Below are 72,089 nucleotides of genomic sequence, written 5' to 3' on the forward strand. Positions count from 1 at the left end.
TCTGCGCCTTTTATATTGACATTGTTGATAAATATTTTAGGCCTCTTTCACACTTGCGTTGTCCGGATCCGGCGTGTACTCCACTTGCCGGAATTACACTCCGGATCCGGAAAAACGCAAGTGTACTGAAAGCATTTGAAGACGGAACCGTCTTCCAAATGCTTTCAGTGTTACTATGGCACCCAGGACGCTATTAAAGTCCTGGTTGCCATAGTAGGAGCGGGGAGCGGGGAAGCGGTATACTTACAGTCCGTGCGGCTCCCGGGGCGCTCCAGAATGACGTCAGAGCGCCCCATGCGCATGGATGACGTGATCCATGCGATCACGTGATCCATGCGCTTGGGGCTCCCTGACGTCACTCTGAAGCGCCCCGGGGAGCCGCACGGACGGTAAGTATACTGCTCCCCCGCTCCCCGCTACACTTTACCATGGCTGCCAGGACTTTAGCGTCCCAGCAGCCATGGTAACCATTCAGAAAAAGCTAAATGTCGGCTCCGGCAATGCGCCGAAACGACGTTTAGCTTAAGGCCGGATCCGGATCAAAGCCTTCCAATGGGCATTAATTCCGGATCCGGCCTTGCGGCAAGTGTTCCGGATTTTTGGCCGGAGCAAAAAGCGCAGCATGCTGCGGTATTTTCTCCGGCCAAAAAACGTTCCGTTCCGGAACTGAAGACATCCTGATGCATCCTGAACGGATTTCTCTCCATTCAGAATGCATTAGGATAATCCTGATCCGGATTCTTCCGGCATAGAGCCCCGACGACGGAACTCTATGCCGGAAGACAAGAACGCAAGTGTGAAAGAGCCCTTAATCCGTTACATTATATTGATTGCTCCTGTTACCAATGTGCTGCTGTTTATATATGATTTTATTGTATTGATATATTGTATTGTTTTTACACACTGCCATTTAGGGAGAAAATTTCTCCATTAAATTGTTCTCGGTTTTACTCCATATTTGAGTGCCTGGTCTCACTGTTTTCTTCGAATTATCAGGAAGGAACGGTTCATATGTAAATGCTCCTTTATATCACCACGAGTTCTCATGTGTTCTAAGTTTAGTTTAATAAGATTGATCTATGGATTATGTTAGTAATATGTACAGGGTGGGCCATTTATATGGATACACCTTAATAAAATGGGAATGGTTGGTGATATTAACTTCCTGTTTGTGGCACATTAGTATATGTTAGGGGGGAAACTTTTCAAGATGGGTGGTGACCATGACGGCCATTTTGAAGTCGGCCATTTTGAATCCAACTTTTGTTTTTTCAATAGGAAGAGGGTCATGTGACACATCAAACTTATTGGGAATTTCACAAGAAAAACAATGGTGTGCTTGGTTTTAACGTAACTTTATTCTTTCATGAGTTATTTACAAGTTTCTGACCACTTATAAAATGTGTTCAATGTGCTGCCCATTGTGTTGGATTGTCAATGCAACCCTCTTCTCCCACTCTTCCCACACTCATAGCAACACCACAGGAGAAATGCTAGCACAGGCTTCCAGTATCCGTAGTTTCAGGTGCTGCACATCTCTTATCTTCACAGCATAGACGATTGCCTTCAGATGATACGAGATGTGCAGCACCTGAAACTACGGATACTGGAAGCCTGTGCTAGCATTTCTCCTGCAGTGTTGCTATCAGTGTGTGAAGAGTGGGAGAAGAGGGTTGCATTGACAATCCAACACAATGGGCAGCACATTGAACACATTTTATAAGTGGTCAGAAACTTGTAAATAACTCATGAAAGAATAAAGTTACTTTAAAACCAAGCACACCATTGTTTTTCTTGTGAAATTCCCAATAAGTTTGATGTGTCACATGACCCTCTTCCTATTGAAAAAACAAAAGTTGGATTCAAAATGGCCGACTTCAAAATGGCCGCCATGGTCACCACCCATCTTAAAAAGTTTCCCCCCTAACATATACTAATGTGCCACAAACAGGAAGTTAATATCACCAACCATTCCCATTTTATTAAGGTGTATCCATATAAATGGCCCACCCTGTACTCTAAAATGCATCTGTGCTACAGCCAACGCAAGAAAAACTAATTTCTATTAGTTAAAACAATCAGCATTATAACGGGAGTGTTCAAAGAAACTCATAAAAGTGTATCTGGGTGTGCAGAGGGAAATACTAAATATGATATGAACAGAAAACCTAGAAATAGCGACTCAAGCTCCACTCGTGCAAAACATCAAGGGAATATCAAAGGTTTATAAACTGAGGATAAACTGCACACAGCTCTGCATATCTCAGAGCGAGCTACTTGTCGTCCAAATCACAATCCATGCCAACCATTCGATAGATGGCTACAGAGAACACAGGAAGAAACCTGAGATGGAAACAACCGGTTCGAAAGCGATTCCTTTCTTTGTTCTCCTCAGGCTTCTAAAGCCTCTCACTGTAATTCTTCATCTTTGCCTTTCAACGTCATTATGCTCGAAGAATGACTCTGGTTGTGCACTCCTTAACGTTGACAATGAATCACCTTTGGGTTATTCAAGAAATGGTGACGTCATCATAGCTGGCATTTTTCAAATCCTTGTTATACATGCAAAAGATATGGCAGACTTTTCAGAGAGGCCCTCTCCTAACGTCTGTATAGGGTAAGTACTTCTGAGAAACAGTTGTAAACTCAATGTTATGTTAAACATATTTTTCATGATTTTTTTGGTGAGATTTACTTTTGTTTTAATTTTCCATGTTGCTATCTATATTAAAAAATTTGTACTCCTGCACTCTGTATATGTAACTTTTCAGTAGCTGTTCTCATTATCAATGACAAGTAACACAGGATACACCATTCACAATAGATGATATAATTGCTTATCAGAAAACACCCATATCGAAGTCAATGTTGTCCTCTCCTATTCAGTGTTTCTTGGTTCATGTACCGTAGCTACTGTCAAAAGACAAAAAGTCTTAAAATGTTTTAGGCTTCGTGACTAGTGTGAAAACTGTGCAGTTTTAGGATTCTTTAAAATATGGATAGTGCATGGAAATTAAAACAAAATTCACTAAACATGTTAAAAAAAATCTTTAACATAAAAATGTGATTTAAACAATAGGTGATTTTATGAAGGTACATTACCTTTAAGCTCTTAATAACCAGGAGATTTTCCATTTAATCATTTTCATTTTTTATTTCTAGCCTTCCCGAAGCAATAACTTTTTTATTTTTCCATTCACATAGCCATATGAGTACTTATTTTTGGGGAACAAGTAGTACTTCCTAATGGCACCATTTAGGCCCCTTTCACACGAGCGAGTTTTCCGCGCGGGTGCAATGCGTGACGTGAACGCATAGCACCCGCACTGAATCCTGACCCCTTCATTTCAATTCGTCTGTGTACACGCATCAGTTTTGCGTTGCGTTTTTTCACGCAGCCCTGGCCCCATAGAAGTGAATGGGGTTTCAGTGAAAAACGCATTGCATCCGCAAGCAAGTTTCCTCTGGTAAAACTGACCTGTTACTTTCATTCTGTGGGTCACTACGATTACAACAATGCCACATATGTAATGTATATATTTTTTTGTGTTTTATTACTTAAAAATTATTTTTTTTTCTTTGCATCGTCATATTCTATTTCCCATAACTTTTTTGCTTTTAGGTGTACAGAGCTATACGAGAGCTCATTATTTGCGGGACGATCTGTATGTTTTATTGATTTTTGAGTGTGTATGACTTTTGATCACATTTTCTTACATTTTTGGTTGGAGGTGAAGCAACCAAAAATGGCAAATTGGCCATTTTGACTTTTTTCCATTGCAACGTTTTTCACGTGGGATAAATGTTTTTGTATTTTAATAGTATGGGTATTTTTGCACACAGCAATGCCCATCATGTTTATTTTTTAATTATTTATGTATTTTTATTTTTTAAAATATTCTTAAATACTTTTTTATATTTTTTACACTTTTTAATAGTTCACCTAGGGAACTTGAACAAGCAATCATTAGATTGCTTCTCTCATAGACTCCAATGCAGATAATGTAAGGTTGGATAGTACTCCAATCTGATTGTGTGGGCAACAGGTGATGGTTCCCAGACCAGATAATTATATAAATTCAGACTCCTGTACTCCACTTTGCTGTTTGGACAAATGCTTTAATTTCAAAGAGCGGTTCCAGTCAAAAAACATTTTTCGACATATAGCCTTCTTCAGTACAACTGGAAGGGCATATAGAAATAGCTCAGTGAATACATGACATTGGTCTTAGATACAAATTAAATAAAATAAACATAAAGAGATGTCAATACAACATGTAGATAGAAGAACAAAAGAGGCAATATACATGTACTAGATTGCACAGAAAACATGACCAGACTGAGACAAAAATATTCTCAACAGAGGCATCACAGGAAGTCCAGGAAAGGGGATTTCAATTCAAAATCACGAGGAAGAACATGAAAAGTGTGTTGATCCACGTCGATGGCCGGTCTGGGGTCAGCGTCACAAATCACAGACCGGCCATCCATGTGGATCAACACACTTTTCATGTCCTTCCTCGGGATTTTGAATTTAAATCCCCTTTCCTGGACTTCCTGTGATGCCTCTGTTGAGAATATTTTTGTCTGAGTCTGGATCAACCGGAGGGTCATGTGTTCTGTGCAATCTAGTACATTTATATTGCCTCTTTTGTTCTTCTATCTACATGTTGTATTGACATCTCTTTATGTTTATTTTATTTAATTTGTATCTAAGACCAATGTCATGTATTCACTGAGCTATTTCTATATGCCCTTCCAGTTGTACTGAAGAAGGCTATATGTCGAAAAATGTTTTTTGACTGGAACCGCTCTTTGAAATTAAAGCATTTATCCAAACAACAAAGTGGAGTACAGGAGTCTGAATTTATATAGACTCCAATGCATTACCCTTGGAGTCTATGAGAATTTTACAGTCTTTATTTGGATCATTCAGGAGGACCGAGGCTGCCGCACACACATCTGGCTCCCCCAATCCTTGCTAGGGGGAGCCGGTGCATGACCAGCAGTGCATGCTCCCGTTTTTTATCCTCACAGACGCCATGGTCACATTTAAGGGGTTAAATGTGTGTGATCGATGTGCCTGCAGGCTCCGGGTGCCTGCTGTTTAATTCAGGAGGCAACCGGCGGCTATTTCTCCTGCTGCACTCGCAAGCGGACACCATCTTTAAAGTCCCATCTGTTGGCATGTATATGCAAAAATGGGTTAAATATATCGCCAGTTTCAATTTGTTTGATTGTAGGTGTTAAGTGTAATGCATATAGCATATCTTCCAATGTCTTAGTAGGTTCCATAAGGTGTATCTATTCAACACATTAACAGTCCCTTCTAGAAACAAACCTTTTAGGTAGAGATGTCACGAACATAAAATTTTCCGTTTGCGAACGGCGAACGCAAATTTACGCAAATGTTCGCGAACCGGGCGAACCGCCATAGACTTTAATAGCCAGGCAAATTTTAAAACCCACAGGGACTCTTTCTGGCCACAATAGTGATGGAAAAGTTGTTTCAAGGGGACTAACACCTGGACTGTGGCATGCCGGAGGGGGATCCATGGCAAAACTCCCATGGAAAATTACATAGTTGACGCAGAGTCGGGTGTTAATCCATAAAGGGCATAAATCACCTAACATTCCTAAATAGTTTGGAATAACGTGCTTTTAAAGGGAACCTGTCACCGGGATTTTGGGTATAGAGCTGAGGACATGGGTTGCTAGATGGCCGTTAGCACATCCGCAATACCCAGTCCCCATAGCTCTGTGTGCTTTTATTGTGTAAAAAAAATGATTTGATACATATGCAAATTAACCTGGGATGAGTCAGAGTTTGAAAATATGACTCTTCTCTGGTCACACAAGTAAGATATGACTCTTTTATGTTAATTTTTGTATATGTATCACTTTTTTTTTTTTTACACAATAAAAGCACACAGAGCTATGGGGACTGGATATTGCGGATGTGCTAGTGGCCATCTAGTAACCCATGTCCTCAGCTCTATACCCAAAATCCCGGTGACAGGTTCCCTTTAAACATCCAGTGTGTGTATACGATCAGGTATGATGTTGTATCAATCAGGTAGTGTAAGGGTTACGCCCGCTTCACAGTGACAGACCAAACTCCCCAATTAACGCACCGCAAACAACCGCAAAGAGTTGTCAATAGTTGACACACTCATGACATAAATTTTATTCCTCTATGCGTCAATCTTGGTGTAGTGATGACTATGCTCGTGCGCACGTTCGGGAGATTGCAGGTGATGGCAGTTTTTCAAAGCCTATGGTCGTGCTGAGGTAGTTCAGTGACAGTTAAGTGACCCAGAAAACAATTATTCTGCAGTGTGGGCCCATTGTTGGCCAGTTAGGCTTTAATGATCACCTTAGATGATCACAAAGAAAATGAATGTTTTTTCTATGAAAAATTATCCAGCCGATCGCTTTTGGTCTGTTCACAATGAAGCAACGACCTTATCATCTGGGGTGTGCCAACATTGCCATTGCCAACACAATCATAGAGGTGATCGCTTCATTGTGATATGTAAGCCCCTTCACCACAACAAGGTAACGATCACGAAGGGGAATTGACACATGTATGTGCCTTTTTTTTGTTTTGTTTTTGCAGCCACAGTGCAGCACCAGAGGCTAGAAAAATTAGGCGAGTACACATGCCTGAAAAATTAGGTATTGTTGCAGCCGCTGCTGTAGCAGCAGCCAGAAAAAATTGATGTTTTCCAGGCAGAAAGTGCACTAAAACATTGCGGCTTGAACCCTAGTTGGTGGCGGAGAAGTCCCATAAGTCATCCGGCAAGCAGAGATTAAATACAGCAGCATGGGGACCATTTTTAGCACAAGGCATCTCATCAGGCCTTTTTTAGTCAAATGCATCCCCTACTGTCAGTCCCTTCGGGATCCATGCCTCATTCATCTTAATAAATGTGAGGTAATCTAGACTTTTTTGACCTAGGCGACTTCTCTTCTCAGTGACAATACCTCCTGCTGAGCTGAGCAGGCCAGAAGTTCTATCGCAAATTGGGATAGCTCAGGCTACAGGTCAAGCCTGCACACCCAGTAGTCAAGGGGTTCATCGCTCCTCAGAGTGTCGATATCTGCAGTTAAGGCAAGGTAGTCTGCTACCTGTCGGTCGAGTCGTTCTCTGAGGGTGGACCCCGAAGGGCTGTGGCGATGCGTAGGGCTTTAAAATCTCTGCATGTCCTCCATCAACAACACGTCTGTAAAACGTCCTGTCCTTGCCGGCGTGGTCTTGGTAGGAGGAGGATTACTTTCACCTCTTCCCCTGTTAGATTCCCGTTGTGCTGTGACATCACCCTTACACGATGTGTAAAGCATACTTTTTAACTTGTTTTGGAACTGCTGCATCCTTTCCGAATTCATGTACTTCGGTAACATTTCAGCCACTTTCTGCTTATACCGGGGGTCTAGTAGCGTGGCCACCCAGTACAGGTCGTTCTCCTTCAGCCTTTTTATACGAGGGTCCCTCAACAGGCATGACAGCATGAAAGACCCCATTTGCACAAGGTTGGATGCCGAGCTACTCATGTCCCGTTCCTCGTCCTCACTGATCTCATTGAAGGTCTGTTCTTCCCCCCAGCCACGTACAACACCACTAGTCCCAGATAGGTGACAACGAGCACCCTGGTATGCCTGCTGTGGTTGGTCTTCCTCCTCGTCAAAGCCACATTCCTCCTCTGACTCCTCTTCCTCAGACTCCTCTTCCAGCGTTGCCGCAGGTCCAGCAAGAGTTCCGACAAGCCAGCTGTCAGACGGGCAAGGGGGTGACTCTTTGACATTGGCTTCTTACGCTCAAACATTTCCTTGACAGACACCTGACTGTGGGCAGATAAGCAGGAACTGCTGAAGGTGAGAGGCGGAGTGGCGGGTGGTTGAGAGGGGGCAAGGAGGACAGCAGTGGTTGACGTGGCTGAAGATGCTGGACCAGGAGGAGGATGGTGGCTTTGAGTTTGTGTGCTGCTTGTACTCATGTGTTGATCCCATAGGCGTTTGTGATGTGAGATCATGTGCCTTCGCAAAGCAGTTGTACCTACGTGGGTGTTGGACTTCCCACGACTCAGTTTCTTTTGGCACAGGTTGCAAATGGCATCGCTTTTGTCAGAGGCAGACACACAAAAAAAAATGCCACACTGCTGAGCTTTGCAATTACAGCATTCTGGTGGTGGCAACAGCATGCGTTGATTGGCGTGCTGTCTGGCTGACCCCGGGTGCCGATACATGCTGTCTGACTGTGCCACTAGCTCCTTGCGATGACCTCTCCCTGCTTCCAACTCGTCTCCTCCTCCTCTCTGTCTCCTCATCTGAACTTTCCCCCTGTTCTTCTTCTCTTCGAGCGGGCACCCACGTGACATCCATGGACACATCGTCATCATCAACCGCTTCACTTTACAACATCATCATCATCACACCGCACGTCCATGTGTGTAATGCTGCCTCACTGAGACATATCCCTGTTATCTACATCCTCTGGCAAAAATGTTTGTGCATCACTCATTTCTTCCAACTGATGTGTAAATAACTCCTCTGACAGATCAAGTGAAGCGGCTGTGGTGCTAGTGTTGGTGGTGGCGGCGGCGGGCGGGCGAGTTGTAACTTGAGAGGTGCCCGAAGCTGAGCTGAAGGAGGATGGTGCGTCAAGGTTCTGAGCGGAAGCTGTAGAAGATTGGGTGTCCTGTGTAAGCCAGTCAACTATGTCCTCAGAATTTTTCGAGTTCAGGGTATGTGGCCTCTGAACACTGGGCATTATTCTAGGGCCAAAGGGAATCACAGCACCACGACCACGATGGCCCCTGTGGGTTGGCCTGCCTCTGCCTGTCATTTTTTTTTAGATTAGTGGTACTATGCGTGCAAGGTACTGTGCCACCCGATATGAGTGGTGGGCAGTGGGCACAGTACAGTCTTTGGGCCTGACACTCACTGGCAGGCAACTGCAATTATATTACAGAGGGAAAATGAAATGACTTTTTGTTATCTGCAAGGCACTGTGCCACCCTATATGAGTGGTGTGCACACAGTACAGTCTGTGGGCCTGTGGCCTCTCACTCACTGGCAGGCAACTGCAATATATATATATAGATAAATAAATAAAAGCAGACTGATGTACCAGCCCTAAAAAGGGCTTTTTGGGGTGCTGTCAGGATGCTGTACTTACAGCAGAGGAGTCTTTGAGGACTGGAGTGGACACAGAACACTGGCCTAGCTAACACTTTCCCTATTAATTCAGCAGCTGCAGCAGCACTCTACCTGCTCTAACACTGCAGCTTCAGAATTAATCTAAGAGGGCTGCCGTCCTTGCTTTTTTTAGGAGGTGGAAGGGTCTGGGAGGGAGGGTATGCTGATTGGCTGGAATGTGTCTGCTGACTGTGAGGTACAGGGTCAAAGTTTGCTCAATAATGACGTATAGAGGGCAGACCGAACATCTCATATGTTCGCCCGCCGCGGCGAATGCAAACAAGTGATGTTCGCCGGTGAAAAGTTCGGGACATCTCTACTTAGGTAATAATTCTTCTATAATATGGTGTCAAATTGAGCACGTCATGATTTTTGTTTTTTGTATTCCTTAGTTTGGATCTCAGTTGACACATAAAAGTCCAGTAAGGCCCCTTTGATTGCTATGTGCACTGTATTATATCATATTGTTGTGTCTGAGACCTTACTGAGCAATTTCAGCATGCCATCTGGTGGTTTCATTTTACTAGAACTTTTCTATAGAACAATAGAAATCATACTTTTTTGTATTGTATTTCAAATTTGTGGTTTTATTGATTATAAAGCTAGCTAATAAGGTATAAATTTAGTTTTTTGGGCTTATAATTTTATTTAATTTTTTTTTTATGTTATGCTGGTATGTTTTAACAGTAGTGTTGAGTGAACTTGTGTTTTAAGTTCGGCACCTAAAGTTCGGGTTCGGGTTATCGAAGAATCGCGTTATGGATTCTGCTACCACGATTCTTTGATTACCCGAAGCCGAACTTTAGACTCCGAACTTAAAACACAAGTTTGCTGAACACTATTTAACAGTCAACTATCTCATTTTTAGCTTTGACATTACATATTTAGTGAACATATCAAGGAGACTTTTTATTATTTCTTTTTATGTTGGTATTGCAACTTCAATGGTTACTCATTTTTTCCCCCTTAACTTTGCATAAATCAATAGAAGTGGCTGTAAGTAACTTTTTACTGTAACTTATCAGAGAAAAATGCTTTGTTGAAAAATTATCAGCTGTTTCTTCTCCTCCCCCTTTTTCTAAAATTACTTTATCTCTTAAAATTCATTAGAAATCTGTCTTGAAACCAGGACAGCTCTCTGCTCACTGAATGATCAGATTACAAAAACCCTGTACAAGTCTAGGGAGAGGGGAAGGGGGAGGAGTGAGCAAAAGCTGAGTAAGATAGGACTCTAGAAGAGACTCCAAAGAGTTTACTGCAGTTAAATAGACAGTTTCTATGTGAGCCCAAGTGTTTTATATATATCAGTACAAGTCAATACTTCTCCGTAATGTCCTCCATAATCCTGGGTCTTTTTCTAAGTAAGGCAAAGTTAGGAAGCAGATTTTCCTCTACTTTCTGTGTGCAGTGAGATGGGAGCTAGTGTTCATCCAACCATGTCTAGGAGAACTGCAAACTAAAGATCTAGCATACAGATGATAACATTGCTAAAATCGCCAGTCATATAATGGCCAGAAATAGGGTTATTCCTTGTGTACATACACTATACTATTAATTAATGCAATGTGTCCTGAAGGTTTAGGTATACTTTAGCATTTTTTTTAACATAACCTAAGCTATATCTTCCAGGACATCATACCAATACCTGAAGCATTTCTTGGCCTTTATTTTCGCCATCGAGGAGATTAACAAGAGCACTGATACTCTTCCTAACATTACATTAGGATTTCAGGTCTATGACTCTTGTACCAGTGAAAATCTGGCTGTAAAAAGTGCTATGAATGTTATTTCAGAGACCGGGGAACCAATTCCAAACTATATCTGTCAGAAGAGTCAAAAGACGATAGCTGTGGTTGGACACTTGTTATCATCTTCTACCTATACCATAGCAAAGCTCACTAATCTTTATGGATATCCGCAGGTAGGTCTTTTTAAAAAAAAAAAAAACACACCTCATTTGAAATATAGATAATGTAAGTAGTTAAAAATATGTAGATCATAAGATATGCAATGCTTTATGTCACCAACATCGGTGACAAATCATTGGTGAAATACTTAAATACAGCAGAAGGATTATCATGAAGGAATCAATGTATTTTCCTTTTTTATATGGTACTAACATATTCCAAAGCCCTGTACATAGATTGTCATCAATTACCTAGATCTAAATTACAAATTGACCTTACAGAAGTTTTCAATTTGCGGAAGGAAATCAAAATAGCCAGAGATAACTCTTGCAAGCACAGAGAGAACATACAAACTCAGATTGCAACCCTAGACCCCAGTAACTATGGAGCCACCCTGCTTGTACCTTTTCAATTAAATAGGATAGTGTGTGTGTCTTAAAATTAAAAAAATAAAATAAATGGAGATCTAACTTAAAAACATCACATGCTTGCAGGCTCGACTGGCCCACAGAGGTACAGGTGAATCCCCCTGGTTGGGCCCCTAGTCTCCCACCCCCTGCACAAGTGACAAATAACACAGTAGACTTACTGCACTACATACATATATTCAATGTACAGTCGTGGCCAAAAGTTTTGAGAATTACATAAATATTGGAAATTGGAAAAGTTGCTGCTTAAGTTTTTATATTAGCAATTTTTTATATACTCCAGAATGTTATGAAGAGTGATCAGATAAATTGCATAGTCCTTCTTTGCCATGAAAATTAACTTAATCCCCCCAAAAAATTTTCACTGCATTTCATTGTTTTCATTAAAGGACCTGCTGAGATCATTTCAGTAATCGTCTTGTTAACTCAGGTGAGAATGTTGACGAGCACAAGGCTGGAGATCATTATGACAGGCTGATTGGGTTAAAATGGCAGACTTGACATGTTAAAAGGAGGGTGATGCTTGAAATCATTGTTCTTCCATTGTTAACCATGGTGACCTGCAAAGAAACGCTTGCACCCATCATTGCGTTGCATAAAAATGGCTTCACAGGCAAGGATATTGTAGCTACTAAGATTGCACCTCAATCAACAATTTATAGGATCATCAAGAACTTCAAGGAAAGAGGTTCAATTCTTGTTAAGAAGGCTTCAGGGCGTCCAAGAAAGTCCAGCAAGCGCCAGGATCGTCTCCTAAAGAGGATTCAGCTGCGGGATCGGAGTGCCACCAGTGCAGAGCTTGCTCAGGAATGGCAGCAGGCAAGTGTGAGCGCATATGCACGCACAGTGAGGCGAAGACTTTTGGAAGATGGCCTGGTGTCAAGAAGGCCAGCAAGGAAGCCACTTCTCTCCAAAAAAAACATCAGGGACAGATTGATCTTCTGCAGAAAGTATGGTGAATGGACTGCTGAGGACTGGGGCAAAGTCATATTCTCCGATGAAGCCTCTTTCCGATTGTTTGGGGCATCTGGAAAAAGGCTTGTCCGGAGAAGAAAAAGGTGAACGCTACCATCAGTCCTGTGTCATGCCAACAGTAAAGCATCCTGAGACCATTCATGTGTGGGGTTGCTTCTCATCCAAAGGAGTGGGCTCACTTACAATTTTGCCCAAAAACACAGCCATGGATAAAGAATGGTACCAAAACACCCTCCAACAGCAACTTCTTCCAACAATCCAACAACAGTTTGGTGAAGAACAATGCATTTTCCAGCATGATGGAGCACCGTGCCATAAGGCAAAAGTGATAACTAAGTGGCTCGGGGACCAAAATGTTGTCCATGGCCTGGAAACTCCAGCTCTTAATCCCATTGAGAACTTGTGGTTAATCCTCAAGAGGCAGGTGGACAAACAAAAACACACTAATTCTGACAAACTCCAAAAAGTGATTATGAAAGAATGGGTTGCTATCAGTCAGGAATTGGCCCAGAAGTTGATTGAGAGCATGCCCAGTCAAATTGCAGAGGTCCTGAAAAAGAAGGGCCAACACTGCAAATACTGACTCTTTGCATAAATGTCATGTAATTGTCGATAAAAGCCTTTGAAACGTATGAAGTGCGTGTAATTATATTTCACTACATCACAGAAACAACTGAAACAAAGATCTAAAAGCAGTCTAGCAGCAAACTTTGTAAAAACTAATATTTTTGTCATTTTCAAAACTTTTGACCACGACTGTACAGCCCCACAACCAGCCTATGCTCATATAAAAAATTTGATATATTATTAAAGACACTCCCCAGTTTATTATTATAGACACGATCAGAGCTAAGATGACTTCTAGGTATAGAGAAAAGCTAGCCAGCATCCTCTTTTCAACAGGACCTACCTTGTCAAAGGTTCTGCAGGGACCCCCAAATTCAATCATCTGGTAGCATCTTGCTGCTGTGTGAGCAGGTAATATTTGAATGTATACGTACAGTGGGCACCCAAAATAAATTTTACTAGTGGGCCCTAGGCACCCCAGTCTGACACTGCATGCTTGTTAGGATAGCTGCCATATCCACCATATAATTTGTCATAACTTGTGGTGTTGGTTATTGGGAGGGTTAATTAAATCTTTATTTATTTTTTGTTCTAGGAAAGTAAAGTAGTTAGAGTGACTTGGACCTAGAGTGCTTGTGACTTGGAGTTAGAGTCAATATGTCTGAAGCCTAATGATAAGGGAGAATGTAATGCCTGGTTTCCTGGTGGTGTAGGGTAGTGAAGGATTTATAGAACAATCCCTGGAAGTGTGGTAGGATCAAAGGGTGCATGTCAGCCTCTAGGGTGGTCTAGGTGAAAAGGTTAACATCAACACCCATAGGTGCCAAGGGTAATGAGGAACTTAAATGTATTGTTCCCTAATGGATTAGGATAGTAAAGCATTTAATGCTTTACCATTCGGTCAAGGGTAAAATAGAAATAAATGTTTTGTTCCCTGAGAGTTAAAGTTTATAAGAAGTTAGAGAATTTGTATTGCCTAGGAGACAACAACCCAAATGGACAGAACCAGTGCCCAAGTAAGAAAAAAACACCCACCTATCCTTATCTCCACCATCTCTGAGACACTTCCTCAATCCAGGCCACTTTCAGTCCCCTCCAGAAAGTTAGTGGTTTGATCCCATTTCCACTATAGCCAATCAGCGGTTACATGTGCTTTAGTAACATGTCACTAGCTCATGTGTCTTCTGAGGCCAGTGATTGGCTTCAGTGGTCGCAGGACCAAGGTAGTTTTGGTCCGGTAAGAACTGGAAACCGACAGGAATTAGGCAACAGTGAGATGATGGTGGTGCTACAGACAAAAAATACGGGTTCTATCCATTGGGGTTGTTGCTCCTAGGACTGATTGTGATTCAGGACAATGAAGGATTTAGTATGTCCTATCTGGTGTATAATGGTTTACTCATCTCTCCAGGATAAAGTCCTGTCGCCATGATAAGAAATTGAGCACTGACCACATAGAGCTGATTAGCCTATGAAATCTGTGCAGTGACAAGTAAGACAAAAGCTTCTCTTGTCTTGTCTCATCAAGTACTGTAAAGTAGAAACAATATGTATGAATATTTTGAATATTTATATCTTGCAGATAAGTTATGGAGCTTATAATTTAGCCCTTAATGACAGAGAAAAGTTTCCATTACTTCATCGAACTGTTCCAAGTCAATTATCTCAGTTTCAAGCCATTATTCAAGTCCTGCTTCACTTTGGTTGGACATGGGTCGGGATTATTACAACAGATGATGACTGCAATCAAACAGCAAGTGTAGGACTTAAAAAAAAAATGGAGAAACATGGAATTTGTGTTGACTTCTTAACATTTATTTCTGTGGATCCAGAAGGTCTTAAAGATAGTCTCCTAAAGGTTACACAAATAATCAAAAAGTCCTCTGTTAATGTTATTATTTTATACTGTATGGAGATTTTCATTATTAGTTTTCTCGGAACGAGGTCACTGGGGGTTACAGATAAAGTCTGGATAGCACCAGTAGAAATGGATAGCTTTGCAGAGAATAAACATTCTGACTTTACTAACAAGTTTCATGGATCCTTAGTCGTCACAATCGAAAAAGGAGAAATTCCGGGATTTCAGAATTTCCTGTTTCAGGCTACATATACCAATATGCCTAATAATAGTTTTGTCATCCATTTTTGGCATTTCAGTTTTGGTTGTACAGATATTTATGGCAACCTAAATATTCAGAAAATACGTGCAGGCAATACAATGTGGAGAAATCTTGTGTCACAAGATAAGGAAAATGTCTATCGCTATCCATACACAATTTATAACGCAGTTTATTTAATCTCAGAGGCGTTAAATCACATGAAATTACTGAAAAATCGTAAAAAACCAAAAGCAGAAAACTTAGTTCCTTTATTGAAACACAGGGTTAGTACAATTATTCTAAACACAATGAAAATAGAAATTATTACTGTAATTTTCTATGTTTTAGGGTAAAAAAAAAATGACTTATGGGCATCCACATGACCCTTCCGCCAAAAATAGAACAAGTCCTATTATTGTTCGCATTAGAGACCGGCCGTTCCGTTCCCCAAAGTGCGGAATGTACCAGGATCCGTGTTTTGCAGACCACAAAACATCCAAAGGTCGTATGCATGAGCCTTAATTCCTAGTGTCCATGGGATGGGGGCCCCATGTGTGCGCTATGGACCTGCATCTAGGAGGCATTTACTGTATATCAGGTACTGTTGATATGGAAAGAGATGGGAAAACCTCTTTAAGCTTTATGTTCCCAAAAATTGGAAATAAGAGGAAAAGTATTATTGCTTGTAATTTAATGTTATTAGCTCATTTTAATTTATTTTAGAAGCTGAACTTCACAGTGTAAGGCCTATTGCACACGACCGTATGGCTTTTTCAGTGTTTTGCGGTCCGTTTTTCACCAATCTGTTGTTACGTTTTTTGTTTCCGTTGTGTTTCTGTTTCTGTTCCGTTTTTCCGTTTTTCCATATGGCATATACAGTATACAGTAATTACATAGATAAAATTGGGCTGGGCATAACATTTTCAATAGATGGTTCAGCAAAAAACAGAACGGAAACGGAAGACATACGGATGCATTTCCGTATGTGTTCCGTTTTTTTTGCGGACCCATTGACTTGAATGGAGCAACGGAACGTGATTTGCGGGCAATAATAGGACATGTTCTATTTTAAAACGGAACGTAAAAACGGAAATATGGAAACGGAATGCATACGGAGTACATTCCGTTTTTTTTGCGGAACCATTGAAATGAATGGTTCCGTATACGGACCGTATACGGAACGCAAAAAACGGCCAGTAAACGGGAAAAAAAAAACGGCCGTGTGCAATAGGCCTAAGAGAAGACCAACACTTACTCTAATATGCTGAAATAGATTTATTTTAAGTCACATAGGTGCACACAGTAATAGGATAAAACGGGAGGATAGTGTTTGCTGGCATGAATACTTTAATGGAGCTGTTGGTTTCAGCTCCCCATTCAATACACATTCCTAGCTGGCTGTAGCTGTTCACTCCCCAAAAAACCTTCCTATCCAGCTGCATCTGTTCCATTTCAAATACACCTTCCTATCCAGCTGTAGCTGTTCCATTTCCAATATATCTTTCTAGCCGTATGTGGCTATTCACTCCCCAATACACCTTCCTAGCCATCTGTGGCTATTCGTTCCCCAAAACTCCTTCCTAGCTGTCTGTGGCTATTCACTCCCCAATATATATTATATTAGGGCTGTTTCACACGAGCGGATGCCGTGCGTGACATCCGCTCCGTGAATGACAGCCAAGACCCGATGCAGACTGCAGAGGCACAGAGCATTAACATGATTGATAATGCTCCGTGCCTCTCTGTGATCTCTTTACTACGAAATCACAGTGACAACTTTATCTCACTGTGATTTCGTAGTAAAGAGATCACAGAGAGGCACGGAGCATTATCAATCATGTTACTGCTCCGTGTCTCTGCTGTTCGCATCGGGTCTTGGCTGTCATTCACGGAGCGGATGTCACGCACGGTATCTGCTCGTGTGAAACAGCCCTTAGATGCACAGATAATCGTGCAGATAATCGCTAACAAGTGTTCGTAAGAATGCTCGTAACCGATGATCTGCCTCTGTAACACTGCGACGATCCATCAGGGTAAAAAAATAAATACCTTATCCATTTGATCACGTAAAGGTCATTGCGACCATCTTGATTGAAGCCAATGCCAGCCTAGTGACGTCGTACATAACCGCGTCAGAGATTTCATGCAGTATCTTCAATCAAAATGGCACAATGGCCTCTTTGCGCGCAATGCATGGGGTGAATATGTATTTTTTGTTTTTACCGCCATTTCAGGGAAATTTGATTCCTTTACCATGAGCCAAGAGTAAATTTGGCTTTGCAGCAAATAAAAAAAAATCAGAAATTCGTATTGAAGTCGATTTTTTGACTTTGATTCACTTAAAGCCCCCTGCACACGAACGTGTGCGCCCCGTGGTCGTGCTGCGGCCCGCAAAATGCACAAACTCAGTCCATTCACTTGAATGGGTCCGCGATCCGGCCGTTCCGCAAAAAGATAGGACATGTTCTATCTTTTTGCGGAACGGAAGTACGGGACGAAACCTTATTCCGCATCTCCGGATTTGCGGACCCATTCAAGTGAATGGGTCCGCATCCGTGATGCGGAATGGCCACGGAACGGCACCTGTGTATTGCGGATCCGCAAATGCGGTCCGCAATACAGCAACGGGAAGCACACGTTCGTGTGGAGGGGGCCTAACATTGATCTTGACTGAATAGAAGTGTTGACAGGTTCCTTTTCCTCACAGTCTTCTGTGTATGAACATACTAAATATATGGTTACTAAAATAGAATTCTAAGTTAATAGAATTCAACATGAATTTAAAAATAATTTGTGGCAAATCTAAATCTGAATATTTGGCGATTTGATTCAGGTAAATTTCTCAAATTGGCATTAGCCACTTTTCAGATCAGAAGACAGGAAAGATGAAGGAGGATCACATAATCCTAGTTGGTGTGGGGGTATACATAATGGCAGGCCTCTGCAGCCGAAAAACAAGACTTTTTCAGACCAATTTTTTAAACATAAAAAATCGAAGGTGTACTGCAGCCATACACTTACACAAAGTTATATATACAGTATCACTGTTGCTTTAAGATTACTAATGCTGTCTTGAAGTTAAAGAGCTTGAAATTAGTTATGTCCAAGGAGAACCCAGAATGTCATCCACAACTTTTCAGAGCAATTTTGAGCAATTTTCAATTTGGGTCAAATTTATTGTGCATTCACATAATCTTGAAACAATATAGATGTGGGCCGTGTGACATCCGTGTTGCATTGTTTTTTGTTTGTTTTTTATGACCCATTGTAACAATGACTATTCTGTATATTCTACATGTTCTAAATGATAGTGTTCTACATTATACATGTTTTATCTTTTTACGGGGCTGCGGAATGGACATACGGATGAGAACAGCACTTTGTGTTGTCTGTATTTTACGCGGCTCTATATCCAATCCGCCAAAAATGCGGATTGAATGCGGAGCAAAAATTCTGAAACAAATCGAATCCCTAATTGATTTGGCCAAATTAAATCCAAATTGCATTTCAGAAAATTCACTCATCACTAATAGTTACATAAACAGTACAGTTGAAAAAAAGACATACTGTATGTCCATCAAGACATCCTGCGATGAGTGACCCAAAAATGTTTGCATTTCTCAGTAGGGCATTGCAAATAACATAATGATATTTTCTTTTTTTCCAACCTTGTCACTTTGTGCCACTCATTTTAGAAAATCTTGGGCCAAGAGGAAAGGTAAAGTATGTATGTAACATTCTGTGGATGCAATGTTTCCATGACATATAAGAGGGTCCCAGTGCAGGGGAATTGGGGTAGAATTTTTTATTTTATTTCTCAAGCTTTTTTGTTTCAGTTGTTTTTTTTATTTTTATTATACTATTGCACCTATTTTTTTTCTTGGCCTGCACATCCTTTCCCTTTGACCCAACCCCTTTTAAAAAGGAAGATGGACATTGACATCCAGGGATTTGATTTGTGGATCAATATAGCAGGATTACAGGTTGGACTTGATGGACTTTTGTCTTTTTCCAACTCTAATAACTATGTAACTATGCAACTTGGATAACAGATAAAGAAAAGGAGTGTAAGTCTCGAAAATTCTCCTCCCCATTGATCCACAAAAAGAAAAAAATATACTGGCCCAAATTTACTAATGGGCCCATCAAAAATCTGTCTAAAAAAGTGGATTACTTTGTCATAATTTGGCGAATAATTTTTACAGACAGATTTTTTAGGTCGACACGTGAGTAAATCTAGCACATTGTATGGCACTGATCCCTTTGTGTTTTACCTCTACTAATATTAGTTTTTTTTATTTCCTTCAGCTTAACTATTACTTAAAACATGTAAGGCTAAAGGCTTCATCGGGTGCAGACATTTTTATCAACGAGGAAGGATTTGTTGATGGGAATTTTGAGATTTTGAACTTTGTTGAACACTCAAATAGCAATATATCAAAACCCATTGTTGGTATCTGGTCATCTTCTTCTAACCAAGTTGAAATAAACAAGAGTGCCATAGTCTGGAATAAATTCTTCAATGAGGTAGTAAGCATTCAATGTGTATTTTATGCTCTTATTTAAAGGGAAATTGCCAGCTCGATTTCGGCACACAGTCTGCATATAGTACCATAAAAATCTGGTCATGTTGCTCCAGAAGGGCTTCTTGTGCATTCCTTCTAACTTGTCAATATGCAGAAAATCATCTACAATCCATGCTCCCAACCAATGAAATGTATTGGTTACATGTCAAGGAGACTGAAGCTTTCCTCCTCGAAGTCAAGCTTTCCCACCTTCTTCGGCTTGATTGATGTTCCCTATTAGTGTTGAGCAAATCAAAGTTAACGTAGTAGACTTCTATCCGAATTTCAGGAAAAATTCCATTCGCCGCAAAGCCGAATTTCCTCATGCTTCATAGTAGCAAATCAATTTTCCCTGAACATACTTACCTCATCCATTTGTGCTGAAGAGTCCACTGCGGCCATCTTGATTGAAGATCTTGCACAAAATTGTGTGCCCGGTGGCGTTTGACGTCACCATGCCGGCCAGCTTGATGACGTGCACCACGCAAGATTTTATGCTGGATCTTCAATCAAGATGGCCACTGCGGTCTCTTCGCAATCAAATGGATGAGGTGAGTATTTTTATTTATTTATTTTTTAACAGATTTACCCCTGACAACCCTCAATGGTCATCTCAGATGCCATGATCAGCAATGGGTCAGTTCAGGACATTTACCAGTGTCACACATCATAAGTGCACCTTTAAAAGTATTCTATTTGCTAAAACAAACCAAATTCTCACTCTTGGCATTGGAAGCCAAAAGTAGCAAAATTTTTAACAAATTGTCATGTGCGCGAAAAAATCTGTCACAAACTTACCTGTCTGGGCTCCAGTGGTGAGATCTCCCTTTTGGGAGAGACACTCTGCTAAGCCACATTCCCTGGTGATGCGACAGCATCCTTAGCAACAGGATGCAATGCTCTGTTTCACCCTGCAGCGGGAGTGTGCTGAAGGAGATAAGCAGCAGACTGATTGCTCAGCTGCTCTATTCCTATGTGCTGTGTTCTAACTAATGGAGCGCCGAGTCATGACCTATTAGGTTATGATCCTGGGACTCTGCGATCAATTTAAATTCCTTCCTGGTCATACACCAGAGCCAGTGATAGTCTCTGAATCACTAGCTGTGTTTCTGGTTCCTGTGCTTTTTAGATTGCTCATACTTCTGACAAATCTCTGTCTCTTGTTTAGTACTTTGTGGTCTGTCTGATTCTGATCTTGGCTTGTCTTCTGACCACTCTCTGTCTCTCATTTGGTACTGTGTGGTCCTTCTGGTTCTGATCTCGGTTTGTCTTCTGACCATTCTCCGTCTCTTGTTTGGTTCTGCATAGCCTGTCTAGTTCTGAGCCATATATGTATGACCCTGTTTTTGTGTTTTGTCTCTTGATGTTTGTGTGTGGTATTTGGGAGAAAACGTTGAAGTTGTTACTTCAACTAATATGTATCTCAAATCTATGTCTAGCTTAGAAACGTTATCCTCTAAAAGTGGCTAGGAACAAGCAGAAGGCTCATGTTCAGCTATTTCCATGGCTCCGATTAATTTCCATGTACAATGGCTGCATATACAGCACGACAATGAGACATAAGCCCATTGTTCTTGGTAATGGTGTAGTTTTCATCCCCAAAATCCCATCTATCCCATACTATAAGTTCATAACTGTAAAAAGGGTTTTGTGGGATGACATCTTTAAGACTATATCAGAAGCAAAATTTATAAAGCAATAACATTATCAAATTGGAAATGTCCAAGGTTAGTGCTAAACAAATCAAGGTGTCCAAATTGAACTTCTATCCAAATTTCAGGAAAAATTTGATCTGCCACAAAGCCAAATTTCCTCATGCTTCGTGGTAACAAATAGATTTTTCCTGAAATGGCGGTAAAAATAATTTAAAAAAACATACTTACCTCATCCATTTGATCGTGAAGGGGCCGCTGTGGCCATCTTGTTTGAAGATCCAGCACAAAATCTTGTGCACAGTAATGTGTGATATCACAACACCAGCCAGTAAGATGACGTCATCACACACCACGCAAGATTTTGAGCTGGATCTTCAAGCAAGATGGATGTGGTGGCCTCTGGGCTCAAATTGATAAGGTAAGTATAGTTTTTTTTTAAATGATCAACCCCTGAAATACTTTAATATTAATCTCAGATGCCGTGATCAGCGGTGAACACGGCATCTGAGAGGTTCAATGACGGAGGGCGACACAATCGCCGTTCCCCAACATTGCACCCGCTACTTACAAATAGTGATGGACGAACATCGGCCGGGACAGTTTGCGAACGCGATCAAATGTTAGCAAACCGCAAGTTTGCGGAGGGCCCCATTCGCTTTAATGGCAGGCGAACCTGAAAAACCTTCAGCTCATATTTGCAGCCACCAAATAGTCCCACAACATGGACAGTGACATACTAGAGGGGGATCAATGAAAAAAATTCCAACAAAAAATATGTATCTTAATCAGGGGACATTTTTATGCGTCTTAAAGGGAAATTCTCTGAAATGTGCCCTGTTGGAGCTTTGAAAAATGTTATTTTAGGCCACAGGAGTAGGGTCCTTAAAAATTATGCATTCACCTGACATAAAAAAAAAAATCTGATTATGTAGCTCGAGGTACATTATGCGGTCAATGGATAAAAATTTTATTGTAGGCCACTGGACTACAGGCCCCAAACATTAGGCCTTCACTGGACAGAAAAGATCAAGTGATTATGTGGCCAGAGATATATTACACGGTCAATAGATATCAATTTTACTGCAGGCCAGTACAAATACATATGTTTAAGTACTAAAAAATTTAAAATTGGATTAAAAACATCCCCCCTCTTGAAAAAAACCCTAATGATAATAGTTGCAATTCAATAACATGTGGTCGTCACTGGTGTTGAATTCCTCCAAGGCCCCAACTATTAGGCATTCTCTGTACAGAAAAGAACAAGTAAGTAAGTGGCTGGAGGTAGATTACGCGGTCATTGGATATCAATTTTACAGCAGCAAAACCGCAAACAAATGCTGCACTACCCAAATGCACTATATAGAAAGTATATAATTGGTATATAACACCCCTGCCTCAATCACTTTTTTGGGGGGGGCAACTGGTATATCACACCAGTTGAAATTATTTGTTCCATTAGCGTTTTTCACTCTGTGTAGCTGCGGTATCGCAGCAGAACCGCACACAACTGCTGCACAATACAAATACACTATAATATACTTTCTATGTTAGAAAGTATATTATAAGTATATTACACCACTCAGTAAGTCACACCTATCGATAGCACAACTATACCAGTCCTTAAAAGGAGTTTTGTGGCCCTATTAGCTAGTGTTTGGTGTCCCTAACAGCCTGTCCCTGTTCCACGCAGCAACCACTCCCCACACTGTCAAAAGACTGAATGTAAAATGGCGTCCAGATCAGGTTTATTTATAAGGTAGGGGGTATGTCCATGTGCTGAAACATCTCAATTGGCTGTCCTGTACCACCTGATGGATGTGTCATGGGTCAAAGTTCTTCACAATGTAAAAGAATATGGCACCGGCGGACATCGTCATATGTTCAGCGAACTGCGAACGAGCAAAGTTCGCCGACAAACGACTGCCGGGCGAACCACAAGGCCATCTCTACTTACAAAGAAATTTGCTTTGTGACAAATAAATTTGTCACAAAACAAATGTTTTTGTAAAATTTCACAAAGGAGCCAAATCAAATTTTTTGGAACTTTACTCATCACTATCCAAGGTATTGAACTACAATGAGAACTCCACCTTCCTAAGACTAGGTTGTTGTATACTTGTTAACATCACACAAACCATCCATGAGTTTGTAAATGAAGCATTGAACCATTTTCCTTGTCTTTTTTCCTCTAGACTCCACAATCTTTGTGCAGTTATCCTTGTTCTCTGGGATATAGAAAGTCTCTTAAAACTGGTAATCTGGCATGCTGCTTTGACTGTGTACAGTGTAATGATGGGGAGATAACAAGTGGTGCAGGTATGTACAGAAGCCTCGTTTCTAGGGGCATAGCTAGCTACTTTAACAAATCTGGGGCTCAATCTCTGTCCACCACAAGAGTAATCCCACCATAGACTTTTATTAGAAATGTAAATAGATATTTATAGAAGTAAATATGCCATAAAAGCTTTGGAACAACCCATTCTCATCTCTGTTGTAAAAGTCTTTACACATATGTGGTCACTCCCTATCAAAGAGAATAAAAGTTATGGTAAAATGCAAGTGAGCATGCTTGCTTTAATGAACAGTGACTGTTCAGGACTAGGGAACCACTAAGCTACCAGGGTTTTAGAGGCTCCAAAAGGCTAGAAGACCATTTTAAACAACACTGATATGCAGTCTTGGCCAAAATTACTGATCCTCAAATGCTGTCATACCACCATGGAAAGCTTTACAATTACTGTCATACAATGCAAATATTGTACAAAGCCTAATGAAAAGGGCAACATGTGGGAAAAAGTCCCTTATACTGTATTTCTAACATACTGTAGTGGTAACAGGAGATTTGAACATAAAGAGGAAGAAAAGAAAGGAGAGGAAGAAGAAAGAGCGGAAAAAGAAAGGGCAGGAGGGAAGGAAAAAAGCAAATGAAGGGAAAGAAGGAATTAAGGAAGTAAGGATACGGTAAATATGATTGTATTTGCTTTTCAGCTATGGAAACCTGTGAAAGTTGTCCTGAAGATCAATGGCCTAGTCCTACTAGAAATAAATGTATTAAACGACCTCTGCATTACCTATCCTTTGAGGAGGTTTTAGGAATGTCGTTAGTGGTCATAGCCACCGTCTTCTTTGGAACTGCCTCATCAGTACTTTGGGTTTTTATTAAATACAGGAATACTCCTCTAGTCAAAGCCAACAACCAAAACCTGAGCTATGCTCTCCTGGTGTCTTTGATGATTTGTTTTCTTCTATCCTTCATATTTATTGGACAACCTAAAGAACTGACTTGCCTCATGAGACAAACCACTTTTGTCTTTGTCTTTGCTGTCGCCATTTCTTCTGTTCTAGGCAAAACATTGACCGTTCTTGTTGTGTTTAATACTACAAAACCTGGAAGCAAATTAAGAAAATGTGTAGGATCGAGGATCTCTACTGGACTTGTCATTCTGTGTTCTTTGGGTGAATTAATCATATGTCTAACTTGGCTGATCTTTGCTCCACCATTTGTTGAACTCGATACTAAGACTATTCCTGGGACAATTATAGTTCAATGTAACGAAGGCTCCATTATTGCCTTCTATGTTGCAGTCTCATATATTGGGGCTTTAGCAGTTTTTTGTTTTATTGTTGCATTTATATCTCGGAAGCTTCCAGACACTTTCAACGAGGCCCAACACATTACATTCAGTATGCTGGTGTTCTGTAGTGTTTGGATGTCCTTCATCCCCACGTATCTGAGCACAAAAGGAAAATATATGGTGGCTGTAGAGATCTTTGCTATATTGGCTTCTAATGGAGCATTACTGTGCTTTATATTCTTCCCCAAATGTTATATCATACTTCTAAGGCCTGATCGTAATACAAAAAGAGATATTAAAGTAAAAATATTTAAAATTTATGGATAGATTTTATCCTAAGAAAATATAAATTAATGTAGGATCCTGAAAGTAAATCTCTGACTTATGCTTCCCTTGTCTGGTGTGTGAGTTTTGGTGGTTGGTCAGGTTTGCAGTTTTGCCACATTCTTTCCATTTTGTTTTAATAAATTGAATTGCACATTATGAAATGCTTCAAGTTTTGGATTGTTTTAACCCTACTTTAATCTATGCTTTTCCTCTACTTTGTCTCTGAACTGTTTCTATTTACAGTTGAGGTGTATTTACAGTTTCAAGAAAAAGTATGTGAACCCTTAGGAATGATATGGATTTTTGCACAAATTGGTCATAAAATGTGATCTGATCTTCATCTAAGTCACAACAATAGACAATCACAGTCTGCTTAAACTAATAACACACAAAGAATTAAATGTTACCACGCTTTTATTGAACACACCATGTAAACATTCACAGTGCAGGTGGAAAAAGTATGTGAACCCCTAGACTAATGACATCTCCAAGAGCTAATTGGAGTGAGGTGTCAGCCAACTTGAGTCCAATCAATGAGATGAGACTGGAGGTGTTGGTTACAGCTGCCCTGCCCTATAAGCACACACCAGTTCTGGGTTTGCTTTTCACAAGAAGCATTGCCTGATGTGAATTATGCCTCGCACAAAAAAGCTCTCAGAAGACCTACGATTAAGAATTTTTGACTTGCATAAAGCTGGAAAGGGTTATAGACGTATCTCCAAAAGCCTTGCTGTTCATCAGTCCACAGTAAGACAAATTGTCTATAAATAGAGAAAGTTCAGCACTGCTTCTACTCTCCCTAGGTGAAGTGCGGATGCGGTGCGATTTTCACGCACGGTTGCTAGGAGACGATCGGGATGGAGACCCGATCATTATTATTTTCCCTTATAACATGGTTATAAGGGAAAATAATAGCATTCTGAATACAGAATGCATAGTAAAACAGCGCTGGAGGGGTTAAAAAATAAATAAAAATAATTTAACTCACCTTAGTCCACTTGATCGTGTAGCCCGGCATCTGCTTCTGTCTCCTTTGTTGAATAGGACCTGTGGTGAGCATTAATTACAGTTACAGGACCTTTGATGACATCACTCCGGTCATCACATGGTACGTCACATGATCTTTTACCATGGTGATGGATCATGTGATGACCGGAGTGACGTCATCAAAGGTCCTGGAATAAATGCTCAGCACAGAAGGAGACAGACAAGATGCCGGCAGCGCCAGCAAGTGGATTAAGGTGAGTTTTTCTTTTTTTTTTTTTAACCCCTCCAGCGCTAGTTTACTATGCATTCTGTATTCAGAATGCTATTATTTTCCCTGTTATTTTCCCTGTCCTTAGGGACAGTGTACAGTCACAATCAAGCTTTTATGCTAGTGTCAGGGATAGTGAAGTGAAAAGCTAGAAAAAAGAATAATTGTGTAGAATAGGGAAAGGCAGGGAAAGCTTTAAGCCAGGGAGTGAGAAGTGAGAAGTGAGAAGCTGAGGCTGAGTGTACCTGGCTGCCTTCTAGCTGCATTTACTGCCTTATAACACAGTGCAGTTGCTGCAGAACCTCAGAAGCAGCTACCTACAACATGTGCTTTACCATTCAAAGGATAAATAGCATTTGAAATCTCAGTGAAAACAGCTGAAGTACTAGTCCAAAATCTGTGTCAGGGCATCTCCGTGTGGTTAATTTTTTTTTGGCAGGGGGTAGGTAAAAATAGAATATATGTGTGTCTTACAATACAGAGGGTAGTGGGTTTACATTTCTGAGTCATAACGTGAAATACTAGTCTAAAATCTGTATTGGTGCTTCTCCAGACAGTTTATTTGTTGAGGGTTGGTGAAAATAACAATGTACAGTCGTGGCCAAAAGTTTTGAGAATTACATAAATATTGGAAATTGGAAAAGTTGCTGTTTAAGTTTTTATAATAGCAATTTGCATATACTCCAGAATGTTATGAAGAGTGATCAGATGAATTGCATAGTCCTTCTTTGCCATGAAAATTTACTTATTCCCCAAAAAAACTTTACACTGCATTTCATTGCTGTCATTAAAGAACCTGCTGAGATCATTTCAGTAATCGTCTTGTTAACTCAGGTGAGAATGTTGACGAGCACAAGGCTGGAGATCATTATGTCAGGCTGATTGGGTTAAAGTGGCAGACTTGACATGTTAAAAGGAGGGTGATGCTTGAAATCATTGTTCTTCCATTGTTAACCATGGTGACCTGCAAAGAAACGCGTGCAGCCATCATTGCGTTGCATAAAAATGGCTTCACAGGCAAGGATATTGTGGCTACTAAGATTGCACCTCAATCAACAATTTATAGGATCATCAAGAACTTCAAGGAAAGAGGTTCAATTCTTGTTAAGAAGGCTTCAGGGCCTCCAAGAAAGTCCAGCAAGCGCCAGGATCGTCTCCTAAAGAGGATTCAGCGGCGGGATCGGAGTGCCACCAGTGCAGAGCTTGCTCAGGAATGGCAGCAGGCAGGTGTGAGCACATCTGCACGCACAGTGAGGCGAAGACTTTTGGAAGATGGCCTGGTGTCAAAAAGGGCAGCAAAGAAGCCACTTATCTCCAAAAAAAACATCAGGGACAGATTGATCTTCTGCAGAAAGTATGGTGAATGGACTGCTGAGGACTGGGGCAAAGTCATATTCTCCGATGAAGCCTCTTTCCGATTGTTTGGGGCATTTGGAAAAAGGCTTGTCCGGAGAAGAAAAGGTGAGCGCTACCATCAGTCCTGTGTCATGCCAACAGTAAAGCATCCTGAGACCATTCATGTGTGGGGTTGCTTCTCATCCAAGGGAATGGGCTCACTCACAATTTTGACCAAAAAGACAGCCATGAATAAAGAATGGTACCAAAACACCCTCCAACAGCAACTTCTTCCAACAATCCAACAACAGTTTGGTGAAGAACAATGCACTTTCCAGCACGATGGAGCACCGTGCCATAAGGCAAAAGTGATAACTAAGTGGCTCGGGGACCAAAACGTTGACATTTTGGGTCCATGGCCTGGAAACTCCCCAGATCTTAATCCCATTGAGAACTTGTGGTCAATCCTCAAGAGGCGGGTGGACAAACAAAAACCCACTAATTCTGACAAACTCCAAGAAGTGATTATGAAAGAATGGGTTGCTATCAGTCAGGAATTGGCCCAGAAGTTGATTGAGAGCATGCCCAGTCGAATTGCAGAGGTCCTGAAAAAGAAGGGCCAACATTGCAAATACTGACTCTTTGCATACATGTCATGTCATGTAATTGTCGATAAAAGCCTTTGAAACGTAGGAAGTGCGTGTAATTATATTTCACTACATCACAGAAACAACTGAAACAAATACTGTACGTGTGTCTTACAATGTGAAAAGGTGAACTACTAGTCTGAAATCCGTGTCAGGGCACCTCCAGACAGTTTTTTTTTTTTTTTTGGGGGGGGGGGGGGGGGGGGGAATAGTATATATGTGTGTCTTATAATACAAAGAGTAGCAGTTTACATCTCTGAGTAATAACGTGAAATATTGTCTGCCGGTCTGCTGCCAAAATGCTTAATCTTCGACATTCCAACCCACTGGATTTCAACATCGTGTATGCAAGAGTGTCTGTATGAGCAGCAGGAAGCCATGAACAATTTTGTCATGCATCAGTCTGCCTCAGCAGGGAGCATGTGTTTCCAGGTCGGGCAGTGGCAGCTCCTGCAGTTCATGTTGCAATTGTCCCTCATTTTCCTCATATTTGTCTTAGAATAGACAATGATGCTTATCCAGCAAGGGGTGATGGATGAAGAAGAACAGCTAATGCATCTTATACCTACCAGATGTTGCAGGGTTAACACACAAACTCTTAACGCATCGTGTTATCTTGAAACAAAAGCCATTGAAATGCAATTGAAGGTGTTTGCTTAACGCATTTAGTTTAGATAACACGTCTCATAAAGCATTTGTGTCTCTACTACATCCGTACCTAAACTTTGGCCTTTGTCTGGCGCATACCCTGTTCCCTGACCCCATATATTTCTGGGCGGGCAGGCAGACTGGAAAAGTGGCCCGAACTGGCACAGTATGCTCTCTTTCTTCCTTTTTGCCCAGCCTCCAGTGTCTCGGAAAGGGTTTTCAGCATTGTAGGGTGTGTGTGTGGTGACACCTAAATAGATCAATTTGTCCTCTGCCAGTGTTAAAAACATCCCTTTTGTCAACTGAAACAAGCCTGGATTTGGGAGGTTTTTCACACTGCTCCGGCTGAGGCAGAAGAATAAATCTGGGATTGCTGACGGTGCCTACCATCATGTTCTGTATGGCTGCTGCTGCTGCCTCCATCATGCCACTGCTACTGCCTGCCTAGCATCATGTTCCATTCGGCTGCTTCTGCTGCTGCCTCCTTTATGCCACTGCTACTGACTGCCTACCAACATGTTTCATATGGCTAGTGCTGTCTCCATCATGCTGCTGCCTGCCTGCCAACATGTACCATATGGCTTCTGCTGCCACCCCTCGCTGCTAATCCCCTACTGCGCCACTATTAACATTATACATCTGCCTCTGCTACCACTACTGTTGATACTACTACCCATGGACAGCTGATATACTGCCTTGTATGTTTCATGCTATTCTGATTCGGTTGCCACTACTATTGCAGCTGCATGCCACTATATATGTACCATTTTCCACATCCACACTACACTGCACTGCTGCTGCTCCCAATTAAAAGGGATAATATTTATAGGCTCATTCACAATAAGACACTTTTCTTTCTGAATTAACACTTGTGCGTGTCATATGGGCAGGGCACCATGTGCATTTAAACACCATCTGCACAAATATACGTGCTTACCCAATCTGATTCGGCACAAACCGATTCGGGTCTGAACCAATCTTTTTCAAAAATTCTGCGAACCGTAACCGAACTGAACATCGACAGGTTCGCTCATCTCTAATGTGAACTAATCTTGGTGGAAATACTAATCTAGTGCATTTTATCTAAAATTGGTTGAATTAAAGTATTTCACTCTCTACTATTAGTCTTATGAACCGGTTTAATAAATTCCAGGAAACCTTCTTCACGTCTCTGTTCCTAAAGGTGTAAATGAAGGGATTGATTGTTGGAGTGATTGCTGTATACATAAAAGCAAGATACTTATCATAATGGCTGCCTTTGGGTTTGATATACACAATGATGGCTGTACCAAAGAAGAGGCTGGCTACGATGAGATGAGATGTGCAGGTGGAGAAGGCTTTCCTTTTACCCTCTTCACTCTTGATCTTGGTAACAGTCTTTATGATACAGACATAGAACCCTAGGATTATGAGGAAAGGTAGAACAATACCAGTGACAGCTGCTAAGCTTGTGGACATACTGCTTACGAAAGAATCAGAACAGGCCAAGTTTTGTAAGGGAGCCATGTCACAAAAAAAGTGGTCAATAACATTAGGACCACAGAATTCTAACTGTGCTGTAATAATGTTTGGTACTAAAATAATGCTAAATCCAAAGACCCATGGAAGCATGGCCAGTCTAACACAAGCTGTATGAGTCATGATTGTTGGATAACGTAAGGGGTTATTAATAGCCTGATGTCGGTCATATGCCATCACCATAAGGAGATAGCATTCGGTGACCCCCAAGGAGTCGAAAACATACATTTGTGTAAAACAGCCACTAAAAGATATTGTGTTTTTATGTCCAATTAAAATGTCCAAAAGTTTCAGAACAGTGACCGAGACAAACATGATTTCCAAAATGGAGAACACACTGATGAAAAAATACATCGGGTTATGAAGTGAATGTTCTATTTTAACAACAATGATTATTGCAAAATTTCCCAGAAGACAAGTCACATAGGTCAGCAGAAAAAACAGGAAAAGAAAAATCTGGACCTGCTGCAAATCGGCAAAGGCCAATAAAATGAACTCTTCAACCACGGTTTTATTTTTCTGCAGCATTTCTCTGAAAAAAGGCAAAGTTATGAAAATTATAATTCTTTACAACATATATATCTTGTAAGTCTTGATCACAAAAATATTACTTTTTTTCTGTTAAATGGATGATCCATAATTAGAAATTATGTTTTCATTTTTTCTTTTTCTTTTTTGGGACTGTGGCGAGATTTACTAATCCTATAGATGGCATTCAGTTAGACAAGCTGTCTAGACCTACACCAGATTTATCCCAGTGCCTCTGGCAGAATGATAAATGTGGTACATGCATAGACAATTTTTGTCTAACTCTGTATGAACTATCGGTTATCTTACTGAATTTTACACAAAAGTGCGGTGCAACGTTGACGCAAAATATCCTTTACCATGAAGCGATGCCTCTTTTTCAGACTAGGTGCAGAAACTTTCCCTAAACTTGGATGTGCTAAGATTTGCCACTTTTTAGCATATAATGTACATACAGATGTAGTAGAGTTATCACTCATGATTTATGAGACGTGTTATCTAAACTAACATGCATTAAGCAAACACCTTCAATTGCTTTTCAATGGCTTTTGTCTCAAGATAACGCAATGAGTTAAGAGCTTGAGTGCTAACCCTGCTACATCCGTACAATGTATGCCGTAATTTAGGTGCGCTTACAGTAAATGTGGGCCTCTGGTTTTAATTGATTTTAAAGGCTATGTACACCTAGCCTTATTGGGGGGCAATTTTTTTTTGATGATTGTATTTGACTCATTTTGGGCTAAAAGTCATTTTATCATTTGGTCTTTATTAAAAATATGGAGCCGTTCTGTCACAAAGGGTTAACAGTTTTTATATACTTTCATTTGTCCTCTAATAACCCTTATTTCTAAATTACTAAGAGGTCATACAAATGGAATGCATTCTTATCAGTAAGATAATGATTGAGCTTTGATGAGTGTTTATAATGTCAGAGAACAGAGATAAGGAGCCCGTCAGCTCTCCAACTGATGGAAAAGACAGAATAATTGCGTTCCCTCTATTAGACCATCTCAGCTCTATACAGAAAAAAGAACTTCCTACTTTTAATAAAGATCAATAGTAAAAAAAAAAATTTTACCTCATAATGACTACAATGCAATAATAAATTGCCCCCAAAGGTCTAAATAGCCTTTAAGGGTATGTCCAGGCAGTTCTACATTGCATCTCTTACTTGAATATTCTTTTGTTAGCATCTCAAATGGGATTATGCCATGATTGATGTAAAAAAAATTGTTTTTTAACAAAGCTAGAACTAGCCCTGTACCACACATGTGTCCAGAGATCTCCATATTCACTGCTTCAATGCTCTACTATATTATCTTCAGCCTGGTAGCTCAGGTGTGGGTCCTTTCTGCTGCAGCTCTCTCCCTGTAACTGCCATATCTTCTAACAGAGCATATGGCTGGGGGCAGTTAAAAAATTTAACTGAGAGCATTCGACCAGTTCAGTGAGACAGACAAAAAACAAAGAGAAGAACAAACAGCAGGTGGCACTATACAGATAAAAAAAAAAAATAGCTCACTGGCTGTACTACAGTGCCTTGGAAGAGTATTCATACCCCTTGAACTTTTCCATATTTTTTCACGTTACTCCCACACACTTAAATGCATTTTGTGTGATAGACCAACACATAGTAGCAAGTATGTGTAAAGTGAAAGGAAAATGATGCATGGTTTTCAAATATTTAAAGAAATACAATTCTGAAAAATATGGTGTGCATTTGTATTTTGCCCCCTGTACTATGATACCCCTAAATAAAATTCACTGTGACCGATTGCCTTCAGAAGTCACCTAATTTGTAAATAGAGTCCACCTGTGTGTAATCTACTCCCAGTATAACTTCAGCTGTTCTGTGAAGGCCTCAGAGGTTTGTTAGAGAACATTAGTGATCAAACAGCATCATGAACATCAAGGAACATACCAGACAGGTCAGGGATAAAGTTGTGGAGAAGTGTAAAACAGGGTTAGGTTATAAAAAAATATCCCAAGCTGTGAACATATCACGGAGCACTGTTCAATACAGCATCTGAAAATGACATAACTGAAAAGCTACGAAGACATGGACATCCACCTTAACTGACAGCCCAGGCACAGAGAGTACAATTTAAGCCGCCAAGAGGCCCATGGTCAATCTAGAGGAGCTGCAGTGATCCAAAGCTCAGGTGGGAGAATCTGTCCACAGGAAAACTATTAGACGTGTAATCCACAAATCTGGCCTTTATGAAAAACTGGAGAGAAGAAAGCCATATTTGAAAGCAATCCATAAGAAGCCCCGTTTGCAGTTTGCCACAAGCCATGTTTAGCAAAAGATTTGAGCAAAATGGCTTGGTCAATTAAACTAAGTGTGTCCCAGCATTTTGCCAAGGGGATCTGACACTAGTTTATTTTGATATAAAAGCAGAAATATAGGACGGTTCTCCCTCTGATTAGGGGTGGAACGGTGCTCCAAACTGATGTCGCACTCAAATCACCGACAGTAATAAAGAAGAAAATGAATGGGCACTCATCTATCTAGACACACACAGAATCAATAAAGCATCACTAAATATTTATTGTATGGATGCAAATATCAAAGGGGATAGATAAAATGTATATTCATAGATAATATAACACAATTAAGAAATAGGGTATATACCTAAAAAATATAAAATTGATAAAATTATTCTTAGTAATCCTGCCACTCTATAAATGAGCTAGATAGGATAGCTACTCAGCACTAATTATATTCGAATCCTCTCTATATATAACAAGTAATTATGTATCCTATATATCGACCTGAAAAATGAAAGTAAGTGACTGCAAACACAATTTTAGATAAGTGATTATAAACACATGTATGAATGGCACAGTTTGTGAGCTGTGAAATTTTTTTTTTTTTGCAAAACCAGTAGAATCCGTGTATTCCAGTGTCAAAATAATATGAAGAAAATCCGAGAATTGATAAGAGTGTAAAGTTGTGAATTGTGATCACACAACAAAGGGTTAAATTAAGGTGATGAATCCTGTCATTTCCGCATATAGGAGCGTTTGAGCAGAGATATTGAAACAATCCCTGGAGGGGAATGAAGTCCACTCTAATATTTGGTATACAATGTTGCAATATCGCAACCTAAAGTGTCAGATTCGTAATATAGGTTAATAAGCGGTTTCCATATTGAATATCACAGGGAGAGGATCCTATACTCACATGAACCGGGATGATGTCCGTTTCGTGGCGTCCCACGTGGTGTGAGTAATAGGTAGGCTTACCTCTGCCTGTGTGCTATTATAGGGAGATCTCCACCAATGCCTTAGTAGTATGGGCGCTTGTCGCTGCTCCGCATAGTCCTGCAGTCAGAATGGGGTGCTTCTTTAGCTGATGTGGAAGCACTAAGGAGTGGGTTCCCAGTTTGTCTTAGGAGTCCCTCGTGTCTCCGTCCGTGCTCAATATAGGTGCTTCAGGCTTTGTTGGCTGTTGGCTGTCTGCTATTTCCGGTATCACATCGGATATTAGCAGTCTGGATTCCTTTTAAAGTAGAAAGCGCTTTCTTTACCGATGATTATTGCAGCGATATTAGCTTTTCTTATTGCCGGTTATTTGCCAGATGTAGATCCTTTATCCTCCACGCCAGACGCGTTTCAAAGGCTTCAAAGGCCCTGTAAAGATGACTGCAAGAGCACAGCGCAGAATGCTCAATGAGGTGAAGAAGAATCCTAGAGTGTCAGCTAAAGACTTACAAAAGTCTCTGGCATATCCTAACATCCCTGTTAGCGAATCTACAATACGTAAAGCACTAAACAAGAATGGATTTCATGGGAGGATATCACAGAGGAAGCCACTGCTGTCCAAAAAAAACATTGCTGCACGTTTACAGTTTGCACAAGAGCACCTGAATGTTCCACAGCAGTACTGGTAAAATATTCTGTGGACAAAGTTGAGTTGTTTGGAAGAAACACACAACACTATGTGTGGAGAAAAAGAGGCAAAGCACACCAACATCAAAACCTCATCCCAGCTGTGAAGTATGTTGGTGGGGGCATCATGGTTTGGGGCTGCTTTGCTGCGTCAGGGCCTGGACGGATTGCTATCATCAAAGTAAAAATGAATTCCCAAGTTTATCAAGACATTTTACAGGAGAACTTAAGGCCATCTGTCCACCAGCTGAAGCTCAACAGAAGATGGGTGTTGAAACAGGACAACTACCCAAAGCATAGAAGTAAATCAACAACAGAATGGCTTAAACAGAAGAGAATACGCCTTCTGGAGTGGCCCAGTCAGAGTCCTGACCTCAACCCGACTGAGATGCTGTGGCATGACCTCAAGAAAGCAATTCACACCAGACATCCCAAGAATATTGCTGAACTGAAACAGTTCTGTAAAGAGGAATGGTGAAGAATTACTCCTGACCGTTGTGCACTTCTGATCTGCAACTACAGGAAACATTTGGTTGAAGTTATTGCTGTCAGAGGAGGGTCAACCAGTTATTAAATCCAAGGGTTCACATACTTTTTCCACCTGCACTGTGAATGTTTACATGGTGTGTTCAATAAAAACATGGTAACATTTAATTCTTTGTGTGTTATTAGTTTAAGCAGACTGTTATTGTCTATTGTTGTGACTTAGATAAAGATCAGATCACATTTTATGACCAATTTGTACAGATATCCATATCATTCCAAAGGGTTCACATACTTTTTCTTGCAACTGTATTGGAGCACTCTATCTGCATATAAAGCCATTTTTAATGTTCTGCCGTGCCAACCATTTTCTTCAGTCTCAGGAAACTTCTAGCAGCTTGGAAAATGTAGCAAAAGTGACCTACTCCTGTATTGCACACGCTTTACGCGAATATTACATTGCCGATTTTCGCAATCAAGAAAATAATAGCGGATTCTCGAATTTGCGTATATATGACGAATATTCTACAAAATATTTGTGAAATATTGTGAATTCAAATATTGCGAATTCGAATATTGCCCCTGCCGCTCATCACTATTCATTATTTGCTTGAAGATTTTTTTAATGAATTTAGGTGAATTTGGTACTTTAATCATATATATTTTTCTAATAATACACAACAATATAAAATACTGTTTAAATTGATTTATCTTACCTGATTAACATAAAAAAAAAAAAAATTAAATTGAGTAACATGACGAAGACATACTGTAACTGGCACTAAGCAAAATTTGTATTTTTGATTGTTAAATTATTTTCTGCAATTATATTATAAAATTATAATTAGGAAAATATCAGACTAACAGTTCTTTATACCTCATTATATATTATCAGTCCATGTGGCTGTGGTCAAACACATTACATTCTTCCATTGTCTTGATAATGTTAGAGGAGGTGCAATTACTGAAGGAAATATATCCTTTTGTAAGATTTACACAGGGGAAAACCATTCCCTTTCTCGTTTGAAGAAATATAATTATAATATAATTAAAGCCATTAAGATTTAGTAGACAGTTGAAAAAACAGTCCAAACAAGTCCCTTAGTGATGATATAATTTACTCTTCTAATGATAAAATCAGCCAGGAATTTTTGGCACAATCATTGCATATTGTACCTGTTCACGAACATCTAGGAATAAAAAATAGAAAATAGAATGAAAGGGTTATTTTGGCTATTATTTTCTATCCACAGGATATGGGAAGAGTATTAGATCGGTGGGGCTCAGACTGCTGGGACCCCCACTGTTCACGAGAATTAGTACTCTGTACTCCTCAGAGCCCCCGAAATAAACAGAGCAGCAGGTCAGATATCCAAACTGCTGCTCTACTCATGTCTATGGGAGTCTACGTGACTGTCTTCAGACTTCCCGTAGAGATGAATTGAGCAGCAGGAGCAGCAGTGTCCATGATTGACCTGTCACTGTGTTCATTTTGGGGGATTTAAGGGGTACGGGGTCCCCGTTCTCGTGGTTATTGGGGGTTCCTTCCAATAAATAAACATCTATCCTGTAAATAGGGGGTAACTTTTGCTAAACTGGAAAAACCCTTTAAATATATTTAGCAATAGTGTACAGTATGTAAAAATGTACATCTAGAAAGAAGGTCTATATCTGTAAACTTTTGCAGACTTTGCTTACGCCCCCAGTCTCAGTGATGTAAAAGATATATATGCCAAATTTCAAGAAGATTGGATAATATTAGAGGTTGCACACTTTGATCAGTTTTGTAAAAGTAGGCAAAAAATATGATTTTTCAATGTTAATTACTTTTATTGGGAAAACTAGAAATCACAAACTTAAAATAATATTAAAACTAGACTCTAAGATTAATATTCCCTATGATTCCCTATGATTATTTACTTTATATCACCCCCTGATGAGTTTCCGTTAATACATATAGATATCTTTATGTTTTTTGTTTTTTGGATTTATATTCTATCCATTTGTGTGAGTAGGGCTTTATTAGGGCAATAGATAGACCTAGGTACAGGGGCAGGGTACCTCCACCGTCGGGGGGTATCCCTGTGCACAGGTTATTAGACCTATAGGGTTATCCAGGGAAAGATATTTATTCCCTATATAGTAACCTAACTACCCCCTGCTTTCGGTAACATTGGTTCTATCTGTCCTATTTAACGACTATCCTATGTATAGTAGGAGTAATTTTTAGAGTATCCATCTCTTCCATATAGGATATCACTTGAGCAAATTTTTGCTCCATAAACCAGTTAATAATAAAGGTATTGTTTTAATAAACACGTTAGATTCTACTTACTTCTAATTAATTTGGTACGTGTTGACTATCTTTATCATCTTTCTAGTCTTTTTTCAATTTGATTACTACTTAGTAGGGATGAGCGAACCCGAACCCGAACTTTGGGGTGTTCGAGACACGGACCCGGACCCGAACCTGAACCCGAACATTTACAATCAACAAGCATCATACTACTTGCCCCAAGAGGCCATCACAGCCATGCCTACTATTGGCATGGCTGTGATTGGCCAGTGCAGCATGTGACCCAGCCTCTATTTAAGCTGGAGTCACGTAGCGCCGCCCGTCACTCTGCTCTGATCAGTGTAGGGAGAGGATGCAGGTGCTGTTAGGGCGAGATTAGGCAGGGATTAACTCAGCAAAAACACTTAATGAAGTGATCGATCTACAGCTGTGAATCATTCAACTTCTGCTAGTTAATTGCTCACTGTTTTTAGGCTGCCCAGAGTGTTTTTCTGTCACTTTTTTCTGGGGTAATCGTCGGCCATTTTGTGTCGTGTGGTGCGCCAGCACAAGCTGCCACCAAGTCCATTTAACCATCAATAGTAGTTTTTTTTTGTTTGCTATATCCTACATCAGGGGCTTGGCTGTGCTTATTGTCACCCCTAGAAACTCAGGATAGAATTTTCTATATTTTATTGAGGGGTGAAATTCACTTGCAAAAATAGCAATCCCCTAAATCTGGTGTTCCAGCTGTGGCTAGCCAAGTGTAATAATGTCTGCTGTCTGGCAAAGAATATGAATTTTCCTGGGATGAAATTCAATTGTCAAAATAGCAATACCCTAAATCTGGTGTTCCAGCTGTGGCTGGACAAGTTTTTTAGTGTCCGTCAAAGCATAGTTTTTGTTCTGGGTTGAAATTAAATTCCCAAAATAGCAATACCCTAAATCAGTAGTTTCTGCTGTTGCAGGCCAAGTTTAAATCTGTCCGTAAAAGAGTATATTACACAAACTGTTAAATTACAATTGCTGAAAGCACAAGCCTTTAAATTTGCCTGAAAACCAAGCCCATCAGTCTGTCACATCACCCCCATGCATATCAGGGAAACTGTCTGAGCCTCAAGTTATGCAGCAGTCTCTTATGCTGTTTGAAGACTCTGCTGGCAGGGTTTCCCAAGGGCATCCACCTAGCCCTTCCCCAGCGGTGGAAGACATAGAATGCACTGACGCACAACCACTTATGTTTCTTGATGATGAGGACATGGGAATACTACCTCAGCACGTCTCTGATGATGATGAAACACAGGTACCAACTGCTGCGTCTTTCTGCAGTGTGCAGACTGAACAGGAGGTCAGGGAGGAAGACTGGGTGGAAGATGATGCAGGGGACGATGAGGTCCTAGACCCCACATGGAATGAAGGATCGTGCCACTGACTTTCAGAGTTCAGAGGAAGAGGCAGTGGTGAGACCGAGCCAACAGTGTAGAAAAATAGGGAGCAGTGGGCAAAAGCAGAACGCCCGCCGCCAAGAGAGTTCGCCTGCTACTGGCCACCGCCACCTGGGACCGAGCACCCCAAAGGCAGCTTCAAGGAGTTCCCTGGCGTGGTAGTTCTTCAAACGATGTGCTGACGACAAGACCCGAGTGGATTGCACGTTGTGCCATCAGAGCCTGAAGCGAGGCATTAACGTTCTGAACCTTAGCAAAACCTGCATGACCAGGGATCTGCATGCAAAGCATGAACTGCAGTGGAGTAAACACCTTAAAAACAAGGAACTCACTCAGGCTCGGCCTCTTCCTCCACCTCTGGAGGAACGTTGGCACCTGCTGCCCAGCAAACAGAGGATGTACCACCAACACCACCACCTCCGTCACCAAGCATCTCCACCATGTCACTCGGCAGTGTTCAGCTCTCCATCTCACAAACATTTGAGAGAAAGCGTAAATTCCCACCTAGCAACCCTCGATCCCTGGCCCTGAATGCCAGCATTTCTAAACTACTGGCCTATGAAATGCTGTCATTCAGGCTAGTGGACACAGACAGCTTCAAACAGCTCATGTCGCTTGCTGTCCCAAAGTATGTTGTTCCCAGCTGCCACTACTTCTCCAAGAGAGCCACGCCTTCCCTGCACAACCAAGTATCCGATAAAATCAAGTGTGCACTGCGCAACGCCAAATGTGCCCAGGTCCACCTAACCACAGATACGTGGACCAGTAAGCACAGCCAGGGACGCTATAGCTCCCTAACTGCACACTGGTTAAATGTAGTGGCGGCTGGGCCCCAGGCGGAGAGCTCTTTGGCGCACGTCCTTCCGCCGCCAAGGATCGCAGGGCAACATTCTTTGCCTCCTGTAGCCTCCTACTCGGCTTCCTCCTTCTCTTCTTCCATCTGCTCATCCAGTCAGCCACACACCTTCACCACCAACTTCAGCACAGCCCGGGGTAAGCGTCAGCAGGCCATTCTGAAACTCATATGTTTGGGGGACAGGCAGGGTATTGAACAACAGACCGACGAGTGGTTGCTGCCGGTGAGCCTTAAGCCCGGCCTGGTGGTGTGTGATAATGGGCGAAATCTCGTCGTAGCTCTGGGACTAGCCGGTATGACGCACATCCCTTGCCTGGCGCATGTGCTGAATTTGGTGGTGCAAAAGTTCATTCACAACTACCCCCACATGTCAGAGCTGCCGCATAAAGTGCGGGCCGTCTGTGCGCGCTTCCGGCGTTTACATCCTGCCGCTGCTCGCCTGTCTGCGCTACAGCGTAACTTCGGCCTTCCCGCTCACCGCCTCATATGTAACGTGCCCACCAGGTGGAACTCCACCTTGCACATGCTGGAAAGACTGTTCGAGCAGCAGCAGGCCATAGTGGAGTTTCAGCTGCAGCACGCACGGGTCAGTCGCACTGCGGAACAGCACCACTTCACCACCAATGACTGTGCATCCATGCTAGACCTGTGTACCCTGTTGCGCTGTTTCGAGTACTCCACAAACATGGCCAGTGGCGATGACGCCATTATCAGCGTTACAATGCCACTTCAATGTCTCCTTGAGAAAACACTTAGGGCGATGATGGAAGAGGAGGTGGCCCAGGAGGAGGAAGAGGGGTCATTTTTAGCACTTTCAGGCCTCAGACGGAGGTTTTTTGCAACACCAGAGGCCAGGTACAAATGTGGCCAGACAGGGCCCACTACCGGAGGATGAGGAGGAGGTGGAGGAGGATGAGGATGAAGCATGTTCACAGCGGGGTGGCACCCAACGCAGCTCGGGCCCATCACTGGTGCGTGGCTGGGGGGAAACGAAGGACGATGACGATACGCCTCCCACAGAGGATAGCTTGTCCTTACCTCTGGGCAGCCTGGCACACATGAGCGACTACATGCTGCAGTGCCTGCGCAACGACAGCAGAGTTGCCCACATTTTAATGTGTGCGGACTACTGGGTTGCCACCCTGCTGGATCCCCGGTACAAAGACAATGTGCCCACCTTACTTCCTGCACTGGAGCATGATAGGAATACACGTATACAACGTACAAGCGCACGTTGGTAGACGCGCTACTGAGAGCATTCCCAAATGTCACAGGGGAACAAGTGGAAGTCCAAGGTGAAGGCAGAGGAGGAGCAAGAGGTCGCCAACGCAGCTGTTTCACGGCCAGCTCCTCTGAGGGCAGGGTTAGCATGGCAGAGATGTGGAAAAGTTTTGTCACCACGCCACAGCTAACTGCACCACCACCTGATACGGAACGTGTTAGCAGGAGGCAGCATTTCAATAACATGGTGGAACAGTACGCGTGCACACCTCTCCACGTACTGACTGATGGTTCGGCCCCATTCAACTTCTGGGTCTCCAAATTGTCCACGTGGCCAGAGCTAGCCTTTTATACCTTGGAGGTGCTGGCCTGCCCAGCGGCCATTGTTTTGTCTGAACGTGTATTCAGCATGGCAGGGGGCATCATTACAGACAAACGCAGCCGCCTGTCCACAGCCAATGTGGACAAGCTGACGTTCATAAAAATGAACCAGGCATGGATCCCACAGGACCTGTCCATCCCTTGTGCAGATTAGACATTTATAACTACCTCCCCTTAACAATATATTCTTGTACTCCAGGGCACTTCTTTATTCAATCCTCTTTTTTTAATTTTACCATTATATTGCGGGGCAACCCAAAGTTGAATGAACTTCTCCTCCATCTGGGTGCCGGGGCCTAAATATCTGACAGTGGCCTGTTCCAGTGGTGGGTGACATGAAGCCTGAATCTCTGCTATGGGACCTCTCTCCTCTGTCTGGGTGCCGGGGCCTAAATATCTCACAGTGGCCTGTTCCAGTGGTGGGTGACATGCAGCCTGATTCTCTGCTATGGGACCTCTCTCCTCTGTCTGGGTGCCGGGGCCTAAATATCTGACAGTGGCCTGTTCCAGTGGTGGGTGACATGAAGCCTGATTCTTTGCTATGGGACCTCTCTCCTCTGTCTGGTTGCCGGGGCCTAAATATCTCACAGTGGCCTGTTCCAGTGGTGGGTAACATGAAGCCTGATTCTCTGCTATGGGACCTCTCTCCTCTGTCTGGTTGCCGGGGCCTAAATATCTGACAGTGGCCTGTTCCAGTGGTGGGTGACATGAAGCCTGATTCTCTGCTATGGGACCTCTCTCCTCTGTCTGGTTGCCGGGGCCTAAATATCTAACAGTGGCCTGTTCCAGTGGTGGGTGACATGAAGCCTGATTCTCTGCTATGGGACCTCTCTCCTTTGTCTGGGTGCCGGGGTCTAAATATCTGACAGTGGCCTGTTCCAGTGGTGGGTGACATGAAGCCTGATTCTCTGCTATGACCTGAAGCCTGATTCTCTGCTATGGGACCTCTCTCCTCTGTCTGGGTGCCGGGGCCTAAATATCTGACAGTGGCCTGTTCCAGTGGTGGGTGACATGAAGCCTGATTCTCTGCTATGGGACCCTCTCTCCTCTGTCTGGGTGCCGGGGCCTAAATATCTCACAGTGGCCTGTTCCAGTGGTGGGTGACATGAATCCTGATTCTCTGCTATGACATGAAGCCTGATTCTCTGCTATGGGACCTCTCTCCTCTGTCTGGGTGCCGGGGCCTAAATATCTGACAGTGGCCTGTTCCAGTGGTGGGTGACATGAAGCCTGATTCTCTGTGACTTATTTCCACGACAGTAACAGTTACCCGTCTTAATAATTTTTTTCTCCTGTTGTGTGAAAATTTATAAAAAAAAATTAACCTCTTGCCATCTGGGCCATTTGCCCCCTTCCTGACCAGGCCTAATTTTGCAAAACTGACATATCTCACTTTATGTGGTAATAACTTTGGAACGCCTTTACTTATCCAAGTCATTCAGAGATTGTTTTCTCGTGACACATTGTACTTCATGATAGTCATAAATTTGAGTCAATATATTTCACCTTTATTTATGAAAAAATCCCAAATTTACCAAAAATTTAGAAAAATTTGCAATTTTCTTAATTTCAATTTCTCTGCTTTTAAAACAGAAAGTGATACCCCATAAAATATTTATTACTTAACATTCCCCATATGTCTACTTCATGTTTGGATCATTTTGGAAATGTCATTTTATTTTTTTAGGACGTTAGAAGGCTTAGAAGTTTAGAAGCAATTCTTCAAATTTTTAAGAAAACTGCCAAAACCCACTTTTTAAGGACCAGTTCAGGTCTGAAGTCACTTTGTGGGGCCTACATAGTGGATACCCCCATAAATGACCCCATTGTAGAAACGACACCCCTCAAGTTACTTAAAACCGATTTTACAAACTTTGTTAACCCTTTAGGCGTTCCACAAGAATTAAAGGAAAATGGAGATCAAATTTTTAAATTTCACTTTTTTGGCAGATTTTCCATTTGAATCCAATTTTTTCTTTAACACATCGATGGTTAACAGCCAAACAAAACTCAATATTTATTACCCAGATTCTGCGGTTTACAGAAACACCCCACATGTGGTCATAAACTGCTGTATGGGCACACGGCAGGGCGCAGAAGAAAAGGAACTCCACATGGTTTTTAGATGCCATGTCCCATTTGAAGCCCCCTGATGCACCCTTACAGTAGAAACTCCCAAGAAGTGATCCCATTTTGGAAACTAGGGGATAAGGTGCCAGTTTAATTGCTACTATTTTTGGGTACATATGATTTTTTGATCATTCATTATAACACTTTATGGGGCAAGGTGACCAAAAAATATGTTGTTTTAGCACAGTTTCTATTTATTTATTTTTACAGCGTTCACCTGAGGGGTTCAGTCAAGTGACATTTTTATAGAGCAGATTGTTACGGACATGGCGATACCTAATATGTATACTTTTACTATTTATTAAATTTTTACACAATAATAGCATTTTTGAAACAAAAAAAATATGTTTTAATGTGTCCATAATGTGTTTTTTTTGAATTTTTGAGAGATTTTCTTATGTAGGTGCTCATTTTTTGCCGGATGAGGTGACGGTTTTATTGGTACCATTTTGTGGGACATACGCGTTTTTGATCACTTGGTGTTGCACTTTTTGTGTTGTAAGGTGACAAAAATTGCTTGTTTTGACAGTTTTTTTTTTTACGGTGTTCACCCGAGGGGTTAGGTCATGTGATATTTTTATAGAGCTGTTTTTTTACGGACGCGGCAATACCTAATATGCATACTTTTTTTTATTTGTTTCACTTTAACACAATAATAGCATTTTTGAAACCAAAAAAATGATGTTTTAGTGTCTCCATGTTCTAAGAGCTAGTTTTTTTATTTTTTGAGAGATTTTCTTATGTAGGGGCTCATTTTTTGCAAGATGAGGTGACGGTTTTATTGGTACCTTTTTGTGGGACATACGCGTTTTTGATCACTTGGTGTTTTTGTGATGTAAGGTGACAAAAATTGCTCGTTTTGACACAGTTTTTTTTTTTTTTTTTACGGTGTTTACCCGATATTCTTATAGAGCTGTTTTTTACGCGGCAATACCAAATATGTCTATTTTATTTTTTCTATTTTTAACTTTTTTTTTATTCCTTACTTGGGGAATTTTTTTTTTTACATGTGAAACCTTTTCTTTATTTTATTTTTTCAACACTTTTTTTTATTTTTTATTTTACACTTTTCGTCCCCCATAAGGTCATACAAGACCTCTGGGGGACATTTACTTCACTTTTTCTTATTTTTTTCACTGTTGATTTCTCCTGTAACTGGGGCTGACATAGTAGCCCCAGTTACAGGACAAATGCACCCCTATAGAGGCTGTACAGCACAATACAGCGCTGTACAGCCTCAGAGCAGGGCTGATCGAGGTCTCTGAGAGACCTCACACAGCTCCTGCACTCTCCGGTCCCGGCGGTCACATGACCACCGGGCCAGAACAGGAAGCGCATATGCAGGAAGCGCTGTGTATGCAGCGATACAGAAGGCAGGGACACCTGGGCACTGGTCCCTGCCTTCTCCCTGGGTTGCCCTGCTGTCACTGACAGCGGGCAACCCGATCACCAGCTGCACGATTAGCGTGCAGCTGCAGTTTCTGAACGGACGTTCTGGAACGTCCATTCAAAAATAGAGAAACACCTCCCGGACGTTTATATATCCTATGGGCGGACGGGAGGTGGTTAAGAAAACCATACGTATCCATTATTTCGTCCTATAATAGATTTACACTCAGTGTGCTCGCTACTCCACTAGAAGAATGCTTTAAGGGATTTCTGGGGGTTTTCTATCATTTTGGCAGCTCACCACCAGTTTATTTTCTGAAAACCACTGGCCAAGACATACAATCAGGGCCAAAATGGGGATATTTCCGAAGACAGGAGAAACGGGGTGATACATTCTATGGTGTATTCCCTCATTTTCATGTGCTCTATACAAAAAACTTTAAAATGTTTTTTTTTTAAATACCTTGAGAGGTCTAGATTTAAAAATGGGGTCATTTATGGGGGTTTTCTATTGTTTGGCAGCTCAACGACATGACTAGTGTGTAATGAGGCCTGAAACATTTTCAAGCAAAATTTGTGTTCTGAAAGCCACCGGGTGCTCCTTTAAGTGTGGGCCCTGCCGTGTGCCAAGACATAAGATTAGGGCCACAGTGGGGAGATTTTTGAAGACAGGAGAAACGGGGCGATGTATTCTGGGGTCTACTCCATTTTCATGTGCTCTGTATCATCTTTAAAATGACACGTATAAAAAATGAAAACAATATTTTTTTTCACCTGCTTCACATTCATTTCTTAAAAAAACGGGGGTAAAAAACTCACTTTACCACTAAAATGGGGTCAAATCTGCAAGCTTGGCTTGCTGAAGAAAAAAAAATTACTTTAAAATTTATGGTAAAATTGACCGTGTCCGTTCCATTTTTTTTGCAGTTCGTATGTGGAACCATTCTTCTCAATGGGGCCCAAAAAAAAAAAAAAACGGAAAAAAAAAATGTGTGTATCCCTATGTCCGCAAGTCCATTCCGCAAAAAAATAGAACATGCCCTATTCTTGTCCATTTTGCGGACAAGGCCAGGCATTGTTGCCATAAATCCACCAAAAAACTGATGTAACACGGACGTTGCATGTTTTTTGGTTTTTTTGTGGATAGTAATATACATAAGTTCGTGTGCCAAAACCAGTTCGAGAAGCCTCCACAGACATAAGGTATAAGAGAAAGATCTGCACCTGTTCTGTGTTTCTGACCCGCACTTGGCTTTGGCTCACAATCACTGATCAAATACCTGAAGTGTGAACTTAGGGCTTGTTCACACAAACGTAAGGGCTCCGTGCCCATGCTGCAGACCGCATATGGCGGTTCGGCAATACACGGGTAACCAGCCGTGTGCATTCCGCATCACGGATGTGGACCCATTCACTTAAATGTGTCCAAAAATCCGGAACGGAAAGAAAGCACGGAACGGAACCCCGTGCTTTCGTTCCGCAAAAAAAGATAAAACTTGTTCTATCTTTTTACGGAACGGATGGATCGCGGACCCTATTCAAGCGAATGGGTCTGCGATCCGCATGTCGCTGCCTGTGCGTTGCGGACCACAATTTTTTCGGTCCACAGAACGGGCACGGAGCCCTTACATGCGTGTGAACAAGCCCTTGGCCTAGGGTTCATGCACATGAACATGTGCCAGCCGGGCCCATGCAGCGGACGGCAAAATACAAACGGCTGTGTGAAGGAACCCTTAGGCCTCATGCACACGGCCCGTGCCCATAATGCGGCCTGCAATAGACAGGTACCGGACGTATATGGAACGGCTCCGCAATCCAGGAGATATGGTGCGGAGGGATGGATTGAAAGCACTATGGAGCGCACGCGCTACTTTTTTTGCAGTGCAGACTGTCCGATGCAGATAGCTGACCCCATTCAAGTGAATGGGTCTGCGTCCGCAGGCACACAATCACTGCCCGCGGATTGCAGACCGCAATTGGCAGCATGGGCATGGCTGACACACATTTGTGTGCGAGAGCTCAAAGTCCAATTTCTTTCTTTTTTTTAAAAAATATCCAAGATGGAATCTGATTGGCTGCTATGGGCAACTAAGCCAGGTCTACTTTACTTCATACCAATGTCCTAAGTCTTCCCCTAAAAGCTTACAAAAGATACAGCAAAAATAAAATAGTGGAAATCTATTCACTCAAACACAAGCCTTAATCTTCCACCATCTCAACATCATGAGAACTTTCCACAACCATCTACCACCCACATTGCTGCTCAGCTGAGACCTTTTATACCAGAGTGTCTCCCACAATCCTCTGCAGGTTTCCTCTATAAAAGTCCAGAGTTCCAGCTGGTTGTCCTCTTAAGAGGTCAGAGCAGATACCTCCTGCAGGTAAGGAGCACATGGTTCTCACGTCACTCAGCTTTCCCAGGCTATTCCTCTGCACATAGACCATTCAGAACAGGAGGAAAGCTGGGTGCTATTATGTAATGTGACTCAGCTTTCCTGATGTCCTGCATGGCACAAGTGCAGAGGCCGGAGAAGATATGAGGGGAGGTGGGAGTTGTTACTCAGCTTTCTCATGTCTCTCCACATGTGCCATGCAGGACAGTAGAAAAGCTGGGTGCTGTTACATCATGTAATGTCACTCAGATTTCCTGCTATCCTGCAAGGCATGAATGCAGATAATAAGAACATGGAAATGCAGGGGGGAGGGGTTCACCCAGCTTTCCCAGAGACTCCTGTCTCTGCACATGTGTCCTGCAGGATAGTGAGTAATGTCGGTGTCTCCCAGCTGTCCTGCATGACACAGGATGGGGGGGAGGGGGAACTTTCTCAAACTTTTCTCAAACTTTTCTCCTGTCTCTGTGCATGTCATGCTGGACAGCAGGAAAGTTGGATGGTATTACATCATGTAAGGCCCCAGATTCATGTCAATATATGCTGAACACCGCCGGGAACCAGGGCGGGCAGGGCTAGTATACTGGCACGGGTGGGATGGATCCGACCCAGTTTAATCAACCAACCTACCAGTAACTGGCCCCCTCACACCCCCCAAATGCACATTTCTCCAGTCCAACTGTCCAAACAGAACCAGGGCAGCCTAGTACACTGGTACTGGGACGGGTGAGATAGTGCCTGGGATGGATCCGATCCAGTTTAATCAACCAACCTACCAGTAACTGGTTGGTTGATTAAACTGGATCCATCCCAGTCTGGTAGGTTGGTTGATTAAACTGGATCGGATCCATCCCAGGCACCATCTCACCCGTGCCAGTGTACTAGCCCGCCCTGGTTCTGTTTGGAGTCAGTTGGACTGGAGAAATGTGCATTTGGGGGGATTTTTACTTGTACATGTTGCTTTGCCACTTGCATTTGTTTACAATACGGGACGTTAAAGTCAGCAAGTGTTATGTGAGGGGGGGGGGGCCCTTATTGTTTTCCGCCCCAGGGCCCCATTTCACCTAGAATCGGCCCTGGGTATGTCCACGTATGTGCCCCCCTCACAGTAGGTATGTCCACGTATGTGCCCCCCTCACAGTAGGTATGTCCACGTATGTGCCCCCCTCACAGTAGGTATGTCCACGTATGTGCCCCCCCTCACAGTAGGTATGTCCACGTATGTGCCCCCTCACAGTAGGTATGTCCACGTATGTGCCCCCCTCACAGTAGGTATGTCCACGTATGTGCCCCCTCACAGTAGGTATGTCCATGTATGTGCCCCCCTCACAGTAGGTATGTCCATGTATGTGCCCCCCTCACAGTAGGTATGTCCACGTATGTGCCCCCCTCACAGTAGGTATGTCCACGTATGTGCCCCCCTCACAGTAGGTATGTCCACGTATGTGCCCCCCTCACAGTAGGTATGTCCACGTATGTGCCCCCCTCACAGTAGGTATGTCCACGTATGTGCCCCCCTCACAGTAGGTATGTCCACGTATGTGCCCCCCTCACAGGAGGTATGTCCACGTATGTGCCCCCCTCACAGGAGGTATGTCCACGTATGTGCCCCCCTCACAGGAGGTATGTCCACGTATGTGCCCCCCTCACAGGAGGTATGTCCATTTATGTTCTCCCTTAGTAATGCCTGCACTGTGCCCTCAGTAGTTATGGCCATGTCTATGCCCCCTCACAGTAGATATGGCCACGTTTGTGCTCCCTTTCACAGTGGTAATGCCCACACTATGCTCTCAATAGTTAAGGCCATGTCTGTGCCCCGTCACAGTAGATATTGCCACGTATGTGCCCCTTTCACAATAGATATGTCCACACTGTGCCACCATCACAGTAGTAATGCCCACACTGTGCCCTCAGAAATGGCCACATGTTCCCTCTCACAGTAAATATGGGCACATATGTGCACCTTCACAGTAGTTATGGTAATACTGTGCGAAGCCTCACAGTAGCTATGGCCACGTATATGCCCCTTCACAATAGTTATGGTCACATATGCGCCCCCTCTGAGTAATTATGGCCAGAAATGTGCTCCATTTAGCGTAAGGTCTCATCCATGCAAATATTATGGCGTCATACTTGTACTGCAGACCTCAAATGGCTGGTCCACAAAATATTGTCAATGGTCTTGTGAACTCCTTGCTGTGGATGTGGACCCATTGACTTGAATGGGTCCGCGATAACTCAAAAGATATATGTATATGTTCTATCTTCTGTGCAGTGTAGACACTGATTGGAAGCTCATGAAAAGAAGCGCTTCTGTGGATTGTGGACCCATCTAAAATAGTCAATGGTTCACATACACAGACTGCACTTCACATGGCCGGTGCATGTATATTGTGGACCCATTGTTTGTGGCCCGTATAGTCACATGAATAAGCCCTAAATACAGTAAATATTCACCTAGCTCCTCTGATCGCTGCTCTCGCTCCCCTGCATGACCGCTGAATTGGGAGCATCACATACAGGCGATGGCAAACACTATTTATTAGACTTTATGGATTTTACTAAAGCTGTGGCGCAACCAAAAGAACAAGCGGACAATCCATCTGGGATTTAAACTCGCCACAGCTTTATTGAATAATAACACAACTCCGAAAACGATATGCCTGCCGCAGTGGGCACGATATTAGAACCCAACTTCCAAGAGTCTCCAACCGAGATGAACCAGTGGCGTACCACGGCTCAGTATTAACTAACCAAATTCCCTAAGTTCTGGCCTCACAACCCCACCGAAATAAAGCTGTGACAAAACAGTACAATATAGAAATAGTATCCATAGATCTATTTTTTGCCATTTGTAGTAATTTTTCCACGTATTTTTTTTATATATATACCGTATTTTTCGCCACATAAGACGCACTTCCCCCCCCCAAAAAAAAAAGTGGGGGGAAAATGGCAGTGCGTCTTATGGGGCGAATGCTGCCATTTTTACATCACAGGCTGCGATGTATCAGCGGGGAGGGTCTGGAGGCAACTCGCGGCAGGGCCCGGTGCAGTCACTGTTCTCTTACATCGGGCCCCGCACACACCAGTATTCAGATGTAAACTGGAAGCATTTGATATGTTAACTGTAGGCAATCCGCGTACCTTAGTACTCACTATTGAACGCCCATACTTGCAGGCAGGCTGGCCAGTCACTAACTTCCTCATGGAGCATGCTCCACCCACGTGCGCTACCTTGTAGTTTAAATATGTATTGCCTACAGTTAACATATCAATCGCCTACAGTTTACATCTGAATGTGTGTGTGAGCGGGGCCTGGTGTATTAGAGAACAGTGACTGCACCGGGCCCCGCAGACATTTTAACACCAGTTGCCGGCCCCCACTTGTATTAGTCACTATTTACTGTACACAGGGACAGTGTTATGGGGGATATCTATAGATGCCCCCTCCCATAGCGGTGCAGCGTGCGCAGATGCCCCCTCCCATAGCGGTGCGGCGTGCGCAGATGCCCCCTCCCATAGCGGTGCGGCGTGCGCAGATGCCCCCTCCCATAGCGGTGCGGCGTGCGCAGATGCCCCCTCCCATAGCGGTGCGGCGTGCGCAGATGCCCCCTCCCATAGCGGTGCGGCGTGCGCAGATGCCCCCTCCCATAGCGGTGCGGCGTGCGCAGATGCCCCCTCCCATAGCGGTGCGGCGTGCGCAGATGCCCCCTCCCATAGCGGTGCGGCGTGCGCAGATGCCCCCTCCCATAGCGGTGCGGCGTGCGCAGATGCCCCCTCCCATAGCGGTGCGGCGTGCGCAGATGCCCCCTCCCATAGCGGTGCGGCGTGCGCAGATGCCCCCTCCCATAGCGGTGCGGCGTGCGCAGATGCCCCCTCCCATAGCGGTGCGGCGTGCGCAGATGCCCCCTCCCATAGCGGTGCGGCGTGCGCAGATGCCCCCTCCCATAGCGGTGCGGCGTGCGCAGATGCCCCCTCCCATAGCGGTGCGGCGTGCGCAGATGCCCCCTCCCATAGCGGTGCGGCGTGCGCAGATGCCCCCTCCCATAGCGGTGCGGCGTGCGCAGATGCCCCCTCCCATAGCGGTGCGGCGTGCGCAGATGCCCCCTCCCATAGCGGTGCGGCGTGCGCAGATGCCCCCTCCCATAGCGGTGCGGCGTGCGCAGATGCCCCCTCCCATAGCGGTGCGGCGTGCGCAGATGCCCCCTCCCATAGCGGTGCGGCGTGCGCAGATGCCCCCTCCCATAGCGGTGCGGCGTGCGCAGATGCCCCCTCCCATAGCGGTGCGGCGTGCGCAGATGCCCCCTCCCATAGCGGTGCGGCGTGCGCAGATGCCCCCTCCCATAGCGGTGCGGCGTGCGCAGATGCCCCCTCCCATAGCGGTGCGGCGTGCGCAGATGCCCCCTCCCATAGCGGTGCGGCGTGCGCAGATGCCCCCTCCCATAGCGGTGCGGCGTGCGCAGATGCCCCCTCCCATAGCGGTGCGGCGTGCGCAGATGCCCCCTCCCATAGCGGTGCGGCGTGCGCAGATGCCCCCTCCCATAGCGGTGCGGCGTGCGCAGATGCCCCCTCCCATAGCGGTGCGGCGTGCGCAGATGCCCCCTCCCATAGCGGTGCGGCGTGCGCAGATGCCCCCTCCCATAGCGGTGCGGCGTGCGCAGATGCCCCCTCCCATAGCGGTGCGGCGTGCGCAGATGCCCCCTCCCATAGCGGTGCGGCGTGCGCAGATGCCCCCTCCCATAGCGGTGCGGCGTGCGCAGATGCCCCCTCCCATAGCGGTGCGGCGTGCGCAGATGCCCCCTCCCATAGCGGTGCGGCGTGCGCAGATGCCCCCTCCCATAGCGGTGCGGCGTGCGCAGATGCCCCCTCCCATAGCGGTGCGGCGTGCGCAGATGCCCCCTCCCATAGCGGTGCGGCGTGCGCAGATGCCCCCTCCCATAGCGGTGCGGCGTGCGCAGATGCCCCCTCCCATAGCGGTGCGGCGTGCGCAGATGCCCCCTCCCATAGCGGTGCGGCGTGCGCAGATGCCCCCTCCCATAGCGGTGCGGCGTGCGCAGATGCCCCCTCCCATAGCGGTGCGGCGTGCGCAGATGCCCCCTCCCATAGCGGTGCGGCGTGCGCAGATGCCCCCTCCCATAGCGGTGCGGCGTGCGCAGATGCCCCCTCCCATAGCGGTGCGGCGTGCGCAGATGCCCCCTCCCATAGCGGTGCGGCGTGCGCAGATGCCCCCTCCCATAGCGGTGCGGCGTGCGCAGATGCCCCCTCCCATAGCGGTGCGGCGTGCGCAGATGCCCCCTCCCATAGCGGTGCCTCGTGCGCAGATGCCCCCTCCCATAGCGGTGCCTCGTGCGCAGATGCCCCCTCCCATAGCGGTGCCTCGTGCGCAGATGCCCCCTCCCATAGCGGTGCCTCGTGCGCAGATGCCCCCTCCCATAGCGGTGCCTCGTGCGCAGATGCCCCCTCCCATAGCGGTGCCTCGTGCGCAGATGCCCCCTCCCATAGCGGTGCCTCGTGCGCAGATGCCCCCTCCCATAGCGGTGCCTCGTGCGCAGATGCCCCCTCCCATAGCGGTGCCTCGTGCGCAGATGCCCCCTCCCATAGCGGTGCCTCGTGCGCAGATGCCCCCTCCCATAGCGGTGCCTCGTGCGCAGATGCCCCCTCCCATAGCGGTGCCTCGTGCGCAGATGCCCCCTCCCATAGCGGTGCCTCGTGCGCAGATGCCCCCTCCCATAGCGGTGCCTCGTGCGCAGATGCCCCCTCCCATAGCGGTGCCTCGTGCGCAGATGCCCCCTCCCATAGCGGTGCCTCGTGCGCAGACCACCATTAGTTCAAAAGCACACCTTTTGGTTCAAAATATTATTTTCCTCATCAAAAACCTATGTGCATCTTATGGGCAGGTGGATCTTATAGGGTGAAAAATACGGTAATTTTTTTCTTTTTTAAAATAAAATGAGATTTTGAAAACTTAAAACGGATAAAAACATGGAGGGTGGGAGGTCTTTTCACCTTGAATGACTGAAGCTGCGATGCACTTTGTGCTGAAGAACTAACACTGAAGGTGGGAGCCTCCCAAGGGGAGGGAGAGGGGGGTGACCAATAAGGAGAGGGAAATTAAAACTGTTTTGACTGGAATATGTGACCCAGACATGACCCCGGCCTTGCTGGATGCTAGGGCTAGTCATGACCTCCGTGGCCTCTATACAGACGCCCTAAAAGTCTAGGAAGAGCACAGAGTCTGATTCACACTGCTCTTCCTACATAGTCCAGCAGTACAATGTCTGAGGGCATTGTACTGCTGCTGGGGGGTGCCGGCAGTATCATACCTCAGCCATTCCAGGACATCCACCAAAATTCAGGACTGTTCAGCCAGATCTGGAATGGTTGGGAGGTATGAGGAGCATTATACTACAGAGGCTCATACTACTGGGGGTCTACAGGGGCGCATTATACTACAGGGATTCATATACTGCAGGAGCTCATACTATGGGGGGCACTACATGGGCACATATTACAGGGGGCATTATACTACAGCAGGAGACTTGCACATTATAGTACAGGATGACGACAAGGGCGCTTATTCGTGTTGATCGAGCACCAAAGAGTACAACACCTCAGGATGCTCGGGTGCTCTACCCGAAAAAATTGTTAGGAAACCATCTTTCCTGTATATTTACTTGTATTAAGCAAATATATTGCTGCATTTGTGGGAGGGGAGGCTGATTACAAGGCTAATTATAGGCACCTGTGGGCCCAGGCTGATGCTGATTATAGGCACCTGTGGGCCCAGGCTGATGCTGATTATAGGCACCTGTGGGCCCAGGCTGATGCTGATTATACGCACCTGTGGTCCCAGGCTGATGCTGATTATACGCACCTGTGGGCCCAGGCTGATGCTGATTATACGCACCTGTGGGCCCTGGCTGATGTTGATTATAGGCACCTGTGGGCCCAGGCTGATGCTGATTATACGCACCTGTGGGCCCAGGCTGATGCTGATTATAGGCACCTGTGGGCCCAGGCTGATGCTGATTATAGGCACCTGTGGGCCCTGGCTGATGCTGATTATACGCACCTGTGGGCCCTGGCTGATGCTGATTATAGGCACCTGTGGGCCCAGGCTGATGCTGATTATAGGCACCTGTGGGCCCTGGCTGATGCTGATTATAGGCACCTGTGGGCCCTGGCTGATGCTGATTATAGGCACCTGTGGCCCCTGGCTGATGCTGATTATAGGCACCTGTGGGCCCTGGCTGATGCTGATTATAGGCACCTGTGGGCCCTGGCTGATGCTGATTATAGGCACCTGTGGGCCCTGGCTGATGCTGATTATAGGCACCTGTGGGCCCTGGCTGATGCTGATTATAGGCACCTGTGGGCCCTGGCTGATGCTGATTATAGGCACCTGTGGGCCCTGGCTGATGCTGATTATAGGCACCTGTGGGCCCTGGCTGATGCTGATTATAGGCACCTGTGGGCCCTGGCTGATGCTGATTATAGGCACCTGTGGGCCCAGGCTGATGCTGATTTCACTACCTCTGGCTCAGCTCTAGGATACAGCACATGGTGTGGAGGCTCCTTACGGCTGGGCGACGGCAGAATGTCTCAGGAGGGCGCTGGTATTCATGGTAGGATCGGAGTTGTTTGTATGGGACCCACGCTGCGGTCCGCGACATGTAGCGCTCTGGGATGAAGCAGAGATTGGCCGCTAATGGTCGAACCATGGTTGTTTGTATTGTTTGTCTGGCTATTCAGAGGCCTGGTGGGACCATTGCATACAGTTATTGGGGTAGCATGTGCTTAGAGTAGGCATGGTTGTATGGTTATTGGTGTAAGCATGTCCCTAGAATAGGTATGGTCTGGTATGGTCACATGTTTTCTGATGCCTGTTACATACGGGATGCATGTCTCCAAGCTACGCACAGTGATGGTATTTTATTCATTTAGTTTTTGGAAGGGTCATGGATCAATGAAAAAAAAACAACTCCTGCAGCATCATGTGGAGGTTTGTTTGCGCCTGGGCAATAGCAGAAGGTGCCAGGCGAGTGCTGGCATTCACGGTAGGATCGGACTCTGTTACACAGTCCGTGACTTGTGGCGCTAAGGGTCAAATGATCGTGGTTAGGATTGTTACCTTCAAAGCTACGTCCGTGTGTCTGCATTTACATTTTGTCCTATACACCATTCACTACTAGAGCTGCGTTCATGCGTCCGCTGTTGCATTACATTAATACTCTGCTCACTTTCAGATTGCATTCATACGGCTGCTTTATACCATGCTCCTCATGCTCATACTCAGAGCTGTGCCCATACAATGTTAGGCACCACTCACATCCAGAGCTGCATTCACCCACTTGTTCTTACATTATGTGTTATACTCTGCTTCCACTTAAAGCTGCATTTCTTTTCATTGCTACATAATGGTTACTCGGTATTCTTACTAGGGCTATCAGCACACCGCTCTGATACTGCTCTTCCGATAAACATAGCTGCTTACGGTTCTTTCCTCGGTGGTTTGTTACATTCCTTAGTCCTACCTTTGATTGATGGCCTGCTGGTGACCCTCAAAAACATTAGGGATGAGGGTCTGCTGGTGACCCTCAAAAACATTAGGGATGAGGGTCTGCTGGTGACCCTCAAAAACATTAGGGATGAGGGTCTGCTGGTGACCCTCAAAAACATTAGGGATGAGGGTCTGCTGGTGACCCTCAAAAACATTAGGGATGAGGGTCTGCTGGTGACCCTCAAAAACATTAGGGATGAGGGTCTGCTGGTGACCCTCAAAAACATTAGGGGCGAGGGTCTGCTGGTGACCCTCAAAAACATTAGGGGCGAGGGCCTGCTGGTGACCCTCAAAAACATTAGGGGCGAGGGCCTGCTGGTGACCCTCAAAAACATTAGGGGCGAGGGCCTGCTGGTGACCCTCAAAAACATTAGGGATGAGGGTCTGCTGCTGAGCTGACCCTCTAAAACAGGCATCCTTAAACTGCGGCCCTCCAGCTGTTGTAAAACTACAACTCCCACAATGCCCTGCTGTGGGCTGATGGCTGTAGGCTGCTCGGGCATGCTGGGAGTTGTAGTTTTGCAACAGCTGGAGGGCCGCAGTTTGAGGATGCCTGATCAAAAACATCAGGGGTGAGGGTCTGCTGCTGAGCTGACCCTCAAAAACATAAAGCGAGGGCAGCCTAATAAGCATGTTGATATGATGGAAGAGGACGAGAAAAGGGAGATTGAGCCATATACTCCAAGGCGTATGAAAATCCCATTTGGTCAGCCCATTATGGGCCCCTGTAGTGTAATGAACTATAGTATAACGCAACCCTGTAATAAAATAGTCTTGATTGAATCAAGCTTCAGATCATAGATCCAATATCAATTGGTTCAGAAACTTTGGTTTTAATGTAATATAGCACCCGATGACCCGTTCCGGCCAGCCAATCATCGTAATGCCAGTAGCCAACATGGCTACGGCATTAGTAAATGCCAGTACCTCCGCGCACGTTTTTTCGCTGCATTGAGTAAAAGTGTTTGGCCGAACACTAGGGCTTATACTACAGAAGGAGTACAGTGAATTAAAGGGGCACGTTATACTATGTGGGGCTACATGGGCGTATTGTACAAAAAAGTACTAAAGGGGTTCCTAATACTACAGGGATGCGTTATAATAAGTCTTGAGTGAAACAAGCTTCAAGTCATAGATCCGAAGTCAAATGGTAAAAAAAAATTTGCCTTTCATGCTGTTTCCGTACAGCCCAAAAATTTATTGGCTCTGTGGAGCCAAACTTTGTTTTGGCCAAAGTGGCGTGAATTACTTAAAGGGGTTATCCGACTTGTATAAATTCATTCTAATTACTCTTATTATAGTCTATTGAAAGTTTCTTCTAATCGCTTCCATTAGCTATCTTTCCCCGTTTGGCCGGTTCAATTCTGGGTCATGTGACCCCCAACGTCGGCAAGCCGCCTCTGGCGCTGACATCTCGTTTACAGGCTTGAGGGAGCGGCCCGGCTTTGTAAACGAGATGTCAGAGCCTCTGGTGCCCTCCCCTCTCCGGCTCTTCTCACACTGCCTCGGCGATGGTATGCGATCGCGCATGCGCGGTACGCACCAGAGCCGAGGCGATCTCTTCTCCGGCAGCAGGGTATGTTTCTCCCTCCTGCACTCACTGGGGCGAGAGTCAGTGTGATCCCCTCTGCGTCTGGGGATCGTACTTACACCCATGTTACCCTCCACAACTACATATTCTACAGTTACCGCCCCCTGGGAAAAATAAAGCTCCGGCGCAGCACAGCAGTGTACGGTGAGAGGTTGCAGGACTAAGTCTACTTTCACACTTGCAGCAGAGTGATCCAGCAGGCAGTTCCAACGATGGAACTGCCTGCCGGATCCGGCATTGCAAAACAACTGAAGGATGGATCCGTCCTTCTGGTCGGTGTATGCGCAGACCATGAAAACTGTGAAAAAGACTGCCGGACGGATCAGTCCATCCGCATGACAAGCAGATAGACGGATCCCTTCTTGCGATGCATTTCTGGATGGATCCCTTCTTGCGATGCATTTCTAGACGGATCCCTTCTTGCGATGCATTTCTAGACGGATCCCTTCTTGCGATGCATTTCTAGACGGATCCCTTCTTGCGATGCATTTCTAGACGGATCCCTTCTTGCAAGGCATTTCTAGACGGATCCCTTCTTGCAAGGCATTTCTAGACGGATCCCTTCTTGCAAGGCATTTCTAGACGGATCCCTTCTTGCAAGGCATTTCTAGACGGATCCCTTCTTGCAATGCATTTCTAGACGGATCCCTTCTTGCAATGCATTTCTAGACGGATCCCTTCTTGCAATGCATTTCTAGACGGATCCCTTCTTGCAATGCATTTCTAGACGGATCCGCACCCGGATCCATCTACAAATGCTGTCTGTCACTGATATGCGGATCCGCACCCGGATCAATCTACAAATGCTGTCTGTCACTGATATGCGGATCCGCACCCGGATCCATCTACAAATGCTGTCTGTCACTGATATGCGGATCCGCACCCGGATCCATCTACAAATGCTGTCTGTCACTGATATGCGGATCCGCACCCGGATCCATCTACAAATGCTGTCAGTTGTCACTGATATGCGGATCCGCACCCGGATCCATCTACAAATGCTGTCAGTTGTCACTGATATGCGGATCCGGCAGGCAGCTCCAACATTGCAAAACAACTGAAGGACGGATCCGTCCTTCCTGTCAGTCAGGCCGGACTGGAGCGCAGCGGTGGGGGAGGACGCGCATGAAGAGGCCGGGCGGTGAAGGACTGGTGAGGAAAGGGTTAGTTGTTTGTGGGGGCTGTGTAAGAGGAAAGGCGGGAGTTGCCAGGGCGGCGGGGGGCGTGGCCGGAGCAGTGACTGAGGAAGGAGGCGGAAGTGAGGTCAGTGCGGCCAGGGGAGACAAACGAGCAGGACGGGCCTCAAGATGTCGGCGCCAGGGATGTCGGTGGAGGAGATGCTGGAGAGGCTGAGGTGAGAAGCGGAGGTGAGGGGGCCTGGCTGGCTACAGGAGCAGGTGGGCGCCTGCATTGTATCGCCTGCTCCGGTGGCTACCCCCATTGCCAGGGCTGCCCGGCTGCGGCGGAGTATACCGCCGGCACGCCTAAGCCCTGAAATCACCCCCCGGGCCCGGCGCCGAATAGGGAGCCCCCCTGTGGACCCTCGGCGGCGGAGAGCGGCCGCTCAGCCTCCTGCGAGCCGCTCTCGCCGTGGGAGGAATCCCGATTCTCGGCGGGGCCCTGGTAGGAGCGGGACGCCCCTTCCCCCGTTCCCTGCAGCAGTCGACTCGGATGCGGGACCAGGGACGGTGGACCGGCCCAGGCCTTCCTTAAGCGGGCGGTACACTCGGCAGTCAGATAGCATCAGGGTTCCTCGGGCTGCTCTGAGGGGAGAGGAGTTCCAGGGCAGGCCCAGAGAAGATTCCAGCAGTGTGGAGGAAGATCCCCTTGCGGTGGTGGGTGCTGCGGTCTCGTCCAGGCGTCCAGCCAGCGTGGTGCAGATGGTCCAGGAGGAGCAGCCGTCGACGTCCAGGAGCTTTGATGGTGAAGTGGCATTACGGCGGGAGTCAGGATCTACGGCAGCGGGAGTCACAGCGCCCGTGGTGCCTGGTGAGATTGGTTGGGGATCTGTTTTAGCTCAGGGTTTCCCGGGTGGGGGGGGGTGGAAACATGGGTGAATTTGGTAAAGGTTTGGGGCAGTTTTTGGGGGGATTGGCGGGTTGGTTGTCAGGTATGGGTGCTGGCGCTGGGTCTCCTTTGCCGGGGTGGGGAGTGGTGCCGGGGTTAGGGTCAGGGACGCAGGTTGGTACGGCAGGGGCAGGGTCGGTGTCAGTGGAGACGCAAGCGGGGGGGGGAGGAGGAGGGGCAAAGGTTGGATGATAGGGCTCGGGGTGAGGTGTACGTGTGCTTTGAGGGGCTGCTGGGGGCTCATTTAAAGCAGGAAGTGAGAGAAAAGATCAGGAAGGGGGAGTATGTGGAGATATTCTCGCTGCTCCCGTTGGAAAGGTTTAACCTGGATAGGGGTAAGAAGGATGAAGGGAAAAAGGAGGAAGAGGATAAGCGTAGGCATCGATTGATTCCACGTACTTTTGCTAATTGGCTACAGGCGTTTGCCATATTAGCAAGTGTCATTGGTGAACGGGCGCCGGAATGCTGTTCGGCACTTTTTTGCTATCAGGACGCTATAGGGGAGGCTTATAGGGTGTATGGGGGTGTGGGCTGGCTCCGTTATGACGAGCAGTTCCGGCAGCGTAAGGCGGTGAGGCCTGATATCCGGTGGGATCATAAGGATATTGGGTTGTGGTTGAGGGTGACGGCGCCTCCTAGGGCTGGGCAGTCCTTTCGGGGGGAGTCCGGGGGGTCATCCCCTGGGGCGTTGGCAGCAGCATCGGCAAAAGGGTTGTGCTTCCTTTTTAATGAAGGAAGTTGCAGATTTGGTGCCAAGTGCAAATTTAAGCACGAGTGCACGGGGTGTGGGGGAGCCCATGGAGCTAACCGTTGCTTCAAAGGGGGTAAGAATAGGGGGGGTGATGGTGCTGGAAAAGGGACGGACGCCGGTGCGGGTGGAAGAGATGCAGGTGTTCCTAGATAGATATCCGGATCGGGTTGCGGCCGGGTTGTTGGGGGATGGTTTTAGGTTTGGCTTTCGTATTCCATCAGTGGTTACGGCGGGGCCTACGGTTCTTAAGAATCTTAGGTCCGCGCTTGTTCACGCAGGGGTTGTGGCGGAAAAGTTAAAGAAGGAAGTGGAGTTGGGGCGGATGGCGGGTCCTTTCAAGGAGCCGCCGATTCTGGGATTGAGGGTGTCCCCGTTAGGTGTGGTGCCTAAGGAGCCGAATAAGTTTCCGCTCATTCATCATTTGTCTTATCCAAAAGGTGCGTCGGTCAATGATGGTATAGATCCTGAACTTTGTTCGGTGGTATATACCTCCTTTGATGCGGCTGTAAGATGGGTGAGGCGGTTGGGGCAGGGGACGTTGATGGCTAAGGTGGATGTGGAGGCGGCCTTTCGGTTGCTTCCGGTACACGTGGAGAGCATGGGTTTGTTGGGTTGTTTTTGGGATGGCGAATATTATGTGGATAGGTGTTTGCCGATGGGGTGCTCTCTGTCATGTGCATATTTTGAGACCTTCAGCTCGTTTTTGGAATGGGTAGTGGTGGAAGTTTCAGGTTGTTCATCCGTTATCCATTATTTAGACGATTTTTTGTGTTTAGGGCCGGCGAATTCGCGGGTGTGTTCTTTGTTGCTGCACACGGTGCAGTCGGTTTTTGCGCGTTTTGGGGTACCATTGGCGCATGAGAAAACGTTTGGGCCGGTGACAGAGTTGTGTTTTTTGGGGATTGTCATAGATACTGAGCGGATGGAGTGCAGGCTTCCGCTGGATAAGTTGGTGGATTTGCGTTTGGAGATTGATAGGGCCTTGGGCAGGGAGAAGATTAGGCTGAGGGAGTTGCAGTCATTGTTGGGTAAATTAAATTTTGCTTGTCAAATTATGCCAATGGGTAGAATTTTTTTGTAGACGACTGGCTGCGGCTACGGCGGGGGTGTCAGCGCCGTATCATTTTATCAGGTTACGCAAGGAGTTGAAAGGGGATTTAAGGGTGTGGGCGGAGTTTTTGGGTCAGTACAATGGCAGGTCTTTAGTGATGGCAGAGTTGTGTGATAGTGTGGAGTTCGAGTTGTACACTGATGCGTCGGGGGGAGTGGGTTTTGGGGCTTATTGCCAAGGACAATGGTGTGCGGGGGTATGGCCGGATTCGTGGGTAAGTCGGGGTTGGGTGAGGAACATGGCGTTGTTGGAACTTTTTCCCATTGTGATGGCGGTGGTATTGTGGGGTGAGAAATTTGAAAACAGGAAGGTGCGTTTTCATTGTGACAATTTGGGGGTGGTTCAGGCTATCAACAGTTTGTCCGCATCTTCCCCGCCGGTGGTTAGGCTGTTACAGTTTCTGGTATTACGATGTTTGTCGATTAACATGTGGTTGGTGGCAGAACATGTGGCTGGTGTGTCTAATTCAGTGGCGGATTCTCTTTCTCGTTTACAGTGGGAGCGGTTTCGGCTTCTTGCGCCAGAGGCGGAACCGGAAGGTCTGGAGTGTCCGCCGTGGCTGTGGGGGATCCGGGAGGAGAAGTGATGGGGATGTTGAGGGATTCGTTGAGCCCGGGTACCTGGAGGGAGTATGGTAAGGCGTGGGCGACTTGGGAATCTTGGAACGGATCCTGGGGGGCTGGTGTAGGGGATGGTGATGTGAGGTTGTTGATGTTGTTAGGACAGTTGAAGGGTGAAGGGTGGTCGGTGTCAAAGGTGAACCACTTGATTGCGGGGGTAGCGTTTGGCTTTAAGTTGCGGGGGTTGCCGGATTTGACTAAGGGTTTTTTGGTTAGGCAGGTGTTGAAAGGGTGGCGTAGGGGGGCAGGCAGGGTGCCGGATTATCGGAGGCCGGTGTCCTTCGAGTTGCTGGTGAAAATGGGTGAGAGGTTGAGTTGTGTTTGTAGTTCTGGTTGGGAGTTAGTGCTGTTCAGGGCTGCATTTGCTTTGGCGTTTTTCGGTGCTTTTCGCTTGGGGGAGTTGGTGTGTGACAGTGTGAGGAGAGCAGGTGGACTTAGGAGTGAAGATGTTGAGTTAGCTGGGGATAGGGTGTATGTCCGGATTCGGAGATCAAAAACTGATCAGGAGGGCAGGGGGCAGCGTTTTACGTTGTTCCAGGTACCAGGTTGTAGTATGTGTCCGGTGCGGTGTGCAGGGTCTTACGGTGCGGGGCTACCGCGTAATGAGGTTCCTTTCCTTAGGCATGAGGATGGCTCCTTTTTGTCCAGGTTTCAGTTCCTGGCGGTTTTTAAAAAATGTTTGAAGCTTTTGGGCGTGCCGGTCAAGGAGTATTCTGGTCATTCGTTCAGAATTGGCGCGGCAACTGAGGCAGCCAGGTGGGGCGCCAGTGAGGAGGTGATTAGGAGGATTGGGCGTTGGGAGTCGGTGCGTTTCAAATCATATGTGAGGCCAGCGTTATTGTAGTGGTACGGTTGGTGTTAGGTGGGTTTTAATTTGTTCTTTTTTGTGTGTTCACAGGTCGGACGGAGGCGGCTTTGGTATGGATTCTGGGGCACTCCTATGTGTTCTGGGGTGCGATCAGAGCAGATGTAAGGCCGAGTGGGCGACAGTTGGGTTTTAGTCCGGAGTGCGCTACGGTCAGGTGGTTAGGGGTTAGGGGTTAGAGGTATGTTGTGGGGTGGAGTTTTGCGGGAGGTGCATCATTTTGTGAGATTGGATCGTCCTCCGGATGTGTTAGTTTTACATGTAGGGGGGAATGATTTGGGTAAGCGTCCTTTTAGGGAATTGGTCCGTGACGTCAAGTTTGACTTGCTCAGGATTTGGGCGTTGTTTCCGGGGATCATAACAGTTTGGTCAGACATTGTGCCGTGGAAGGTGTGGAGAGGTGCGAGGTCAGTGGAGAGCCTTAATAAGGCGCGGATTAAGGTGAACAGAGCAGTTGGCCGGTTTATGGCAAGGAATGGCGGTGTGGTGGTGCGGCATGAGGTGTTGGAGAAAGGTGAGGGTGCATTTTGGAGAGCAGATGGAGTGCACCTGAATGCGGTTGGTACGGATTTGTGGGCTCTGGGGATCCAGAGTGGGGTTGAAATTGCTTTGCGTGTGTGGAGGGACGCGCAGGGTTGAGGTTGTCAAGCTGCGCGTTCTTGGAGGCGGGGGAGGTCCTTGAAGTGGAGGAATATGGTGGTACCTGAGGATGGGAGGGCCCCGCGGGAGGGGCTGGTCTCTCATTGAGGAGCTGGTAGGAACTAATTACGCGTTCCATCAGTTGCTGCCTCCGAGCTGGGTTCAACGGCTGGGGGCAAGATGGAGACGCAGGTGTTCCAGTGTTTATGGAGTTATTGGGGCTTCTAGGACCTCCCTCGTCAGGGGTTAACTTATGTTATTTATTAATTTGTATGTATTCAATAAACGGCTGCTGTGGCCGATTAAATCCAAGCAGTGGTGTGGTGTGTTTATTTCTTGGTTTAGGATGTGGGGTTGGGGGTAGGATGATGGTTGAGCTGGTGGGACTGAACAAATAGCCAGTGCCCTCTTCAAGTCAGGCCGGACTGGAGCGCAGCGGTGGGGGAGGACGCGCATGAAGAGGCCGGGCGGTGAAGGACTGGTGAGGAAAGGGTTAGTTGTTTGTGGGGGCAGTGTAAGAGGAAAGGCGGGAGTTGCCAGGGCGGCGGGGGGCGTGGCCGGAGCAGTGACTGAGGAAGGAGGCGGAAGTGAGGTCAGTGCGGCCAGGGGAGACAAACGCCCACCCACCCGACCCTAGTGGAGGTGGAATGAGGAGAGCGTTGTTGTGTTATATGTCGCGGCAGTCTTGGAGGCGGGGCAGGTCCTTGAAGTGGAGGAATATGGTGGTACCTGAGGATGGGAGGGCCCCGCGGGAGGGGCTGGACTCTCATTGAGGAGCTGGTAGGAACTAATTACGCGTTCCATCAGTTGCTGCCTCCGAGCTGGGTTCAACGGCTGGGGGCAAGATGGAGACGCAGGTGTTCCAGTGTTTATGGAGTTATTGGGGGTTCTAGGACCTCCCTCGTCAGGGGTTAACTTATGTTATTTATTTTGTATGTATTCCATAAACGGCTGCTGTGGCCGATTAAATCCAAGCAGTGGTGTGGTGTGTTTATTTCTTGGTTTAGGATGTGGGGTTGGGGGTAGGATGATGGTTGAGCTGGTGGGACTGAACAAATAGCCAGTGCCCTCTTCATGCGCATGCACAGACCATGAAAACTGTAAAAAAGACTGCCAGAGGGATCCGTCCATCCGCATGACAAGCGGAGAGATGGGTCCGTTCTTGCAATGCATTTCTAGACTGATCCGCACCCGGATCCGTCTACAAATGCTGTCAGTTGTCACACCTTGTACTTCAGCAATGACAGAACCATGAAAAGGTGTAATTATGGGTTTTAACTTTATACTGCCCAATTGCAGTTTTTACGCCCAGTCATGGAATTGAGGCCGTAAGTATTTTTGTTGTGTGAAAAACCTTATTTTCTGGTTATTAGCTCCTAATTGTGGTTTTACCATAGTGGTAAAGAATGTAAGGGGTTGTGTGGCGTTGTACAATTGTTGTCCTATCCTTTGTGTCGGTGACCAAAATCATTTTTGGGGGGTAGTAACTAGTGATGAGCGGCAGGGGTCCTATTCGAATTTGCAATATTTCGTGAATATTTAGTAGAATATTCACCGAATATTCGAGAATTCGAATATTCGTTACTATTCTACGATTTTTTTTTTACTCAAAAGGTAATCGTGTAATATGCAAATTTTCGTAATGCAAATTTTTATCACAACTTTCAATTGCCAAGCAAAATCTGTGACTGGCACTGTTATGGGGGGGGGGGGGAATCTGTGGCTGGCACTGTTACAGGGGGGATCTGCGGCTGGCACTGTCACGGGGGGATCTGCGGCTGGCACTGTCACGGGGGGATCTGCGGCTGGCACTGTCACGGGGGGATCTGCGGCTGGCACTGTCACGGGGGGGATCTGCGGCTGGCACTGTCACGGGGGGGATCTGCGGCTGGCACTGTCACGGGGGGGATCTGCGGCTGGCACTGTCACGGGGGGGATCTGCGGCTGGCACTGTCACGGGGGGGATCTGCGGCTGGCACTGTCACGGGGGGGATCTGCGGCTGGCACTGTCACGGGGGGGATCTGCGGCTGGCACTGTCACGGGGGGGATCTGCGGCTGGCACTGTCACGGGGGGGATCTGCGGCTGGCACTGTCACGGGGGGGATCTGCGGCTGGCACTGTCACGGGGGGGATCTGCGGCTGGCACTGTCACGGGGGGGATCTGCGGCTGGCACTGTCACGGGGGGGATCTGCGGCTGGCACTGTCACGGGGGGGATCTGCGGCTGGCACTGTCACGGGGGGGATCTGCGGCTGGCACTGTCACGGGGGGGATCTGCGGCTGGCACTGTCACGGGGGGGATCTGCGGCTGGCACTGTCACGGGGGGGATCTGCGGCTGGCACTGTCACGGGGGGGATCTGCGGCTGGCACTGTCACGGGGGGGGATCTGCGGCTGGCACTGTCACGGGGGGGGGGGGAGATCTGCGGCTGGCACTGTCACGGGGGGGGGGGGATCTGCGGCTGGCACTGTCACGGGGGGGGGGGATCTGCGGCTGGCACTGTCACGGGGGGGGGGATCTGCGGCTGGCACTGTCACGGGGGGGGGGGATCTGCGGCTGGCACTGTCACGGGGGGGGATCTGCGGCTGGCACTGTCACGGGGGGGGGGATCTGCGGCTGGCACTGTCACATATGTGCCTTCCAAAGACCCCCCCCAGCCCATAACTGTGCTATCCACAGATGTCCCCCATAAAAGTCATCCACAGATCCCCCCCCTTCCCCCACCACTCCAGTATTCAAATATAAAATGTCTTATTTAATTAAAAGTGATTACACATGCCCCCCAACTCCTAATACGGTAGTACCGTACATCCTAACCGCTTCAGTAAAACGCAGGTAGGCCGGGCGGTCGGCGCGTCACTCACTGACGTCACTTGCCTGCGCCGCCTGCTTCATTCATAAAGTAGGCGGCGCAGGCACGTGACATCAGGGAGTTACGCTGCCGCCTGCCTGCATTCTACTGAAGCGGTTAGGATGTACGGTACTATTAGGAGTGAGGGGGCATGTTTAATAACTATTGAATAAGACATTTTATATTTGTATACTGGAGTGGCGGGGCTATAGTACACTGACTGCCCCGCCGCTATTGCCGGCCCCCAGCTCCTCCTCCCAGTCCCTCCCCGCTCGCTCGTACATCACAGCTTGCGATGTAAAACTGCCATCATTCGCCCCATAAGACGCAGGGGTATTTTTCCCCCATTTTGGGGAAGAAAGTGTCTTATGGGGCGAAAAATACGCTATTCGTAATAGTCTAAAACAAGAATATATAGCAATACAGCGAATATTCGATAAAAACGAATATAGAACAATTTAGCTAATATAGTGCTATAGTCTTTTTTTTTCAATAGTTGAATTTTTTTTTCCAATCTGTACTTCAGATAAGAGAAAAATTACAACTATTAGACAAAGATTATAGCACTATATTAGCTAAATTGCTCTACATTCGTTTTTTTTGAATATTCGCTATATTGCTATATATTCTTGTTTTAGAATATTACGAATATTCAAAAAAACTAATATATTCGATTTATAGTGCTATATATTAGTTTTTTTAGAATATTCATAATTTATCCCATTTTAAAGTCATGTTCCCTCCCTGCTTCTTGCTTGTGGGCCAATGAGTCATTGGCCCACATGCAAGAAGCAGGGAGGAATCCTGTTTTTACTCTGCAATTGAAAATTCGCATTACGAAAATTCGCAATAAAAAATACGAATATATCTATCACTATTCTAAATATTCGCGAATTTTCGAAGTACCTAATATTCGCGATATAAATTTGCAATTCGAATTTTCGTGATCAACACTAGTAGTAACACCGGCCACCACCGATGATGAGCTGTATGATGAGACGACACGTGCAGAGCACACATGGCACTATTTTCTAGAACAAGTCGCATAGATGTCAGCAATCAGAGCAGGAATTGAGAAGGGAGATGGCCCATTCGCACTGCACGCATTTTCTCCTCATACAGTTGATCGTCATGGTGGGCGTCTGTTCTTCCCCTGCCAATATGATCTTGTGTACTTATCTTGTGGATAGGTCCGAAATATGAAAATGTAGGAAAAAAGGCTGTTGCCTTTTTGTGGCCCTAAATAGCGTAACCATTTGGTGATGTTCATAATTTGTGGAACGTAGACGCTAATTTTATTATGGTGGTTTTAGGATTTGGTACCTGTTCTGTACTGTAACTGTCATTTACATATGTTGAAAATGCTGGCTTATAAACCTCAACATGGAGTCTTCAAAGTTCAACTTATATAAAATAACACATACTGAATCCACTTATAATAGAGTATAATGATGCTCCAACAGTGTCCGTACAGCAGAATATTAACTACTACTATCACCATGGCCTTGTGATGCGTGGTCCATGTTGTTTTTTAGGAAATTATATTTTTTTGGGGTTGGCAGTACATACTGATGTTAAAATGGTCGAAGCAGGCCAGATACAGAAGAGACGGACAGAATATCAGCACTGCTTTTGGTCCTTGAATGTGAATACCTCGTTTTGTGCTGGACTGATCCAAACGCCATTAAATTTTTTACAAATTGTTACACATTTGGCGTTGAGCAAATTCCAAAAACAAATGTTTATTGTTTTATTCAAGAATTGGTAAAATCAAATTGACGGTCATAATCCAGAATTATGATCAAATCTGTGAATGCATGCTCAACGTATATGTAGTTCACGCACAGTTGCTTTTATTTTGCGGACATTAACTACTTTTGAAATGTAGTAGGCAAATGATGTAATATATGTTTTCATGTCATTTTTCCATACAGTACTTTGGACAGTCTGAGTGACCCGGAGGACTAAGAGACGGGACAAAGTGATACGCCGGCAACTAGTCCTGCCCCAATGCCCGCTGAGGACCCGGACCAGCCATCACAGGCCGAGCCCACCCGATCTCCGTGGATCACATTACCGCAGTCGCAGCCCAGGCGTCGCCGCAATGTCCTTCACTCTTCCTCTGGGCAACTGGCTCGCGAGGAGATTGATGCCAGAGTCATAGAGTTCCTTGCCCGGAGGAGGAGTGATGGCATTGAGGAGTCAACGTTGAGGGGCCTGGCTCCATTAATAAAACAAGTGCCCATCGACAGGCATCAAGAATGTGTTGCTTCAATGGCCCTCCTACTAAAAATGTATGCCTCCCCTTACCAGGGAGACATACACTCCAAAATCAATGATCTCCGTAAGGAAATTTTGAATATCCCCGCACAACAGCATGGATGCAGCTACTAATAGCCTCCACACCCACCTCAAGGGCCATCTTCAACCCCCCCCCCCCCCCCAACCAATGTACCCACGCTCACAAGACCCTACAGCACCTAGGTACCCACACACTTTTGAAAGTGGGTCCACTGATCCTGGCCATGTTCGGCCACAAGCATCCTTTGGTCATGGGTCCTTTACACAAGACCTTTTTGATATATAATGACAAATGATCAGAAATGTTATGTTTTACGCTCTTGTTTGGCGATCATTTTATTCATTACATGTTTATTAATGAAAATTTGAATTGCAAAATTTAAAATGGCTTGTGCTATTTATTTACACCAAAAATTTACAGTTCTTCAAAACATGTCCTAAACACATATACACGCACACCAGTACCGGAAACCATTTGAGAACTTCACCTTTACATCGGGTCAGTGGCATCTGTATGGTTTCCAGAGAGGGTTTTGCCAACGGTGTAATTCAGCATTATACCCGGGTGGAGAATGTGTCTGCCATACAACATGACTTACACGCCCTCTGTCTCAAGGAATTGAGACATTTTCAGGACTAGGACCCTACACCTATCAAATCCTTAAGATGGGTTTCTAGGGACCCACACTTGCACCCCTACCAGCAAGTGAGAGCCAACACTACTACGTTGTTGTGTACCCAGGAGGGAATGCTGAATCCTGAAGATGTCACTGGCGCAGAGTACAGTGGTTGGCATATACTAAAGGCTACCTTCCTGGGGAAGGATAGCCAGGACAGGTTAAGGGTTAGGACGTATTTTGATAGGCCCATTCCAGTAAAAGGCACCCTGAAGGCTTATTGCATGTTGAGGGATTCCTAGATGATTATCACCAGGGAATCCAGTTATGTTCAGGGACATGTGTCTACTGATTACTTACGAATTAGTATAATGATAAAGTAAAACTGCAGTGACTCTGGTAAGGCCATTTGGAACAATCCGAGTGGTCTGGTAAAACTGGAAGGTTTATATCGAGCCACAGTTTTAAAGATACGGACCGATGCCAAGGACCCTAGGTATGTTCGGTTAAACGGATCTCCATCCATAAGGTCTTTCATGATCATGAGAGAAAACTGTTCCTGAGGTGACAGGATACTATTTTGTCACCTATGCCCACTGGGAGCAATAAACCCAGATGGTTATGTTGGACACTAATCCCTGGAGGTGGGATTTGGTGTGCAACGGGGTAGATACCCCTACGGTGGATGTATGAATAGATGGTACCCCTATGACTGAAAAATACCGCGGTAGGTATGTGTCTTCCGATTGGAAAGACCCCAGGGGCAGGGATATTAACTTTGACATCAATATAGATGGTTTGTTTAAGTGGCCTTTTTGCGAGGCAGTAGATGAAGGATGCTGGACCTTTACTCAGTGGGTCTATCTGTCCCAAACCAGACCTGTAGGGAAGCTAGTGCTACAGGCTAGAGAAAACAATCAGTGGAGGAAGGGGGAAGATCTGTGCAACAGTGGTGAGGGTCCCCTACGATACAGAAGATCTCCAACCGGTAAAACCACATAAGGACTCTTGCACCGCCCCTATCCATCAATTGTCAGATCCTGTAGCTCCTCAACTGTCATCCCCCTGGAAGATCATCACAGATACCAAATTCATCCTGTTTACCTGGAGAATTTCCGTAGATTACTTCTGAGTTGACCATTGGGATCACAGGTGTGAGTTTGTTAGGAACCAAATTGACATGGTAAGAGGTTGGATAGAGGCGGGGCAAGAGGTAAGAAAAAGACTACTCCGCGACATAGGAAGAACAGGTGGAGGAGAGATCTAGTGGCTACGGGACTTGGCGGAGGTGCTTTGGGGGTGGGCGCCTTGAACACTATGGATATGGAAGTCCTGAGAAGTAAGCTTGGGGAGGTTGCGCGATGCGCTGGGGAAGGATTCAAGATCCAGCTTGATGTAAACCACGTCTTAGAGGGTTTACAGCATTCACACACAGATGCCACTACCTCTATCTTCTGCTATACGTGAGAAGTTTACGAGGTTAGTTTTGGGTCTCTTGGAGGAGCAGGATCGGGCTCAGCTTGCTCTGGCGTGTACGCAGGTCCAAAGCAAACTCTCGGACAGCCTTAAACATATTGTCTCAGCGTTACACAGTGGCCACTTCCCATTCAACCTCCGTCAGCGAATAAGTCCACTGATCTCTCCTTTCGCCATCAATCATACCAACTGGTAGGTGGTTCAGTGGCATGGATGTCGAAATGTAACCTGTACTGCTTCGTCCTTGGCACCTGTGTCCGGTCGCCTCAGACAGGTATACAGTGCCATCAATCTAGGAACGGTGATGAACAACCAAACGGTACTTCATCCCCAGCTCTCCTCGAGCGTTCTAACCTATGAAGAAGGCCATCCTTCTTTGTTTGACACTGAGGGATGTTGGTTGAGAGAGGATGCCATCCTCTGTCCCAACTGTGAAGTATGGTGGTGGGGGCATCATGGTTTGGGGCTGCGTCAGGGCCTGGACGGATTGCTATCATCGAAGGAAAATTGAATTCCCAAGTTTATCAAGACATTTTGCAGGAGAACTTAAGGCCAGCTGTCCACCAGCTGAAGCTCAATAGAAGATGGCTGTTGCAGCAGGACAACGACCCAAAGCATAGAAGTAAATCAACAACAGAATGGCTTAAGCAGAAGAAAATATGCCTTCTGAAGTGGCCCAGTCAGAGTCCTGACCTCAACCCGATTGAGATGCTGTAGCATGTCCTCAAGAAAGCGATTCACACCAGACATCCCAAGAATATTGCTGAACTGAAACCGTTCTGTAAAGATGAATGGTCAAGAATTACTCCTGACCGTTATGCACGTCTGATCTGCAACTACAGGAAATGTTTGGTTGAAGTTATTTCTGCCAAAGGAGGTTCAACCAGTTATTAAATCCAAGGGTTCACATACTTTTTCCACCTGCACTGTGAATGTTTACATGATGTGT

At 45.3% G+C, this 72,089-nt stretch overlaps 2 protein-coding genes across 2 annotated transcripts; one reads left to right on the top strand and one right to left on the bottom strand.

Annotated features, from left to right (window-relative positions):
* The first annotated feature begins 15,529 nt into the window (after positions 1-15,529).
* On the top strand, positions 15,530-25,296 carry LOC120981513 (vomeronasal type-2 receptor 26-like). Its single transcript, XM_040411050.1, has 3 exons — positions 15,530-15,676; positions 23,587-23,710; positions 24,383-25,296. The coding sequence occupies exons 1-3, from the start codon at positions 15,542-15,544 to the stop codon at positions 25,294-25,296; spliced, it is 1,173 nt and encodes a 390-aa protein (XP_040266984.1). The 5' UTR covers positions 15,530-15,541.
* Positions 25,297-30,279: 4,983 nt separating this feature from the next.
* Positions 30,280-31,227, bottom strand: LOC120981514 (olfactory receptor 6N1-like). Its single transcript, XM_040411051.1, has one exon. The coding sequence runs from the start codon at positions 31,225-31,227 to the stop codon at positions 30,280-30,282; it is 948 nt and encodes a 315-aa protein (XP_040266985.1).
* Between the last annotated feature and the right edge of the window lie 40,862 nt (positions 31,228-72,089).

Source organism: Bufo bufo, chromosome 11, assembly GCF_905171765.1.
Source record: "Bufo bufo chromosome 11, aBufBuf1.1, whole genome shotgun sequence".
Classification (NCBI taxonomy): domain Eukaryota; kingdom Metazoa; phylum Chordata; class Amphibia; order Anura; family Bufonidae; genus Bufo; species Bufo bufo.

What these genes read in the sequence shown, in the direction of transcription:
- LOC120981513 (XM_040411050.1), top strand. Translation starts at nt 15,542, where the DNA reads ATGGGCATCCACATGACCCTTCCGCCAAAAATAGAACAAGTCCTATTA. An exon ending in AGACCACAAAACATCCAAAG is followed by an intron (nt 15,677 to 23,586) that starts GTCGTATGCATG and finishes TTTTTCCTCTAG; the next exon opens with ACTCCACAATCTTTGTGCAG. An exon ending in GGAGATAACAAGTGGTGCAG is followed by an intron (nt 23,711 to 24,382) that starts GTATGTACAGAA and finishes TTTGCTTTTCAG; the next exon opens with CTATGGAAACCTGTGAAAGT.
- LOC120981514 (XM_040411051.1), bottom strand. Translation starts at nt 31,227, where the DNA reads ATGCTGCAGAAAAATAAAACCGTGGTTGAAGAGTTCATTTTATTGGCC.